The sequence below is a fragment of the Osmerus mordax genome, chromosome 24 (genome assembly GCF_038355195.1).
Source record: "Osmerus mordax isolate fOsmMor3 chromosome 24, fOsmMor3.pri, whole genome shotgun sequence".
In the NCBI taxonomy this organism is placed as follows: Eukaryota; Metazoa; Chordata; class Actinopteri; order Osmeriformes; family Osmeridae; genus Osmerus; species Osmerus mordax.
The window spans coordinates 10,269,779-10,341,867 of NC_090073.1; the positions used below are offsets into that span (position 1 = coordinate 10,269,779).

Below are 72,089 nucleotides of genomic sequence, written 5' to 3' on the forward strand. Positions count from 1 at the left end.
AGCACCATACTGCTAGCCTTGTGCAACCACCGGGATACTTAGCCTTGTGCGAAACCCTGGAAGGAGACCTGATTTATCCACCCTTGTGCCCAGGGCTAACTGTGGGCTCGTCCTATTCACCTTTCCAGAAGACAACGGGTCCATTACTGGTGAACAGGGGTCCAGACTAACCACACCAGGATTTATTGTTCAATTATCAGTAAAGTTTATCCAGTCACACAGACTTGCGCAGTTGGCCTTATTCTGTATTTCGTCTTCAGTGGGTTTGAATGGGCGCTGTGAGTGAGTCTCCCTAGGGGAAAGTTGACATGTCAATTAAGAATTATTTGTAAGCCCTCTGTGATGAGATGTTGTTATTTTTCCAGACAGTGTTGTTATTGAAGGGGCAAAACCTGAGAGCTGTGCGAGAGTACCTGCTCCAGTGCAAACAAAATGACTCATTCAAAGGCGCCGACCTCAAACACGCTCTTCTTCTTTCCGAAGATCGCTTCTTCTTACATTTTTAAGCAATATTTCTCTGTAGGCTCCACGAAAGTTCAACACAGAATGTGAAATCAGCGCACATTTCCATAAATTTGCCTAATGGAACAATCCTGCCTACAGACAAAAGACAAATTTGCCTCATATAGTATTTTTTCCGAGGTCCTGATTTTCATACTAAAGTATTTTTTAAGACACTACGCAGGGAATGTCAAGGGCTATGCTCATAGTGGATTTTCATTTATGGCTTGATTTTAGAGGGGAGCTTGGAAAACAATGAAATATTCATCATCGGGATACAAATGGCCGAGGCAGGAAAAAGCCGCGCTCAAATGATACAGCGAAGGTTAGGATGTAATTGAATTAGGATGTATGCGGAGTGCACTGCCTATAGGCTCTGCAGGGGACCCGTAGCGCAACGCCTCGCCTTCTCTCGCTCTCTCTCTCTCCCCCCCTCTCTCACTCTCTCTCATTCTGTCTTAGTCTCTCCTTGACTCCCTCTCTCTTTCATTCTATTGCAACCACACACACACACACAGACAGAGCGAGAGAGATAGAGAGCTATAGCAACTAAATCGCTCCCACCACCTCCCCCTGTTCCACTGCTCGTTGCTTTACAACCTTGGAATTTATGTACCGAGGTAAATCATCAAGGGGAAATATTCCCGACTTTTATCTGTTTGTTTATAGATCGAGAAAGGGGTTTGTTTCAATCTGGGATGAAAACATTTGCACAGGCCTGTATTCACATGTGTTTCTTGTTGCTGATAAATCCCTTATGAGTGGCTGAAGTAGAAAAGGTCATACACACGATCCTGCTGACAGTACTATGATCAACCACATCTATCACTGACGGGTTCGGCCAGCACTTACGCTAAATATGAATAAAAAGACGGAAAAAGTTTACTTGAATATCGCAAATCAAATATCTGTCTAATTCTAGATTGTGCGCCCAAGCATTCTGAATGATTATGATATAAGCATACATATAATTTAAAAAAAATATTTTCGGGTTATATGATCATGTCTATATAAATTCATAAAATTATGTCTCAATAGCAACATGTCTGAACGGATAAAAACTGAAGTGAAGGGAGGCAGTTACATGTGTTTTTCCGGATAGTTTTCCGACAGTATTTTCGACAATATTTTCGACAGTATTTTCCGACAGTAGCCTAATTGTTAAATGCTGTAATATGCCAATTTTCAGCACAGTGTGATAGCTTCAGCCAACCAGGCTGCAGTTGCCTGTCTGCTACATACATCAGACCACACTGGACACAAAAGAACATCACTATAAAAAGAGGACAGATCAGATTATGTTCTCTCTGGGGATAGCTGGATAAGCTGGTTAACTTGATTGGAGGGGTGTGTGTAGGGGGGGGGAGGGGGATTTGGGGCTCCACGGCAGAGGGCAAAAATAAGTGTGCCCCCCAACTAACAGGTGGCCCAGTCGCTCTCAGCTGGCTCCCCCTGAACTGTGAACTCCGACCCTGACCTTGTGAGGGAAGAGCCTACAGTATCTTTCTCTCTGTTCTCCTCCCCGTCATTCACCATCACCCTCCTCCCTCCCCCTCCCTTCCTCTAGAGCTCGCTCTCTCACACGCCTACTCACGCACATTCAGGATATGTCTCCCTGCAAAGAAATAAAAACCCCATCTTTTATAAAGCAACGAGAGAGAAGCTGTAGAACGTTCTAGGGGGTGGGTAAAAGTGTTACTGTACTTGCTCTGGCGGAAACAATTCCCCCATGAATAATGTCTTTTGAGTCCCTGGAGGCGCCCATGTCTATCTCACTTTCTCTTTCTTTTTTTTTTTTACCCCTTTTTCAGGGAAAATAGAGGAAGAGGGGGGGGGCGTAAATTAACATAAAGGAAACCGAGCGACAAGGAAGAGGTTTGAAAGCCCTAACTGGTGGAGGGATAAAGTGTATCATTGAAAGGAATTATGTTGTAAATGACGGGGAGGGGTCGGGCAGCGACGTGCCCCTGATTCCCATCTGGTCTTTTTAAAGAATACCTTGTGGTAATTACCCCCAGATGGCTTTGTGCGTGCGCCCGGGCCGTCCAGCCAGGTGCCTGCAAGGCCTGCTGTGCCCTGCCTTTCACCAGCGCCGCACGCGGTCACCACAAAGTGAACCCAAGGTCACCACCTGATTTCTTTCTCCCTTACAGGGTTTTAAACAAATACAAGCAGAGGGAAGCTCTTGGGTTGGACTGCCACAGTGAAATGCTGGTCTGAATATTCTCCCTTTTTCCCCCCTGGAGGGGTGGGCTGGGAGGGTGGGCTGGGAGGGAGGGAGATTCTCTCTGCCGTTCGCCTATTGGAGGTCTGCGTTGTTTTGGTGTCGCTGGTCATTACTGATGGAGCTGCTTCTGTTTGCTATGGTGTTTAGGTCCAGTGACTTCATAAGGGATGTGACGCATACAGGATCCATCCAAACAGCTATGCATACATAATTCCCCTGAGATTTCTCTACATTGCCGGAAACCGTGCAATGCTGAACCTTCAGGCAGCCGACACTGTCCTCCCCTCCCAGGAGTCACAGCCTCAAACTACGTTTCTGGTGACATCCAGTCATCCAGGCTCCGCTGCTGCCAGCATGTCTGTTAACCGCCACAATCTGTGTCCTAATACTGAGTTTGCTTTGGCCATTCTTATCCAGAATGTGAAGTGTCTGCCCTCCACTCCTGACCCTCTCAAGAGGAGAGAAGGAGGAGAGACCTGAGGAGGTGTCTCTATGTTTACCCCCCTGGCTACCGTCTCGACTCTTGATTGGGACAGGGAATTGATTTTATCTCACTGTCCCTTGACTTTGTTTTATCCCAAGACCCATTTAGTCATTCACTCGCCATTGAAAAGAGGGTCTGTTGGTGACGGCGATATTGACGTTTAAAGAGGAAGATCCAACACTGATGATCATCTTGGAATAGCTCCGTCCATGAGACCATCTGTAACCCTGAGTTTGTCAGGGGTGGTTCGCTTAGCATCAGAGGTCACATGTCGATCTCAAATGATTTTTTAATGTTTTATTTACATTGCATTTTACATTTAGTCATTTAGCAGACGCTCTTATCCAGAGCGACTTACAGTAAGTACAGGGACATTCCCCCGAGGCAAGTAGGGTGAAGTGCCTTACCCAAGGACACAACGTCATTTTTTGCACAGCCTGGAATCGAACTAGCAACCTTCTGCTTACTAGCCTGATTCCCTAACCGCTCAGCCACCTGACTCCCCTTTTATGCTTCTTGTGTTTACACACACCTGCTTGGCTGGTCATATGTGATTTGGTGTTATACTAACTTTCCACACCAACCGTTTGCCTTTCTCTGAGATGATACAGAATCTCAAATACATTTGAAAAACAAAACTACAGATCAAAGCTTTTTTTTTTTTTAAGTGTACACACACATAAAAAAATGGCATTTACCTATTTTTATATATAAAATCCACAACATGAAATCTTTTAGCGTTTTTATGAATCTAAAATTGGCTTCAAGTCATACACAAAGCTTGGAACCCCAGCCTACTCACAGTGTTCCCCATGCTAAGCATCCTCTCCCAACATAGAGTGGCATTCACTCAAGCAGAGTTTGTGAATACCAGCGTTTTTCTGTAAACAATAGGTGCTTGACCTTTGGCACAACCACACATAAAATACCCCCTGACTCTCATCAACCAGCCTGGGCTTTTCAGCGTTATTCATGGAAACATCCAGAACAAAAGGCACCTTGCCGGAGGCTCTTCTCTGCAGTTGCCGACGGCACAGCCAGGCACACAGGGGAATATCATTGTCAATGTCTGATGCTCTAAGTGACGTATACATCGAAATGGGGATGTATGTTTTTTTAGAATTTTCCGACACGAAAATGCATTAGTGGGATAAAAATGGTCGTGTCTGGGAGGAAAACTGACGATAACCATCCAAGGAGTGTCTTTTCTAAAAGGTCTTGTAGTATAGATGCTATATGGATTGTGTTTCTTCACTGTCATGAGTTCATAAACACATTAGCCGATAATTAAATACTTTTATTCAAGAGTAGGCTCCTCCTCAATGTCTTGTTTTTAATCAACACATTGCCACCTACAGTGCTATTCCCTTCCAACCTAACCCACGTTTCACTGTGTCAGAGCCCCAGCTCTCCACTTCCTGATTCCAGACATGTTTTCTTCCAGTCTTCTCTTGTCATTATCCAGTTTGCACCAGGGAAACTTGCACCATGTAACCACAAAGCCTGCAGGCCACCAACAAAGATCATAGCCTGACTGGAATGATTTCACCCTCCGGCGGCCCCTTGTGAAGGCTACGCGCTAGGCTAGGCTAACCTGACCGACGGGACCGTGACCCGATGACAGACTGCGACACTGTCCTCTCTCTTTGCTCTCCTTATGCTATTGATTCTTTATTAAGCCAGTGAAGAGTTCACCAGAGGTTCTGCTGGTCCCTCGTGGATTCAGTAAGCCCTGAGAGAAAGGTGCCATTTATCTGTTGTGACAAAGTGCAGCCCTGAACAAACAGTATCTACCCGATGACATTTACTTTAACCTCTCCACTGGGCTAAATGCTACCATGCTAAGGCTAAATGCTACCATGCTAACCCAGTGTGTTTCTCTTCTCCTCAATGAACTTTTGTCTCTCTTCCCGGAGTACTGCTCTGCTGGAGGCATGGGAGCTACCTCAAATGAAGATTCTTACAGTTTGCTGTCATCTGATCCAAACTGCCGGTTCATTTTGTCACTTGTTTTCAAATCTTATCTGGATATGGATGATGAGTGGTGAGAGGAAGATTTTGTAAAGTATTCTCAGTTTTACATTTACATTTAGTCATTTATCAGACGCTCTTATCCAGAGCGACTTACAGTACAGGGACATTCCCCCGAGGCAAGTAGAGTGAAGTGCCTTGCCCAAGGACACAACGTCATCTGGCACGGCCGGGAATCGAACTGGCAACCTTCTGATTACAAGCCCGCTTCCCTAACCGCTCAGCCACCTGACTCCCATGTCAGTTTTATTTGAGTATCACAAAAAGACCTGCTGTAGGCTGTTAGGGTGTTTTTTTGTCTCCTTCTGTGTCATCCTCTGTTTAGGCTGGTATTAAAATAACAACCAATCCATGTTCTGTTGAAACTATATGCTTGTCTCTTGTTTTGAAGAGGTATGTTTCAGTGGAAAACAAGGGATTTGCAACACAACAAGAGAAAGCTACAACTGTCTGGTCCGGATGATCCTAAATCTCTTTCGCTGCTGGTTGGAAAGCCGTTCAGAAGCTTTCGGCTTTATGTGATGATGTAGCGGCCACACAGGCTCTGCCCAACAGAAGCTTTCTCCATAGCAGCATCACTAATCACTAAGCTTCTCTGTTTGTGCATGTCTTCAGTTCTCCTGCACCTAAGACGCAATCTCACCGCGATGTGAGATTGACAAGTGATGTTTCAAAGTTTGGATTTTTTTTTTTTTTAAACCTTGCTCATCACTGTACCAGTTGGTGTTTGTAATGTCTTTTAACTGATGAACAATAAACTTTAAACTGATGATAAAATCCTTTGCATCCCATGAGCTACATAGCCAGAGAGGCTGCTACAGGGCTGAAAGGGAGATTAATGTCTGTCGAAGCTTGTTAGCTCAGACCTGACACCCTGGTGTCAGCTGGGGCAGTGATGTCACACAGTGATGTCACACAGTGGGCCCCCAAAACGCCCCGTGGAGCGGTGAAAGAAGGAACAGAGGCAACAGGAGCCTGCCTGCAGGGTCTCGACATGGGAGGCCCCTGTTGGAGCCATGACGATTATTGAATATCGGAGATTGGGAGATTTCCTTTTAGGGACAACAGGCATGGACAGAGGGAGGGGAGGAGTAGGGTGTCGTAAAAATGTCAGCGAGCTCAAAGTACGTGTAATTGGCCCCCTGAAACGATCGTCAATTTTCTGTGTCAGGGAGCGAGTTGCTCATTGGAAAGTCACCATTGCTACCTCAATGCCATCTTGATTTCTCCAATGAATGAAATTCTAGTTGTGTTAAAATGGATTTGTCAGTGACTGATCAATGACTGAGGTAATGTTGCCGTTTAGGTTTGGCTGTCGTTTGGCACGTGTCACTTCCTGTCTTTTCTGATCCATTTTTGTATGCAGTGACCCGTGATCACACATTTAAAGTTCCATCATGCAATGCTTCTGCATTCAACCCACATGCTGAAAACCAGACCAATTACCATTTTGATTTATTTATTTATTGCAAGAAAGAAATATTAATAAAAAAATATTTATCACCTATTTCTACTATACTGTATCATCAAATTTAATATGCATTTGTGCTTTTTGTCCCAACATAATCACTAATGCTTTTCGGCTGGCTAAAACAAACTTCCCTGTTGTCTTTGTGATGACAGTGTTTCCCTTTTTTCAAATGGGGGGTTAATTAACAGGGAAAACGTTCCTCTGCCGCAGCTGGGGCATAATTGATAGAGTGCTATCTGGCTCGCCTAGCTAACATTATGCATGCACTACACTTAAAAATATACAATTATAGCTTGGTTGTAATGCTGAAAAGGTTGTGTCGGTTACATATGCTTGATGTAATTAATGTTACTTAAACATGGTGGGGTATAACCTTGCCAAGAAAAATAGCACCAATAAGCAGAATTTTAGGAGGGAAAAAGGCAATTTATTTGGAACGGGTTACAGTACATAGATTATATTTGTCCATTAAAAAACTACAGAAAATGGACATTCCCACACAGAAGGGATTCTGGTTGAAAGATTAACAAGAATATGGCAGTACAGTGTTTTATTGGTTGGACATGTTGCCCTTCTGCCAATCAAATCCTTGACTTTAACAGAACATTATCCACAGCTACATTATGCTGTAGTTCTGCTTTTCTCAGGTTGTGAGATATTTATGTATCTGTACATTTGTGGGCTGTCACACTTATATTTACATTTAGTCATTTAGCAGACGCTCTTATCCAGAGCGACTTACAGTAAGTACAGAGACATTCCCCCGAGGCAAGTAGGGTGAAGTGCCTTGCCCAAGGACACAACGTTATTTTGCATGACCGGGAATCGAACAGGCAACCTTCGGATTACTAGCCCGATTCCCTCACCGCTCAGCCACCTGACTCCCACTTAAACACGGGTTGAAAAGGATCTGGCCATGTGATGGCTAAACTAATGGTTTGTCAGGGAGTCAGGTGGCTGAGCGGTGAGGGAAGCGGGCTAGTAATCTGAAGGTTGCCAGTTCGATTCCCGGACGTGCAAAATGACGTTGTGTCCTTAGGCAAGGCACTTCACCCTATTTGCCTCAGGGGGAATGTCCCTGTACTTACTGTAAGTCGCTCTGGATAAGAGCGTCTGCTAAATGACTAAATGTAAATGTTGTCACTAGCAAGCACTGTTTATCAGGACTGGAACAGTGTTCTCTATTTTGTTGAGGTGTTTTTTTTAGGGACACTGTACATATGAGGGCACTCTGAGAGGGGATGCTAAAAACCTCAAATTAACGACTCCCATTGATGATCAACTCCATAACATCTTACAATGTTCTTGCTACTACTAAAGAGCAGTACTTTAATGAGTATATTTCACCATCAACAGAGCCAGCATGTTCCCCCTAAACCAATCACTAATGCAAGCCTTTGTTTCTTTGATTCTCTAGTGCATACTAGCAGTGTTTTACTGATTATTTCAGCTCCTGTCCTGAGATGTAGCATGTTAGCATTAATGCATCTTTTGTTAACAAACAGACGACATCAAGATTAGTCGGTCCCTTTGGGCTCTGTGGCTCAGGCGGCCATCTTGACCTTTCATCTGAACTTTGGTGTGGCGGCGGTAAAGGATGCAGAAAAGAGGGTTGAGACACCAGGGTGGAAGTCATGCGATGTTCGCAGGGATGGAAAGAAAAAACATAACATTCATTGGTCGTTGTATTGATTTGGAGGAAGGTGTTGAAAAGGTCTTTGGTCATGCCCTTACCAAAGAATGCTAATTTGCTCGATCTAGTCTGTCAGGGGTATCGGCTGGGAGGAGGCAGAGCGTCCGCCATTGTGTTCCCTTCAGTGGGGATCTGGTCTGTGAAACGGGATTACTGGAGGTGACGCGGCCAGTGAAAGGACGTCCGTCACTTTCTGTCGGCTAACACGAAGGGGCGGCCCCAGCGACGTGATTGAGATGTAGAAGACGAGAAGGACTGGGGGAGGGAGAGAGGGAGGTCTGGGGGAGGGAGAGGGGGAGGTCTGGGGGAGGGAGAGGGGGAGGTCTAGGGGAGGGAGAGGGGGAGATCTGGGGGAGGGAGGGAGAGGGTGAGGTCTAGGGGAGGGAGAGGGGGAGGGGGAGGGAGAGGGTGAGTTCTGGGGGAGGGAGAGGGGGAGGTCTGGGGGAGGGAGGGAGAGGGTGAGGTCTAGGGGAGGGAGAGGGGGAGGGAGAGGGGGAGGGAGAGGGTGAGTTCTGGGGGAGGGAGAGGGGGAGGTCTGGGTGAGGGAGAGGGGGAGGTCTGGGTGAGGGAGAGGGGGAGGTCTGGGGGAGGGAGAGGGGGAGGGGGAGGGGGAGGGAGAGGGAGAGGGAGAGGGAGAGGGAGAGGGAGAGGGAGAGGGAGAGGGAGAGGGAGAGGGAGAGGGAGAGGGAGAGGGGGAGGGGGAGGGGGAGGGGGAGGGGGAGGGTGACAGCACACCCTCTTCTCATGCAGATTTCTCAGCCATGCTCATGTGTTTGTTTTAGTTTGTCTGCTGGTTGGTTTTCGATGGCCACACTGTTATGAGCTTGTGTCTGTCGCTACAACACAGCCTGTGGTTTGGTTGTTGTCAAAGTGCAGTTTAAAGTGGCACTCCAAGATACGGGAAAGGGAGAGGACCTGTAGCTCATGTAGACTATTTGTGATCATTAGCATCGGGCCTTGTGTGACGTGAAAAATGGACTTCTGTCACAAATGCCCGTATGATGTTAAGTTTTTATTTTTGGTTGAACTAATTATTTAATATTTACAATTATTACACTAAAAACTATTAGAAATATTACCAAAATAAAACACTAACATTTGTACAAAATTCCCAAAAAGTGTCGTATGAACATGTAAGAACACACAGGCTAAGAGGATGTCAGAAGTTGTTGTCATCCATCAGTGCACCTAGCTTGTGCTTGTCATAACACCCAACACACACCCCCCCTCCACATTGTGTCTAAGCTTTGGGGTTTGATGTCTCCAAAGCCACATGAAACCCTAAACTATCACACCACCGGCTGCAGACAAACATGGACACCGGTCTTTGTTAAACACTCCTTTTTGCCTCGCATCGAACAAATACCCAATTATCTATTATGGCGTGCTGCCGATTGTGTAGCGTATACTTTTTTTTGCTGCCAATTTCTAAAGCTCTCACCTCAGTAGGTAGGACATCTGCTGGGGTTTCCTGCCTGCTTGTGAGCGCTGTCTGAGGAGAGGCTCTTTAACCTGATCACATAGGTATTTAGCTCTTAGTCCCCTTCCATGCTTTGTTTGTTTTATTTGCAGAGCAGGTGTTTTATAATCATTAGCGACTCTATGACGACCCCTTCCCTAAGTAGTGGGCAAATAGAGCCAGCAGACAGTCAGAGTTGGACAAGTGATTCTTCCCTCAATGGAACCATCTGGTGATGGGGCTGGGCCATGAAGCCAGTTTGGTTGGTGCTGTTTGCCAATGGTCCAATAATTGTGTTTTAAGGGACGTTGGTGAGTAAAGGACATATTCCGAGGAAGAGGGGTGGTTTTATAGAATGTTTCTAATGTCTTTGTCCACGGTCCCTAAATGACTGAGCCAACATGGGCTGTTTGTGTTGCTGTCCTTTACAGCATGTGTTCCTTTCAGTAAATGTTTGTACTGCAAAGCCAGTAAGCGTTTCTCTGATTATATCTACGCTAATTGTTTGTTCTTGATACCAATCTCTCCTAGTCTTACAAGGTTATTTAACAATTACCTGTGTGAATGAATGCTGGAATCTATTATTTAAAATTAAAAATGTTTTTTTGGGGGGGTTGTATTTCAGTATTATTTTAACTTACTGTTAATATTAATAGTGAGACAACAGCACCTATCTACTGTATGATTTCTTCGCAATATTTGACAATCCTCTATTTCCCTCTTTGAGCAAGTCTGTAATTTCAGTTGCTATCTTAATTTCATGCATATCCTCCCCTGGCCACTTAGTGTTGTAGTGTTTGTGAGAAAAAGGCCAGCTATGGCGATAATTATTCAAAACAAAATGCTACACCACTACACATAATTATGCCACTGATGCTAATTATTGTGTGAGTCATTAACGACTCATTAAACAATTACGGTCCCAGTCAATGATATGCTAATGAATTTCACATGGAACATACGTGGATGTAACTCTCAGCCCAAGGTGAAGGATGGAGGAGGAACACGGCATGAATACAGTGACAGTGAGAGACTGTCTGACTAGTTTTGACGTTAATGTCATCATCCTCAAAAGACTCTGTGCAATCATCCTTATTACGGAGTTTAATGAGCATATTGATCATAAGACTTGTCACATGATTATCATTGATATCATTAAGCGTACATTATTCATGTGTCTTTAGCCAGTCTCTGGTACCCGGAACACTTTTTTTGCTCATTGTTTAGACGATTGAAATACCGGTTATCAATAGATGAGGATAGCAGAATCCAGAATCTCGATGGAAAAAAACATATGCAGATTAATTTGATTGCAGCGGTTCGTTCTTGGTGAGTTTTTTCATGTTGATTGATCACTGCCACAAGCAGCAGATTCAACACCACAGAAGAAGATCCCAGTGCTAATAACTACCAACACCACAGAAGAAGATCCCAGTGCTCATAACTACTAACACCACAGAAGAAGATCCCAGTGCTAATAACTACCAACACCACAGAAGAAGATCCCAGTGCTCATAACTACCAACACCACAGAAGAAGATCCCAGTGCTAATAACTACCAACACCACAGAAGAAGATCCCAGTGCTAATAACTACCAACACCACAGCAGAAGATCCCAGTGCTCATAACTACCAACACCACAGAAGAAGATCCCAGTGCTAATAACTACCAACACCACAGAAGAAGATCCCAGTGCTCATAACCACCAACACCACAGAAGAAGATCCCAGTGCTAATAACTACCAACACCACAGCAGAAGATCCCAGTGCTCATAACTACCAACACCACAGAAGAAGATCCCAGTGCTAATAACTACCAACACCACAGAAGAAGATCCCAGTGCTCATAACCACCAACACCACAGAAGAAGATCCCAGTGCTCATAACTACCAACACCACAGCAGAAGATCCCAGTGCTCATAACTACCAACACCACAGAAGAAAATCCCAGTGCTCATAACTACTGGGACGGCTTCTGGACAATGTTTACCATTCACTTGAAAGTGTGGCTTTGCACAGATCTGTGTGTGTGTGTGTGTGGGGGGGGGTAGTAGAGAGACATAGTTTTTGCGCTTCAAAGAAGCAACAGTATGCTGGCATTAGCAACTATTTCTTCTAGCGGCAAATTATGCCCCCCCCCCCCCTCCCCCAACACACACCCACTCAGCCCCCCCCGCATCTCTTTTCCCAGAAGCCAAGAACCTTGCAAATTGATGTATCTCTCGTCTGACAATTTTTTTCTTCCCTACTTTTTTTTCTGAGAGGCATTATGGGCGTTTTAAAATATTAATATGAGAGTGCATTTAGCAGAGAGAGAGTAGCTCGCCCGGTATTCTCCTGTGGCCTCCATTTAGGTCACCAAGGAACCACTGCCTGGTCTCAGACTGATGATTTACTCTACATGTAACATTAAGAGATATTCTTGTTTTTTTTTAATGTAACATTAACAGATACTCTTGCTTTTCTAAATGTAACATTAACAGATACGCTTGCTTTTTTAAATGTAACATTGAGAAACCTTCTCATAATTTTCCTTGATTTTTTGTTTATTTGTTATTTTTTATGAAATGCTTGTGGCCTTTGCATGATGGTCCACTGCTGTGGTAAAGCAGACAGATATATGTGTCTGCCTGCTCACATACACGCAGGTCCATCCTCACAGTTATCATATTTTAATACTATTATCTATAGAGAAACGTTGAGAATAGAACAATAGCCACACACACATTGTACACACATACACACACACAACAACACAACAACACACCCACTCAGAGAGCAGCAGCTATGGGGCTTGGCCCTGGACTCTGTAGCCTGACTAACCCAAACACTGATTAGAACAGACTGGATGTCATATCCAGTTATAGAGAGAGACACACAGTGCTTTCCTGGGAGACCAAACAACAAAAAAAAGAATCCACAAGTATACACTAACAAACATGACATGCACACTCTCTCTCTCTCTCTCTCTCTCTCTCTCTCTCTCTCACACACTCACACACACACACACACACACACACACAGTAAACAGAGACAGGAGGATGAAAGACCCATCCTTTCTGAGGTGAGGGATGTGCTTTGTGAACTAGGGCACGGCAGGCTTGTGAATTGTTTTGGCACAAAGACAGATGGACTGATATAGAGTCCCTACACTCACTCAGCCAATCAGAGACCTCACAAGCTATCCCTACACTCACTCAGCCAATCAGAGACCTCACAAGCTACTGCCCTCCGCCCTCCACAATGCTATCCTTCTGTACTCACATACATTATTAAATATACATTTAATTTTTTTAGGAATATATCAATGTGTATCTTTTTGATTTTCGGTAGACAAGGGGAACAACTGTTAGAATTGGAATGCTTGCATTCATTACAGACATCAGTATGTTGTATCCTAACTTGCTGTCAGCTGAAGTAGTGAATGTTATTGGCAGGACGTCTTGCTATGTTTCAACTTTCCACGTTGATATTTCACACAGTGCCGTACTGTTTCCATATAGTGTGGACGATAACGTTTTATTCAACCCTTTAGTTTTTTTTCTGGAACATACCACAATATGAAGCAGGGGTAACAGTTGCTAAAAGGGTGACCTACTCCTTTATGTTAATGTCACATTTAAAAGCATCCGGCTGACACGTCTCATATGGACTTGTTTACATCCACTAGTTCATGGTCCGTTTCGGCTTTGTAGGTCAAAGAAATATAGAGGTCAGAACTGACTCAAGTCAGTGTGACACTTGTTATGGTTCCCTACATAACATATGAGTGCTATAGTTGTAAGTATGGCCGGGGTAAAATGTTAAATATTGATTAGGGAGCCTGACCCCTCTCAGCCTTTTAGGGAGACAGGCATAAATATCTTGCCTTCAGTCTCCTTTGGAGGATACATAATTCACCATGAAAGTAAGCTAATTATAATATTTTATGAGCTTGTGGAGTTTGTGTTTTGACATGTGTTTTTGCAGTGCAGGTCAGTCCCACTTGGGATTTAGGCTTGAAAATATGAGCTAAAGCGAACAATGAATAAAAAAATCCATCTCACTAATTCAACTAACTATTCCAACTGCAAATTATTGATGTTACGAAATGTAATCGTTCCCCTTTGCAGTTTTTAAAAGGAAAAAAATTCCCAATTCATGTACATAAAATGTTAAGAACAATTCCTAATTAAAGAGCCACGATTCATTTTTGTTTACCAGCATTAGCATATGACTTGGTGCAACAGGTAATGCCCTAAGTTTGTTCAAAACCATAAATAAAAAGATTCTATATACATAAAGATGAAAACAAAAAAAAGAAAGAAACATCAAGCTAATAATAATTTTTGCTTCAGAATTACACATGAATTAATATTGGAGACTAGGGACCTTTGAGAAAAAGTTACTTTTGTAAAACATAATAAATGGTTTCACAGTTATACATACGAATATAAAATTTCAAATTTCTAGAAAGAAAAGTAAAACATTTTGACTGACCAGCTGTGTCCACAGTTCAACATGTTAAGGAAAAACGCACCTCACACATGATTAAACCCAGCAAAGCTTCAGTCACAATAGACACAATTCCCCTCCTCATTCACATTCAGCTACTAACCTTTTAGAAACTATATTTACATGTAAACAGAAAGATAATCATGCCAATTTACAACATAGTAAACAAAAGAACATCCACTTGCCTGCAAGGTAGCTCCTCTCATTGCAAGCAGCCATTGTTATTATATTGTCTCCGACAAATATCGCTCTGGAACACAAAGCCTTGGCCACCCAACAGTGTCTTCTACTGCCAAATCCTTTATTACATTGGCCCTTTCTATCATAAATTGTAATGGAACATCAGGGCAGTAAAATGCTGGGCTACCTTTGATGTGTCTAATTTGATTAATATCTGGTCCCATCTTGCCACAATGCACTTTGCCTTATGCATTTTAAATGGTGGAGGCAAAGTAGTGTTGCATTGAGGAAAACAAACACTGCGTTTTAAACAAACAGGCTTGAGAGTGCATTATGAAATATAAACCAGAGTGTGGAAACACATTAAAATAAGAACCATTATATTTTGGGTTTCTAAAATGTCCACTTTTTTGGTCATCAAATCAGTGTGTGGTCATTGGCCAGACCTTCAGTTCTGACATACCATGCCTCTTGAAGAACAAAACTAAAAATAATCATCACTGTAAATTTGTATTCCTTAATATATGTCTATCTCTTCTCTTCTGAGGCATTCATTTAGAGTTATTTTATATTAGTACTGTTTGAGTATTAGAAATAAATAAACTTCACTTTCAAATAAATGTGTGTGCTACGAGAGAGTTGATCATAGTGAGATTAAGATATAGGAAGGTTTTGTAGTACAGTTGGTGGAAAAAAGTTAAGTAGTCTCCTTATTCTGACGGCAACTTCAAATTTAAACTGTCACTCAAAAATCGAATAGTGAGTGTGATAATTACTGTTATTAAGATGCTCTAGCTGCATGGAGATTATTTTAGAGATCCAGCACAGTTTTTCAGGGTAGTATTACACTGAGTTATTTTCACCTCTCCAAGACTAATGCATGTACTCGATGATAGTCTCGCCTTGGGAAAAAAAAGATTGTAAACAAGGAATAGCGTATGGTAAAAAAAACAAAAAAACCTGTGTGTGCCTGGTCTGGTGCGGCCCAGGGAGCTATTTTAAACATGTCTCCCAGACACCAGCAGCTTGAGCGCTGACACAGGTCTTGTGATGTTAAATAATTGAGTGCACACAGAGTAGAGAGCAGGAGTGGGGAGAGGAAGGAGACGGGAAATATATGTACAGAAGGAATATAGGAGGGGGGGGGGGGGGGGGGGGACATATACAATCCTGACATATGGTGCACTGGTAGCAACTTCAGAAATGAGTCTTTGCCCCCCATCACGCCCCCATCACCCCCCCACCCACCCCACAACCCCCTACCCTGATTATAACAAACTCATGGGTTGGGATTACTGTTGCTCCTCTAAAAGTGCACATCTGGAGGGCTTTGAGTCTGTGTTTGTGTGGGGGGTGGGGGGGGGTGGGGTTAGCTACTCCTTTGTGTGTGTGTCAGCATTAAAGTTTCAGTGAGCCCCTGGCGCTGATGCCGCTCCTGTTTGACACGTCTGTTTCCCTCCTCGCGCCGAAGCACATGCAGCTGGAAGGCAGCCATGGGCAACAGCATGTCACAGACACAGACCCCTGTCTCCAGGTGCCCCTGTAGCAGATCCCCCTGTCTCTAGGTGCCCCTGCACATACCTCCCTCTCCAGGTGCCCCTGTAGCAGATCCCCCTGTCTGTAGGTGCCCCTGCACAGACCTCCCTCTCTAGGTGCCCCTGTAGCAGATACAGACCTCCCTGTCGCCAGGTGCCACTGTGGCAGGTAAAAGTGTTCAGTTAGAGCCACAGGGGCCTGCGTGTATCCGTACCAGCGGAAACATTCCCTACCAGTGTCAGACCGGATGCGTGGCGGGTCTCCCGGGGTATGTAGAACACCTCGAAGCAGTCCTTCTAAATTAGCACTGGTGACACAGAGTTAACCCTAGCCTAGTCCTGTTGTATCACACACACAGGGACCCGTACTGTACAGAGGCTAGTGGAACTGTAGCCACTCATTGCACATCAAGAATGAACATTTATTAGTATTAAAATAACAAATCTGATCTGGGGAAAACTGACATTGCATTTAATAGCCTGCATGTCTGTTGACTGAGATCAGTCCGGATCAGATAACTAGGTGAATATCACTCTGCATGGTCAGCTGCCTCCCAATTAAAGTCAAGGAAATTGACCCATTTGTAAAAATACATCAATGCACTGACATAAACATGCATGGATTTCATGCGTTACGTTGAATGAACCCCAACAAAAAGGATCCGATGTGCTTTAAAATAATCCTATGTCACTGAATATATCTGGGGTAGTTTGAGTGTACCAGTGATTTCGGAAAGAGTGTACCTTTAAGAGGATTTTTATTATTTTCTTCTTTCCTCCATTGAGGCAGCTAATGGCACAGGCCATGCTGAGTGACTGAGGCAGGCTAGAGTGTAGCCCAGGCAAGCTCTACATTAGTGTCCTAGCTGTACACACACTAAGACCATGCCTCCTCAAACACTGTGGTCAGTAATGAGTATGACCCTCCCCTCTCTCTCGCTCTCTCTCTCTCTCTACACACACACACACGCACTCGTGCATACATCTCACACACGCCACAGGAGAAAATATGAAATATATCGCTTCATTAAATAATTTTCTTTCTAAATGTACAATACCAGCCTCTATGAATAGGCCTCGTCATAACCTCACCGTTGCTGTATAATGACAAGGAAGAGAGGAGAAACTGTAAAACTCCTAAAATTGCTACTTCAGTCACCAAGAGCTCTGAAGTGGTGTTTTCATCCAATTCTGGCCAAAATAAACGTGTATTTTCATTACGCTTCGTGTCGGGAGGTTGCTAATGGATTCGGAATAAAAGAAAACATTTCAACGAGCCAAGGCGCTAGTGGCACATATACCTTTTTACTTCAGCGCATTTAAAAGCTCGACCGCGCGCTTGTGCTTGCCTTGGGGCTCTGCCATCGCTCCCCTATCATTGGTTGAATGAGTCAAAGATGACGACCCCGGTCTGTGTCGGCGCTTTGTCTGCAGTTACAAGTGATTCCCCAAGCTGAACAAAAAGCCTCGCTCACTGATATTCCCTCTATTCAGGACTTGGTGAATGGAAGAGTGTCTTCTCTGTGTGTTTTTGGATCATATGCCAACACGTCCAGTTAATGGTGGAGCGAGGGACAGCCAAGGCTGGCTTCTTCCTCCCAGGAAGAGGTGCCGTGTTTGTGATGCGTCCCTTTGTGAGAACACAAAAAATTCCCCCATTTACCATTGGTGACAAATCAAGATTATACAGTGAAACAGAATCAAGGTGACAGAAAAGGGTTTTATTAAATCAAGAAAAGCCTAGAATTAAGTCGTAGCTTACACTGAAAATTGTTACACTGGATCTCCTAACATTTCTCTCAGTCGCTTGTTTTACTACATGAAACAGACCTACATTCAAGAATCATATTTACAGTCTCTGCATTAAGGATTTGTACTTAACTAATTAGAACAGATTCTCTCAATTATAAGTAGTTTTTTAGAATATATCAGTATATCATGGATGGATAGAGATATTCCTTCCTGCCCTGTGACACCCAGGGCCCAACAGGCAGGACCACCCAGCAAGCAGCTGACTAGGAGCAGCTTTCACTCTGCACTCTGTTGCGTTACGTTTAAATCACTTTTTCAGGATAACACAGTCAACATCAACTGTGTACGTACATTTCGAAATTAATTTATTTCAAGGCTTAACTTTACAACAATATTTAAAAACACATTGAACTTTTTTCCTATTTGGCTACCCTCAAAATGCACATTAATCAGGGCTGGTTCTGTGTCCTGCTAAATCTATCATTTGTATGTTGTCACGCCTCAACCCAGCTTTCAGCTAGAAGACTTCCAGACTGCCCTGCAGCTTCAGTGGGGTGTGCTCCAACTAACCCTGCTCCTGTCACAGGATGACATCCGGCTTGGCTTCATGTCCAAGCAGAGATACACACAACATCTTAACACCTCATTAATAAAAAAATAAAGTTCCTGCTGGGGAAACAGCAGAGCAGCTATCGTGAGACAGAATCCACATCACATAAAAATATATTTCCCATATAGAATGAACCCGTCTAAATCGCGAAAAAAGACGGAGATAGCTAGCTAGCTGTTCCTTCTACGCAGGACTCAGTACTTGAAATATGATTTCCTCTTTTTATTTGTTTTCAAATTGAACTAGAGGTTGAGTAATGCAATCATTCTAGTCTCTTGATAAACATTTATAAAGTTCCAGCAGTCATACGCACAAGTATACGCACACGTATACGCATATACGCACACGTATACGCACACGTACACAGCCGAGCAGTGAAGTGTTGGAGATGTTGTCTCCTTTTTGGGGGGGATGTGAACATATTGATGGATGAGTGCTAAATGCCATTCGCTGAAAGTTGTAAATGTGAAAATGACATGAAGGCAAATGTGTACTTTTAAGACGAACACGGTTCCCTGAGTAATCTGAGTATAGACGGAAATGATTAATGATTAGGAGCGGACGCAGCTAATGTAAACAACTTAGACGTTTTCTCTCATGGAAAACAATATTTGCCCTTTAGCTAGCTAGCCCGTGGTCCGTCAGGGAATAGTATTTACACAGTTCTCAAAACTTCCCATTTCATCTGTCTGAGTTTGAAGAGCTCTTGAACGCACACTGTGTCCGTCCTGATGAAAGATAATAGAGAGTCGAGGCCTTCCTCAAGGCCTCTGAAAATCTGTTGTCTTCATTTGTCACTCTTGGCATCTTTATACACTGTCGAAGGTTGACATGTAAAAAGTAACCCGAAAAAAAGGGACTTCCTGTGCTCGACCGCCATTAATATCATACCTTTTAGAGAGGAAACAGGTGGCGTTTAAAGGGCCGCCCCCTCCTCCCTGCTCATTTGAGGGATTTAATTTATGATGGTTACCATAGCAACTATCTCCTTCACCGGGCTTATTCCTACCCTGAAGCAACCAGCAGACAGAAGTCCATTAATAACTCCATCCTGCTTGTTGAGGAAGCGTGGATCTTCCTATCCAGGGCGCGGTCCTAACTAGCAGTCTAAACATAGCATTTGTCAGCCATGTCATTTCACCACCTTTAAGTGATGGCTTCAAGTTTCCTTTTACATAAATGTATCACAGGAGAGTGAAAAATGACTTCACTTTAGCTTGTGGGAAATGGTGTAACGAGTAAAGCAGGATCTGGTTTGCATCAAAACCGGAGTTAGCTTGATAGCTAGCAATAGGGAATAGTGCATCCAGACATTAGTAGGCCGCAGTCACTGCTCAGTGAAGGAATTAGTCGGAATGACATTGAAGATTGATAGTGATGTCCTGATACAAAACCTGCAGCAGGGAAGAATTAATCACTTTGCCACACTGCAGCTGTCATCAAAAAGCTGGAGTCAGACTAGTAACCGTCACTTTTGCAGAGAAGTAGTATTTCAGAGAAATGCAAAAATATAGAAACCAAAAATAAATGAATATATATGTTCTGTTGATTGTTGGCTCTTGAAGATACACCACCCGGCCATTTGCTTTAGGCAGCGTTTGTGGTGGAGGCTATTGTAGAGGTCTTCAAAACCTTTTAAAATGCCTCTACATGTAAGAAAGGTTCAGCTTGTGAGTATCCCAGCTAAAAGCCTTGTACTCCTCCCCCAACACACACTCAGAAACCAACTTTGGAGATGACTGTTGTTCTCCTTTGAGTTTGTCACAGTGACAATATAGTCAAAATGTCAATCCATTTACGATCCCTCAGGCACACGTAAATTGATTTGAGGTGCACCCCTTTCTCTGGAAGTTTAAGGACTTCGCCCATACTTTCAAATGGCCCATTCCAGCCCTCAGAGGTGACTGTTGAGGAAAAAGTCAAAAGAAACAGTGTTGCGATTGCGAAGCCACCTTTAGTATGGAGCGTAAACTGAGGGCTGGCAGTGCTTGAAATCCCCATTAGAGTACTCTTTGTCCTCAGATTGCTAAAAGAGGGTGGAGTTGGTCTTCTCAAATACTATCAATCAAATCTGGTTCAAATCCCATGAACATATAGGTGACTGTCTTAATCTGAGCTGAACACTGCAGTTCTCAGCAGAGGACTTAAATCATTTGAGTGGGTGATAAGGAAGGATGCTGTTGGGGTCTGTGGGACCTATTTCAATGTTTATCAAAACAAATCTGTCTGTCTGTCTCTGTCTGTCTGCCTGTCTCTGTCTGTCTGCCTGTCTCTATCTGTCTGCCTGTCTCTGTCTGTCTGCCTGTCTCTGTCTGTCTGCCTGTCTCTGTCTGTCTGCCTGTCTCTGTCTGTCTGCCTGTCTCTATCTGTCTGCCTGTCTCTGTCTGTCTGCCTGTCTCTGTCTGTCTGCCTGTCTCTGTCTGTCTGCCTGTCTCTGTCTGTCTGCCTGTCTCTGTCTGTCTGCCTGTCTCTGTCTGTCTGCCTGTCTCTGTCTGTCTGCCTGTCTCTGTCTGTCTGCCTGTCTCTATCTGTCTGCCTGTCTCTGTCTGCCTGTCTCTGTCTGTCTGCCTGTCTCTGTCTGTCTGTGACTGTCTGTCTGCCTGTCTCTGTCTGTCTGCCTGTCTCTGTCTGTCTGTGACTGTCTGTCTGCCTGTCTCTGTCTGTCTGCCTGTCTCTGTCTGTCTGCCTGTCTCTGTCTGTCTGCCTGTCTCTGTCTGCCTGTGACTGTCTGTCTGCCTGCCTGTCTCTATCTGTCTGCCTGTCTCTGTCTGTCTGCCTGTCTCTGTCTGTCTGCCTGTCTCTGTCTGTCTGTGACTGTCTGTCTGCCTGTCTCTGTCTGTCTGCCTGTCTCTGTCTGTCTGTGACTGTCTGTCTGCCTGTCTCTGTCTGTCTGCCTGTCTCTGTCTGTCTGCCTGTCTCTGTCTGTCTGCCTGTCTCTGTCTGCCTGTGACTGTCTGTCTGCCTGCCTGTCTCTATCTGTCTGCCTGTCTCTGTCTGTCTGCCTGTCTCTGTCTGTCTGCCTGTCTCTGTCTGTCTGCCTGTCTCTGTCTGTCTGCCTGTCTCTGTCTGTCTGCCTGTCTCTGTCTGTCTGTGACTGTCTGTCTGCCTGTCTCTGTCTGTCTGCCTGTCTCTGTCTGTCTGTCTCTGTCTGTCTGCCTGTCTCTGTCTGTCTGTCTGTCTCTGTCTGTCTGCCTGTCTCTGTCTGTCTGCCTGTCTCTGTCTGTCTGCCTGTCTCTGTCTGTCTGCCTGTCTCTGTCTGTCTGCCTGTCTCTGTCTGTCTGTGACTGTCTGTCTGCCTGAATCTCTTCTGCTTTAGTTGAAAGCTGTACCCTTTGTAGTGTATGAAACTAGCTTGTGGGAACCTGCATGCTCAACACATAAAGCATCTCTCCATCTACAGCCCTTTTCTACCAAAAGGTCATGCAAGAGAATCGTCCATTTTAGATTTTTGTGGCTGCGTTCATTGACTTTTAATGAGGAGTCACGTCAGCTATCGACTGCTGACGGCAACGGCTGTGCTGAGGAGGGGGCGGAGCATTTGGCATAAAAAAAAGATTTTGTACAGTATGATGCAAGATTGAATATCTGAAAATGTAACGTTGTATTTTTCATCTTGAGAACTTTGTATTTGTTTTACTGAGAATGAGGTGGATGTTGGTTTCCTGATCATGTCAATATGAGTGTAAAAGGGGTGTGTTTTGTTTTGTGTAAGTTAAAGACCTTTTGTAAAGATGCATAATGACAACTGCTAAAGCCTGAATTAGTTTGTCTGTGCGTTCCTGTCTGGAGTTTGTCCCAGAGGTGATGAATGAACGCTTTCCTATAATGCAGTCCAAATGTTACACGGATGCTTAAATCATGCATGTGATTTGTTTGTGTCGATGAAATAATGAAGGATCATTATCCAATTAAATTCCAGATAAGAGTTGAGGAATGATAAACTACCCCGGGAAGTCAAGTAAGCATTTGCATGATGAAGACAGGACCTGTTCATTCATGCCATGCCACTACTGGGGCATTTAACTAGCATTAATTATGCTAATGTTTACTCATTAACTGGCCTGCATCTCCTTGTCTTTCCTACCTCCACGCTTCTACAATAAGTTTCAGCAGCAACCCTAATCAATAACATTGCTTAGCCCCCTCTAGATTTGACCTCTTTCATCCCTTAATTCCCTCCTTGATGCCTTTACGATTATTAAAAGTCGGAAGTCAGGGTAAAAAAAAGAATAAAAATAAGTAATAAGTGTTTTTTGTCAATCACATTTCAAACAGTTAAGTTATTGTGGTTTTTGATTGGGATTGTCTCTGTTTCCTTCTGACCATAGTCAGGATGTCTTGGTTTGCTTGATATGAATTAATCTTAGTTGATTATGTCAAAGTAGCATAAAATATATTAAAATAAGTCTCCTTATTTGAGTAGCTGGAGGAAAACTAAATGCATGATAAGTTATAATCTCTCAGGTTTGACAAGATGTATGTTTGTGTTTCATGGCTTAGGTTTATCTTGACCTAAACACATCCGTATTATTCATGTTTCACACATGATTTGGTGTATTAAACAGCTAATAACACAATATAGTTGTTTGTTATTGTGTTGCTAAAGAGAGGGGGTTGGGGGGTCATGAAGGTGTTATCGATGCAGATTAAATAGTCTGGGAGCCATTTTGTTCATCTAATTGTTATGAACACAACAGAATCCACTGATCGTTTTGTTTACAGTGTGGCTTCAGAATAATGGATAACCCAGAACCAACACCTTGAACACAATAAGTAGGACATTCCTTATACCAGGAGCAGTCAATAAAGTCTAACACAGCTAGCCAACAGATGCCTCATTTGCAAAGAGCACATAGGCACTTTTAGGTGAAGGATGGATGTTGAACATATTGAAACATTTTAAAAGCCAAAAGCTTCACAGGGCCGCATTTAAGCTTGTAATTCTACCGTTCAAATATGGGTCAATAAAAAAAAGCGATATTCAGACAAACACCAACAATGTCTGCATTGTAAATAAACAAAGCAGTACCAATAAATGCATTGAGAATACTTGTTAATTAGCTGCGGTAATTGAAAGAGCAAAGTCACACTTGAGCTTAATGGGTATGTTGTAGTTTATAAGCTTTTATATTCACATTGGTCAATTTTGAACATTGTAGCATGTTTTTATTAGCATAAATAATTGGAACTCTGCTTTTCATATGGTCTAACTAAAACCAATAAAAAACGAACTCATACTGAAATAATGCATTCAGGATGTTTTGAAGTAATGGAAAATATAAATGTTGTGAGAACTGAGTAAATTCTTAAAACATTAATGATTGCATTCTAACCGTAGTTACTTTTCCTGAATGCATTTAATATGCAGAATTGTTTTTTATTATTGTGTAGTTTTGTATAGTCATCAATACAGGCTGTACAAACCGAAATAACTAAGACAGACAAACAACAACATAATTAGTACATCCGCCATGTCGACATGAGATTATAGCGTCGGTTTATTTGAGTCTGTTGTCTATTCTACTCATAAACCCTATTGTTTGACACCAATAGCCTACTTTCCTTGAAATGCGCTCTGTTTCTGCTCGACATGGTGACCTGTGAAACGGCAGGATAAGGAGCCATACTATCACAAGCACATGCACATCACCTGCGAGAAATCCACCCATAACTCATATTCTGACACAGCAGGAGACTCTTTAAAAAGGCATTTCACATATATATTTTGAAAGTATAGCCTATATACACTGTCGCTGTGACGTGGAGAGCAGACTGTATGAGGAAGATAACTAATTGCTTTAAATTCACACAATTTAAAATAAATTGTGAATTTGCTAATGCAATACAGTTTATCGGATTTACAGCGTCTACAAAGCAAGGAAGATCAACTTTCCAAATTCGTGTTTGAACTGCATGTGACGCTGATCTAGTGTCTGTGTCGTGTCGCGTGGATGCTTTCAACCTGCGATGTTCTGCTCGAGCTTTTTGTGATCAGATTATAAATTGTACTTAATCCTTATTCGGTCTGCCCGCCGTTTCTTTGGTTCAATATAACTAATGTGCATTCTATTGGCTGCATTTGACAGATGTCTAAATCTCCCTCTATCCAAATCCACATAATACTTTCACTGCTATTAAATCCACACTTGAGGAGTATAAGCTCTGCAGGCTGCAAAATGTGCACACATTCTCAATTGGATATTTTGTGAACTGACAGTAAAATCCTACAACCAAGATGCCGTGATATCCATTAAGATTTTCAAGTCAATACAGACAATATTTCTAAATCTGCCGGAATAAAATCATGTTTGTCCTTTTTCCAAAAAAAATGTTTAACTGCATAATCAGTTGAGTAATACAGTAGCCTACAGTCCACAAAGTACGATCGCAATAGCGTTGCACAGTACAGACACAAAGGTCTACCACATCAGAAAAACAATATAACTTTGACATAATAATAATGTAAAATAATAAAAGCCTATTATCAATATCTTTTTAATGGGTTACCCTTATTACACAAATATTAATAATACAATATTGTAATTACTATTACAAATATTAGGCTATGATAATCTGTTACATAATTTTGTTTATATACATATTTATTTTTAATAATTGCTCGTTATTGTTATTATTAATTCAGATTCATTAGAACCTGTAAACAACTTTAAGTGCACTGCAAGGTAAACATCTTATCCATATTAATAAATTATATTCTAGATTAGAGATGAAAAACGCACAAAATAGGCTATGAATCCAATGCACATACATTTACAAATAAAATAAAATAAATCTGATTTATTGAACGGTTCCTATCTGGCAAGTCGCAGGCTATTAATTATATCTTAAAAGAAGAAGCCTTTTCAAGTGCTTCTGTAAGACGAAACTAAAGAAGACTACAGCCTAAATCTGATATCAGTTACAGACATGGAACATAGCTGTCACAGTTTCTTCTCCGTCTGTCATTTAAAATTGTAGTAGCTCCATTAGCAAATGACGACCAACAAAAAGGCTATAAAAATATAAAAACTGGACAGATGTACTATATTGCTGGATTTCCATTTTCAGAAATGTTATCGAGATGTCAACGCTAACCCTCCAAACGGCTTGTGGCATACATACTGCAATCCCTGCTCTGGTCCGGCCAGTCGACTACTTTAGAAATTGTTCGAAAAATCGCTGTATCGTCGTCCTCTTATAGTGGGACTTAATTTGTGAATCCTCATGCAGGTGGCTAGTTCTGAGAATGGTCTACCGTTTCAATGGCCCAAGACTCTCTCTTGGTCCAAGGCTACCGTATAATTAATTTTAAATTACTTCGAGCACCATATCATTAGGGCCAGAATGGAAGACTGTCACGATTTCCACAGGCCTGGTCATTTCTGTCTGTCGGTGGTAATATTGACGCGAACAGCATTAATCCATATAAGTGGAGCCTACAGTACCAACGCAACATTTAGATAATTTAAAAAGTCTTTATTGTGTTTATTTTTTATTGTCAAGCAGCAGCATGTATTTTATTGAAAAACCTAAACTATTGTAGGAATTATAAGTAAAAAAAAAAAGGCATTTCAGTATTCCCATACAACGTTTTGTTCAGTTACGATTGGCTCATTATTAAAACATTTATTAAAGCCGTTTGTAATGAAGAGAGAAGGAAAGCCAGTGCCTGGGTGTAGTGTCATGTTTGGAATAGAGCGCCATCACGCGGACAGATCGACAATGGCGCTCGAGCGCAACCCTCCTCCTGAACCCCTCCACAGTCTCCTACTGACCTCAAGTGGCCAAACACCAGCAGCGCACATCAACATTTATGTACGAAAACACCTCCCACACTGACGCAAATCGAAACTAAAAGTTTATCCTACCACTTTGAATTCAAACAATGCAATCTGCCCAACGTCTAGCTAAACGAGGTCCTGGATAATGGTCTTCTTTCAGCCTGGCCCACTTCTGTTTGTTAGCAGGATTAGCGACCTTGAAACACAAATATGTTGTTATTGTATCTATCTAGGTAGCAACTGCGTTGCGTAGCAATATTAAACGCACAGGAAGTTCCAGCACCATGGCTAGCTCGTCTATGAAAGAGGTGTGTATAATACAATCAAAGTGTTGTGTGTAGCTAGTTGATGTTGGCATGCTCTCGTTTTAATATTTGCTTGATGGATCTGTCATTCGCAGATTCCTCTCGTTACAGTTCTGTATAATCTTACTTGGCCTCGGATCTTCCGTAGCAGTCGACACCCATTTTTTTGTCTTATAGTGTTTTTAATAAAACATATATCAGCTGGCAGTCTTTTAGCTATGCTGCTAAACTGAAATAGTTTTATTATGACAGGTGTTTGACATATGTTCGTTTTTGCATATTTCAGTGTCTTCCTTGTGTCGTTGTTTTCAGATATTTTCAGATGTCACGCTCACCGTTGATTTAACCACTTTCAAAGATCCAGACATGGTTAAGGAAATTTTTAAAGAATCTAAACACAAAATAAAACAAATAACAAAAACGTCACAATATCAAGCTGAGGGATCCTTTGAGGACATTGAAGATGTGTTTGTGAAGTTGTCAAGCTTGGAAAGACACACCACTTCTGGGAGCAAACACCAACAACAAGCTCAGATGTCCCCAGATCAGGTGAAACCAGTTGACATACAGGGAACTGTCATGGAGTACATGCAACACAAATGTTCAAAGGAATTACGCAGAATCGAGGCTAATGATGTAACAATATCAACATCCTTAGGAAAAACAGACAAAACGGTTTTGGTGTCATTCAAACCTCTCGGTCGAAGCAGTAGCAGCCAGGCCTGTGCTCACTTTGCCCGAGAGAGATTCATCACACTCTATCAGCGCACAGCAACAGACCTGAGAGTCGTGTCTCACAGCGTGGCAGACCAAAACCTGAGCTACTTGCAAAATAACTTTCCTGAGCTGTGGATTGTAAGCAGCTCTGGGAACATGACTGTGACGGGGCCGTACGCACACATCAGGAGATTGGAAGATTTCTTAAGCAACAGAAAGTCTTCCACTCTGGGGAGAAACACTACGACACAGAGACAAAGCGCAGGAGCCTCAGGTGCCTCACCTGTCAGCCACGCCCAGCAGCAGGACGACTCGGAGGACACCTGCGCCATCTGCATGGACAGTATCCACGAGAGACACAGGAAGACACTCAAGTGCAAGCATTCATTTTGCACAAGCTGTCTGAAGAGGGCATTTGAGTTCAAGCCTGTTTGCCCAACTTGCGGGGCGCTGTACGGGGAACTGAAGGGGACCCAGCCTGAGGGGGGTTCGATGTCCACCAGCATAAGGTCTTCCTCTTTGCCGGGATATGAGAAGTGTGGGACTATCGTTATTTGTTACAAAATCCCAAGTGGCACTCAAAAGGTATGCAAACTTCAAACACGTGTGAATTACTTTTACAAGATGGCTTTGTTGGGTTGTTTGGTTGTATTCTGTATTAACCATCATTTATAGTATAATTTGATGTTGAAACAGGATTAATTGGGGCAAAGGTCTTCGATGAAGAAGCGTTTTGGGTTTGTGTCAGAGGCACCCAGACTGATAGAACAGCTCTGTGATACCGTCTCGCTGGCAGCTTATGGATGTTGACGTTGTGGACTGTTGTCCTTCAGGAGGAGCACCCGAGCCCAGGAGAGCGGTACGAGGGAGCCGCCCGTACGGCCTTCCTCCCCGACAGCCCAGAGGGACGGAAGGTTCTGCACCTCCTGAAGAGAGCCTTCGACCAGCGGCTCGTCTTCACCGTGGGCCGCTCCTCCACCAGTGGAAGGAACAACGTGGTTACGTGGAACGACATCCACCACAAAACTGCTACACATGGAGGGCCAACATGGTACGGGGCTTTAGACGTGGGGTCATGTGATCAGTAGTCACACCTATCCTCTATATAAGCCACAGGCGTGAGCTGGCTCTGGGCATATTGATTGGAGGGAACAGACGGTAGGTGCTTGAAGATTTAGTGGGGGAGATGAACAAGGAATGAGATCAACCAAAAGGTCACTGTTTGCCAACAATACCTTAACTTTAAATTAGACTAGAAACTGTAGAACTCTAAAACTCATCAAATCTCAGTCTAAAAACTTCCAAGTGGTTCTACCCCAAACCACAATCTCTCATATCTGTTTCAATGGTTTCAGCTGTTTGTATATTGCATTTTCTGGTGGCGGGGTGGAAATTGCAAGGAGAGGAACTGCACGCTATTTGTTACTTTGGTGTAGTCTCAAGTTGGGTTTCTTGAGTATACAGCCGTTGTGCAGAACCACACCGCCACAGATGAAGCGTCTGTAGACTACTACATCTTCCTGTCAGAACACTGGCATCAAAGTGCATGTCATCAATTGGTCTGTATTAACCTCTCTTGTTTTCATTTCTGTCGCTTGCAGCTACGGTTACCCTGATTCTGATTACCTGAAACGTGTTCAAGACGAGTTGAAAGTGAAGGGAATTCAGTGACCATCTCTGAGAGTACACACACTGGACATAAGTATGGAGTATAAGTTGTGATTTTGTAAACTCTCAAAACTAATTGATTTACATGGCAAACCAAGTATAATATGTTAACTGTCGTTGATTGATTGTTTGGAATTCACAAACAGTATGTCTCTGAAGATGTAGATTTAATGATTTACCCTAAAGCTGGCTGGCATGGGTAACACAATATGTTGGGTGTCGAGAGGTAATACATTGTCGTATTCATAGAGATAAGCTGATTTATGAGCAAATTTTTTGTTTAATGAACATAAACAAGTACATAAGCTACTATGTTTGTAACTTATAAAAAGCCAAAAAAGCCATAATAATATGCAAAAAAATGAAAACGCAGTAAAAACTGAATACAGAAAATATTTGGCCTCCTTATTGTTGTGGCAATATTTACAATATATACAATTTGTATTGTCATATTTGCCATTACTCCATTTCTATAAGGCACCAAATGCTAAATAGCATAATAATACATTTTCACTAAAATTGTGCAGGAAATGACAAAGTCATTTAGATCAAAGAAACATTTAGATTAAATAACTCACAAAGTGGACCAAATCAAATACACTGTTGATCATATTGTGTTGATTACTGTGGTCTTCATTCAACTGCTAGGGTCATGATATATTTAACATAGTTCAACTGTTGACTGCAAGTGTGCACTTACTGTCAGTCAGATGATGTCATGTCTTTCTATCCGTGCGTTACTGTATCTTGAAATAGAAGTACATTCTAAACCAATGTACTCCATCAACATTGTTATAAAGTACTTATTAAAATTTCTTTCTCCAAACGAATGCTCTACTGTGCAGAACTTTAATCACTGAACCATCATAAACCTTTCGCAAGACCCGACCCAATGTTGCTTTCCAGCAGTCGTCCATTTAAGTTCCTCATAAATTTGTGATTGTTTTCCACGGTGCTTTCATTCATGAATCATTAGCAAATGAACCAGTCCTGTACTGACAGTATATTTGGCATGACTTCAGCTTGTGAATGATTTAAGTGTAGACCTCATGAACAGTTGATGAAGGCACTGTTGTGTCTTCAAACTGCTGTTTGGTTCAAGTCTTCACAACTCATCATTAGTACACTAGTGCACTTATCCTACCCATGTACTTTTCCCAGATGCGAAATCATGTTTGTTTTAACTGTGACTTGGATCAAATCAAATTCTTATTTTCACTCATTTGCACACCCTTCCTCTTATGTTTACCGATTTGCGAAAGAATATTATTCTAGTTGAGTGTTTGACCCTTTTTCAAAACAACCTTTGAGATGATCTGTTGTTTGACGACATACTGTAACCCCTCCCCTCGTATCACAGGATGTGTTAAGGGTCGGGCGGGACCGTGTTCAAGACGGTGGAACATCAGCTCGCATCATCTCTTACCAAAAATATATTCACATCGAACACAAGTTGTGTACAACACTCAGAGCTCTGATTGGTCAATAACAGCTGCAATATATAGACAACAAGCAGAAAACACCAATGCTTAATTTATATAGAAATCCCATATCCCTAACAAAATGAAACATTTCAAAAGCTCATCATAGGGTGCCACCCACATATTCAAACCAAAGTACAAAGATACATCTTGAAATATAGGTGTTTGGTAACACTTCTTTTTGTTTTTCAAATTCAAGATAGTTGTTTATGGATAGGTGTTCAAAACTGTTTATTAGGAGGCTTGTAAATGAATCAACTGTTTTGACTTGTATCTGAAATATTTACCATTGTAAACCAGTTGATACACTTCAATGTGAAACAACCAATATTGTTTTTCTCAAAGTGGTGTTGTGTTCTGGCCTATCTGCCTACCTATTCTGAATGAGCACAGAACTCCTTCCTGCCCTCTCTGGTTCTCAAATGATCTGTGAGTAGATGATCACTCATCCATCATCCTCCCTCTACACCCGTTCATCTCGGTTGAAAATCCTCAAAACCCTTCTTTTTTTTTTTTTTCTATGGTCATATTCGAAAATGACCAGTGGAAAAGGTATTTTCTAGATTATGACCCAATCGGAAGAAATATATTACATTAGGAAAAATAAAGTGCATATCAACACCTTCGGTATAGAGAAAGTACATTGTACTTTAAAAAGGTACAACTCTTAGTAAACAAGGTAAGATGGTACCTTTTCTAGACATGAATGTCTCTCGTAGTTTCCTGAAAAGGCCCTTATAACTATCAGCAGAAGTTGCCTTTTTTTTTTTCTCGGAAAAACGGTTTTACCGTTTATAATTTTCTTTACAAAATTGATGTCATCCATCAGTCAAACGGAAGTGTAACATTGTCCTCAAAAAAAGGGTTCTCCATTTCACCTATAAACGTAGCCTACATTTATAGTTCCTCGATAGCTGGACATATTTTGTTGTAAATGTGTGTCGTTTCAACCATGTTTATAAACACCGCAGCTATTCTGTCAACATGTCAAACCTTTCCTAAATTAGGTGTTTTAGATTTGTATCATTTCATAGTTCTTCTTCTTTTGTTTTTCTTTTTCTTGCGTTTGTGAGAACGCAATCCATACAACCCTGTCCTCAGCTCAAAATCCGGCTTTGAGATGGAGGATGGTGGAGAAGCCACAGGGGGCAGCAGCACTGTGCCAGGCTTTATCCCGTGGCTGTCTGGTTACCGATGACTTTCAGAATCTCCCGATGGATGCAGGGGTCTTGTGTGTTGATACTCGTGTCGCCCACCTGCCCATCTTCGTAGCTGAAAAATAGAAAATAGCATCGTTTTTGGGGTGATCCTGGTGTGTGACAGACTTCAGGAAGTTAGTGCGTGCAAGAGATGTTAAGTACCGGTAAAGTAACATCAGAATATATAGGGTGTACCAAGTATTGACTGTGTCACAGTAACTCCACTGTGATTAGTACTCACACAGTAGATGGATAACTGCTTCGAAAAATTGAAGGGGGAAATGGATGCCATACTTACACAAAGAAAAACCTTGTACAGACATGATCTGTGTTGGGTACAACCCAGATATCTCCATGCTTGTGCAGATCAGGAGATGTGATGACTGGAGAGAGATTTTTAAAGCACAGATTAAGATCAGCAATAGTTACTGTTTCCAACATACAGTGTATTAACAATCTATGCAAGTCTATAATATCAACATAAATATGTCATACCTTCACATAAGGCTATACACTTAAGAATCCGGCTTTGCAAAAACTGCGGCTGTTGTCCTTTCTTCTGTGACTGCAAACATACAACAGTATGGAAAATAAACTTCACGTAAACTTTCGAGAAGAATATACCAAGAGTATGAATAAGTCTGGTGGTGTCCTGACCTGCAGGTGTAAGTTGGTCTTGCTGTTTGTCACAGTCTCGTCTTTAGATGTCACTTTCTGTTGCTTTTTGTTCATCCCTATTTGTAAAGAAATGTTATGCTGGTGACCAAGAACACCTATATTTTTTATGTGTAAATATTCCTATTGAATGCAATTATGTCCTTGTATTCTACTTTCATTACTATTCTTCACTCCTCACATTCTTACTTTATTTGTTTCGTACCTGAGTAGCCCCTGGATATGCTAGTTACCGTATCTGAGTAGCCGAGGATATGCTAGTTACCATACCTGAGTAGCCGAAGGATATGCTTGACATTGGGCTGAGATAGATCCCACTCCCATAGATGGCGCCATGGAGCTGTTCGGCACAAGCAACGCATGACAGGACCTCATTAATACACTGCAGTCTGCATTCACATGTCATTAATGTGTAGGGTAACATCACAGTAAGTACTACAGCACAGTGCCAGGGGTGGTCTTGATTTGTTTTTACTGTAGACTTGAAATTACCTGAAGTCTTGTGTTAGATGCCACAACCAAGCCATTCCGCAAAATGGAGTGCCAATTCTCGATGTGAGAACCGCTAAAAAGAAAAAAACAAAGCGTTACTCAGCAGCGAAAAACAAATGAACAAATCAGTACACCCATGTACAGTACAGGAGGTAGCATTTACGCTTCAGTGGAAACACACAAAAACATGATGGATTAGGAAGACACGTACTGGAAAGCGAACGTGCTCCCAAACAGGTTTTTGGCAGCTCTGAAGTTGGATTCTTTGGCAGGGGGGCTGCTGAGCAGGAGGAACTGGTGCTGCGTGTGCATGAACTTCAGTTGCTGAGTACAGCACAGAAAAAGAGAAAAGATGCGACTTTCATCATAGTGATATCCAAAATACCATCTGTGATATCATATGTAAGAGATTACGGTGATACTAAATATGCTAAGTCTAAATATAACAGATGTTGGGTTGGGTTTATCTATTGGATACATTATACTAGGAGTTTGAATGTGATTCGTTTTTGTCATCTTTGTAGAACAACTTAACAGGCATCATAAATATGCTCAAATAGAAAACCTTAACTTCCTAAAACAGAAGCATAATGCTACTGAATTTGTGACAGTAGAATGACATGCCTGTCGTTGTAGTTTGTCAATGTGAACAATCTGTATCTTATTTACATTTATACCATGGTCTGGGTGAATACTCGATTCTGATTGGCTGCCGGGGTGTCCATTATCGGGTGATAACGGACACCTACTGCGTCATTGCAGCAAAACTGTATTTTCACCGTTCTAAATTATCATATCGAATCAAAGTGTCTGAAATAAGTAACCATAACAACGGGGACGGAGTCAAAGCCTCCATTTACAATTTTGAAAGACTTTAACAAGCTAACTTGTATAAATCTATTGTCCATTTTAATAAGCCTCACTTACCCGAGTTACTGGGAGCTTGACGATGTGTGACCGATTACTGGAAATCACCCTGGATGAAGAGAGAAAAGATTCTGAGGTGAAGGATGAAATATAATTTGCCAGGCAGCTGGATTTAACTTTTACAGCACATTCCTGAAGCTGTCATTCATGTGTTGTTTTGTGGCTCTGTATACGTCTTGTGTACATGTCAAGGTTTGTCTGTAAATTGTACATGACAGGCAGCAAGTTTTTTTGACTTACGAACAAAAGGTTTGGACCAAATACTAGTTGTGTACGGTCTAAAGTAGTTAGACTTGCGTGTAAAAACATACAGTAGTTAATGTGACCTTAATGCAAAGTGTTGCCAAGCGGATGTAGTATTATTTTCTAAATAACTCCACTTTCTTATCAAATCAAAGCTGTGAATTAGTAGTGTTTTGCTCGATCCTTATTTATCACTTGCGTTGTGCTATCGAGATCAGAACTGCTCTGAAAGCTGCATTAGCTTGAAGAGATACGTGTTGAGAGAGATAATAGGCTTTCTGAGAGACAAGGACTTCTCTCCCAGTCTAGGCAGAGGTCTTCCTCCCCGACAGAGTTGAGCATTGGGCTTATTAAGAAAATCATATTTAACGGACGACTCAGTTATTAAATAACTCTGTCCCACCCACAGTTGAACCCCCTATGCTCCTGCACTCAGCTAAATGTTTTGGTTTTCTGTCGTGAACAGAACTGGTCCAGGTTTGTGGGCCGGGCCGGAGTTCTCACCACTGCAGCAGCGGGTGAGCTAGAGGATCATGCTTGTCCATCTGCTTCTTGATCTCCAAGTAAGGCGCCTGTTAAAGAGAGAAAGAGCTTTTTCATTAAAATGATCCTGGCTTAATTTGAACAAAAAGCATGGGGGAGGCTTGAAGCAGGAGATGAAAGCAGTGATGAATTGGGTCATAAACTCGGTGAAATCAAACATCTCCTTATGTAAATCCGCAGTGTGTCTGCGCTGCAGACAAGGAGCATTTGAAACAATGCTGGAAAGGTGGTGTTGCAGACGCTCTTTACATTCTGACAACAGCGCTGTTTTGTCTGAAGCACAAACGTTTAGACAACCGCTATTTATATAAATATATATCTGTATTATATATAAATATATATCTGTAGCAGAGCTATGAGGTGCTGCTGCTTATACAACATCTTCTAACACACACACACACACACCCAAGTCTAGACATCTCGTTGTACGCTCACAATCTGCATAATAAGCTGCATTGTTTTTCATATCCTCGCGCTGTAAAGCTGCAAAGATATGCTTGTCTGTCGAGAGGCCTTTGTCAGTGTGTGACGTGACTGTCTGTCGTGCAACGAGCGATAACATTAACTGTCTCAGAGTCTGAGTCTAATGAGGTGACATTTCAGAGGGACACCAGCGTGGCGGAGAGAGTGCTGTAGGTGAGTGTGGCTGTGAGGCCTCGCTACCTGGGTCATCTCTCTGATAGATGTAAGGCTGTCCAGCGCTCTCATCACCCGATCGTAATCCTTTTTCTGAAACGAGACAGAGAGATGAGTCCCGGCAAGGCAATCCTAGAAAGCCAGGTGGTTTGTCTATTTTAGGGGACCGGGCGGGCAACACAGCACTGTGTGTGCCAGTGAAACAGGACAAGGTGGAACACAACGATTATCTACAAAGGACAGGATAAACAAGATATAAATAGTGGAGATTTGAAAGTGAGATGTTGTTGAAATTCAATGCATTGACAGTTCCATGATTCAGTTTCATTATTAAGAGTTCTTTGGACCCACAAGTATCACTTCATGCGTAATGGAAAATGTTATTCAACCATTAAAGTCAATGTTTTCTTTTATAGTGTAGATCTCTCATAGTAATTACATTTTGATAAAAGAACACAACCAAGGTTGTTAAACAATAGAATATCAGAAAAATAAAATGGCAAGGATTCAACTAAAAAATCTTTATATTCATAACCTTATTCATATTAATTATGTGTTTAGAGACATTGCCCAAGGTAGAGTGAGTGTTATGAAACCTACCCTTGGGTTGAAGGCCAGGGCCTGGGAATCGTCTGGGTCCACCACAGAAGGATATGGCTCAAAAATGACAACTTTCCTGGGAGACTCTAGAGCTGAGCGACACATGGACACCAGCAAATCCACCACCTAGACACGACGAGACGGATTTCAGACGGAAGTTAGGAGGTTGTGAGATCGTTTCAAGTCTCCTGTATGCCTGTCTGACCTTGCTCCTGGGGAGAAACCTTCATGACGGTGTTTTTACACCAAGCCCAGATGAGAATAACCCATTCCACCTCCTCAACCAGCTTAAGAACTAGCTTTGTACACTGCCTGATGGAGGCTGGAGTGTAATCAGGGTGGTAGGTCCCTGTTAGACTTTCTGGTCTACAGGAGAGAGTTTCTCCAAGTACGTTTGGTTGCTAGGCATTGCATGGGAATTCACTTAATACAATGTTGTTATTCTATAATGAAAACTATGGCTTACAGTATGTTGGCCGTCATACATGACATGGTAATGGCGGTGTGTGCTAGTGTTTGATATAGGCTCTTTGTGTGTGTGTTTCACCTGAGCTCCTGTGGCGATCTCATCAGCAGCTTCATTCATCACGCCCAACGTTTGAAAGGCAAACACACACAGCTCCCTCTCACACACTGTGGGCTGTGGATGGAGGACACACACGCACACGCTTTAGAAAAGATCATTAACAAAGTATTTATTAGTTGCCTAACAGGCATATTTTCCACAGCTAATTCAGTTAGATAGATTGTAATTAATGGGTCTGGAGCTCCTTAACAACAAGGTCATTTTAGGTTAAATGAGCCCAGAACAGCCAACTCTGGCTGTTGTTCTCACTGCTGACTGTGAAATACCGTCAGAGATACATTCATGAAACGGCTGAGCGATCTGACAAACTGAATGAACACAAAGATATTTGTTATTGAGATCAGACAGCATGAAGTTATAAACAGGTTCTGGTTTATCTCAAGCCTTAAATAGCTTAATAATGGACTTTGTGGAGGTTAATACATTCTTTACGAACTTGTAAATCACTTAACAGTGGTTTCTCCAAAGCACTCTGGGTGCACAATCATGTAGTAGTGTTCACATCAGCTGTTCCACACCAACAAACTCAATTCCCTTAATCAACAAACCAGGTGTTGGCACTGATGTTGATGTATGGATCTCTACAATCAGGATTGGAACACTAATTCATGCAGACCAACCCCAGCTGCACTGATACCCAGTGTAGTATCACAACCGTCCTGCAAAGCAGTTATCCAATGCCTGAAAGGGTTTCATAGGGTGTTATGCAAATGTGCATCATCTCAAATTAAATCCTTTACTACTTCCTACACTGTCTATTCATCTCATTAGGGTGAATTATGACCCGTTAAATGTTGTTTTAGTTAAGTATGAAATTGGTCTTGTGTAACAGCACTGTGTACTTTAGACATTTATCTCTTAAGTGTAGTTCGCCTCTAGCTATAGAAAACAGTATAATGATGACATCAGTAGATGCTGAAGATGCTTCTCCTTATAAGATCCAACTCACCCTCTCAAACTGAAGCCACAGCACTGTTACATCTGGAGCTAAAAACACACTGATAATGCTGCTATAGATAACCCAAAATTGATGATTTATAGTTGTGGGAGAAGCTTTTAAGGTTCAACTATTCGTCACGTTGCAACAGAGACCACGTGTGTTTTTATAGGTGACTTCAGTTACAGTTGTATTAACCTTTGATAATAAATTCAACAAAATGTCACTTTGAAACCAGAACTACTTACCTCACACATTTACCAAGCTTTGCCCCAAATCAAATTTTGAAGTTTAGAAAGAATATTTTATTCACTGGCATTAAATCCAGTGTGTGCAGGAGCAAATACTCTACCTAGAGGTGCGAGTATGGTTAGAGTTACAGTACAGTCTATGTTGATGCCTGCTGCCTCCTGTTCTACCTGGGTACTCCAGGGTTCTACCTGGGTACTGCAGGGTTCTACCTGGGTACTGCAGGGTTCCACCTGGGTACTGCAGGGTTCTATCTGGGTACTGCAGGGTTCTACTCACTCGAAGCATGGGTCCGTTCTGGAACACGTGGGGCTCGTCACACACCACACAGAACTCGTTCAGGACTGGAATCCTCTGCTCTGCATACTCCATGGTCTGGGATCAGCAGGACAGCAGCAGCATCAGGATGGATCCATATGGTAGATAAGATAGATAAGTAGATACATAGACGTAGATAGGTAGGTAGATACATGGTTAGGTAGATAGGTATGATAGATGAGTATATCTATCTGCGCTATTAGTTGACAAATGGGAATATGAGCTCATGGTCTGTGGAAGGTGAAGCCAGAGAGATGATTTACCTGGACAAGGAAGCCCCTGTCTCGGACTGGGATGGACTTGGCTCCGTGGTTTGGCTGCAGAGAGAGGAACACATGAATCCACATGATTACAGTCTACGATCCTTCCCTGGAGCTCAAGGACGATACATCAGGTGACTGGTTAATGTAGCTGAGACAAGCAGGCCCCGGGGACCCACCTGTGGCGGCGAGGCGAGCGAGGGGGCCAGGATGCCGATGAGCCCTGAGGTAAGAGACAGACGGCGGCTCTCTGGGGCCGGTTCCTTCAGGCCGTCCTGCCGGCCCATCTTGGTGCTGCTGGAGTAGGACCGGCTGAGCAGGCGGTGGTGGTGCCTCAGCCCGTCCATCTCCTCCGTCCTGATGGCCCCGGAGCATGACCTGGTGAGCAGGCGCTGAGGCCTCAGCCCTCTCCCTCCTCCCCCGCCCCCACCCAGACCGCTCACCCCCCCGCTGAGCCCGCCCACCCCATGGTCGCAGTGGGCGTCCCCGGGGCAGGGGCGGGGCAGCAGCTTGTGGGGGGGCCGCAGGGCGGAGGGGCAGTCCTCAGGCTTGGCCGGCGTGGAGGAGCAGGGCCGGCCCAGGAGGCGGTGGGGCTTGGCCGGGCCGGAGGGCTCCGTGCGGGGGTCAGCCGACAGGGAGGGACCCAGGAACTTGTGCGCGGGCTTGGGGCAGCCGTCCGCCTCCGCCTGCCGCACGGTGCTGGAGCAGGTTCTTCGGAGCAGCCGGTGGGACTTGGAGTCCTGCTCCGGCTTCAACTTCTTCTTGCTCTTGACGCAGCCTGGGGGGGGGTAGCTGGGGGATCTGTAGGGGTAGGGGGGTGGGAGAGAGGGGGTGGGGGTAAAGGCTAGGGTGGCGGAGGGATTGGATGTTATGTTGTTACGTTACCAGTCACCTGATGTTAGGGACTAGAAACTAAATAAATAACATCTCTATGAGGAATGGACAGCTCAGTTAACAACCTTTTGATGACTAAACAGAAGACAAGAACACCAATGCAGATCTGGGCTCTCCTGACTTTTCGTTCATGGGAAGAACTTCCTGTGTTGGTGAGCAGCCAGGGCAGGAGACCCTCCTCACCTGCGGAGCGTTGAGAAGATGTGGAGGGGAGATTTGACCTTCTTGTCATTCTGCTTTTTACTGTGGGGGCAGTTGAGCTTCTCCTTGCCCTGATGCTTCCACTGCTGGGTGACAAACGTCTGCATGATCCTGCCCAAGATATAAACACAGATCTGATTGCTGCTTTTCCACTTCTGCATTTCAAATGCTGTCAACAGAAGCTCAGACATCAGAAGAGTATGCAAAACACTAGACAGGCAAAGACAACGCAGTGAGTTGCACAACAAGCAGTTGAATCATCCGCAGGGATGACATGGGGTGTGAGAACAGAAAACAAACTGTAACTCACTTTTTCAGCTGGTGTCCAAGACCGAAGCGATCTTTAGTGGACACTTGGAAAACATCCACTGTGGGCACTGAGAGAGAAAAACAACATCAAGATGTTGTCTTGTTGCAGGATAAACATGATTCATAACAAACCTTGAATGCTGGGGAATAACAGGCCAGGACTAACAGACGGCTAGCTGGGACTAACGTATGGCACCCTTGCAGTCCTATAGAAAGCATTTAATTTCGATTTTGTGTCTAAATAGCTAGTAGCAAAAAGCTAAGAAACATTCACGGCTGTGGAAGCTTCCCAGGCTGTGTGTGTGTACAGTGTAGTGTGTGTGTGTCTGTGTGTGTGTTTACAGTGTTGTGTGTGTGTGTGTCTGTGTTTACATTTAGTCATTTAGCAGATGCTCTTATTACAGTGTAGTGTGTGTGTGTGTGTGTGTCTCTCTGGGTGTGGGTGTGTCCCACCTGGTCCATTCAGGTACTGTGTTAGTGAGCAGTGGAGCCGTACAATGACCGGCTCTCTCCGGATCACATCCCACGCCAGAGCGATCTCCTCCTGCACACCAGAGAAGACAAACAGTCTCATGTCTCCTCCTGCACACCAGAGAAGACAAACAGTCTCATGTCTCCTCCTGCACACCAGAGGAGACAAACAGTCTCATGTCTCCTCCTGCACACCAGAGGAGACAAACAGTCTCATGTCTCCTCCTGCACACCAGAGGAGACAAACACACTCTCATATCCGACACACGGTCTGGTCCCGGGGTCGGAACCCAGATCACCTGCTGCTACATGGGGAACTGGGTCTACATTTATGTTTCTGTAGTTAAAAAAAAAGAATTTGTGTTAACAATTGAGCGAATATCTTGACATTGATGCTGTGTGGTGGACATGGAGATATGATATACTTACATCAAGGAAACTGACATCGATGTGCAGATCAATATCCACATCATCAATTGCACCGTATTCCCTAGAACAGCACAAGAAAAGTAGAGAAATGTAATAAAAATCTCTAATTCACATCTCATGATATTTCAAGCTGCAGCATTACAGGATAATAACAAAGTAAATGACAGTCATTAGCTCTGAAAAGTCTGTTCCCTTCAACATGCAGGCGGTGACAATTGAACACTAGAACACAAACACAATCTATGTCAGAATTATCCTGTAAGCGTTATAAACAGTCACGTACACGTGATCCACGATACAGAGGGTTTAATATCTCAGAAGCATCTCCAGCAGGGAGCCGTGGCTTGACCCTGAAGGCGCTTGGTGTGGTGAGTCACACAGCATGAACCATCCATCATCATACTCACTGCACTCTTACACCTCGGCAATCTGTTCTCCCTGATCGAGGACATGATATGGTTGCACAGCATGACTCAACGCCAGTGTTGGTCTAGTATGACTGTGTGCGCATGAGTATCCCTACTTATTAATTGTAAACGATATATGCTAATGCTGTCTGTGGATGCGTGTGTGTGAACTTGTGTTTACTGTGATGATCAGATATGATCAGTTTTTGACCCTCGCCAGCTCTCCACTGGTGTCCCACAGGGCTCTGTCCTCAGACCCCTCCTCTTCTCCCTGTACACCACCTCACTTGGACCAATCATCACCTCCCATGGCTTCTCCTACCACTGCTATGCTGACGACACGCAGCTGTACCTGTCGTTCCCCCCGACTGATCCGGAGATCTCAGCTAGGATTGAGGCCTGCCTCACAGACATCTCCGCCTGGATGACCGAGCACCACCTCCAGCTGAACCTCGCCAAAACAGAACTTCTCATAATCCCAGCCAAACCCTCCATCTCCCACGATCTCTCAATCACCCTGGGATCTGCGACGGTGACCCCTTCATCCTCTGCCAGGAACCTCGGGGTTACCATGGATGACAAGCTCTCCCTCACTGCCCACATTGCTGCGGTCTCCTGGTCGTGTAGATTCACCCTCTACAACATCCGGAAGATCAGGAGATACCTGTCTGAGCATTCCACCCAGCTGCTAGTCCAAGCACTTGTCCTCTCCAAGTTGGACTATTGCAACTCGCTGCTCGCTGGTCTCCCAGCATGTGCAACCCGCCCTCTCCAGAGGATTCAGAACGCAGCGGCCCGCCTGGTCTTCAATCTACCCAGACGCTCCCAAGTTACCCCGCTCCTCATCTCCCTCCACTGGCTTCCCATCATGGCCCGTATCAGATTCAAGATCCTGGTACTGACCTTCCGAGCAGTGAACGGGACTGCACCCGTCTACATCCAGTCTCTCCTCCAGCCTTACACCCCACCCGCCACCTACGGTCTTCTTCTGATAACCGTCTGGTGGTCCCACCTCTCAAAAGCGCCCACTCCCAACCCAAGCTCTTCTCTTGTCTCGCCCCACAATGGTGGAATCAACTCCCCACCTCCATCAGAGACACTGACTGTCTCCCCACCTTCAAGAAAAGGCTTAAGATGCACTTGTTCCGGGAGTACAACGGTACTTAGGAATGATTTGCTGGACCTGATGTTAGCTTCCTCCAGGAACACAATGACTCTTACTGAAGGACTTGTTGCTCTTGTTGGTTAGTTGTAACTGATTTAACTAATATTATTGTTGCTTGCTTTTTTTTTCTACTGGTACACTCTTGCACTTTTGAGGTTCATGTTGTTTAATTTGTAACTTGTTTAACTACATGCTCTTATGGTTCTTCCCATTGGCACTTATTTGCTTTTCACAATGTATGCTTCATGTTTGGCCACTCGCAATGTTTTGGTGCTATCTCGTTGTTATGATCAGTGACCTATGCTCTTTTGTAAAGTTCTCTCTTGGAAGTCGCTTTGGATAAAAGCGTCTGTTAAATGAATAAATGTAAATGTAATGTAAATGATCCTCAGGAGGAAATTCCCTTGTCACGACGGCAAACACGCAACACCCTGTATCACTCAAGCCTGAGCAACACAGGATGATAAACTATTATATTAGTATGCTTAGGCAGTACTATGCCATGTACTGTATTTGGTGACAAATATCTGCAGACTATGTTGAATACAAATGGTGCAAATGACCCTTAACGAAAGGGGGGGAGGGGAGAGAGGGAGAAAAAGAGAGAGTGGAGGGAGGAGAGAGGGGAGAAGGGGAGAGAGATGAGGGGGAGAGAGGGGGGAAGAGAGACATTGCTGACACAGCAGGTTGGGTGTTGGCAGACTTGATACAGCAGATGACACCAAGCAGAGCGGAGATGAAAGTCCCGAGATGATCATCCCAGCGGTTACAGACCGCTCTCTCGCTCAGCCTCAAACTTTCAAACATGTCTTCAATCTCATCTTTTAAGGTATCAAAGTCCGATCCTTTAGTGATTCAGGGAACAGTGCACATTAAGATGCCAGGGTATCGTGGGGATAGATGAGAGAGGGGATCTTCAGAGACGGGCTCTGTAAGAGTAGAAGTGAAACCCTGTTGTTTCACAGAAATGCTGAACGTGTCGAACCACCACACCCTCTCTCCCTCTGTCTCTCTCTCACACACACAACCTTCTTAGGACAATTCACTCAACATGATGGACACATTTTCATTTGAATGTAAAAGAGTGAGTGCGTTACTGTGGCCATAAAGGGAACCCGTGACCTTGATTCTGCCCCGTGGGACTGTTTGTGGGATATATACTCCAAACATGTCACTTTTCTCCCAGGTCAGCATTCTCCCAATACACACACACATTCAAAATACTTTCCTTAAAGAGTAAATAATCTGAAACCAGTAACTGCGTGTGTGAGAGTGTGTTTCAACATGCAGAGTTCCATTTCATCATCAGCGCTGTGCGCCAAAGGTTCCCTCCATACCGTCATGTTTCATAAGATCACAAAGACCACTTTGTTGCCATGCCTGAGGGCAACTGTCACCATGGTTACACATCACAGTGCCACGTTGACGACGGCAGAGGCTGGGATGTGCAGCACGCCCTGGTAAGGGGATGAATCCCTCCTAGGAGACACGTTTCACAGGTTTCCGACCCCGAGACACCCCTCTGAGGAACACTGGTTCACCTTCAGAGTCACCTCAGCGTTCTTGACTTGATTTTAGAGTCTGTGTCGAGTCTGAGTTTTATTCTCCTAAAGGAGCTGAAGGAGACTCCTCTCCTGTAGTCGCTCACAGACTGGAGATGCCACCGACCAGTTGAACCTGCTGTAAACACGGGGTCACTTTTCTTATTCTCACCTCTTCACTTACATTTACATTTAGTCATTTAGCAGTCGCTCAGAGCGACTTACAGTAAGTACAGGGACATTCCCCCCGAGGCAAGTAGGGTGAAGTGGCTTGCCCAAGGACACAACGTCATTTGACACTGACTTGACAATGGCAAAGTGTGGACAAGCTCCCATCTCAGAACCCCTGGTTGAAAACCTTCAGACTCAGCTTACACCTCGCCCTTCCCTTCAGGGAACGCTATTGAGAACGCTCGGGGAGCACTAGACTTTGTTCTACCCACACTTTAGCTTTAACAACTCTGCACACGTTGCAGTAAAAGTTATTTCCAACTCGTAAAAATGTAGAGGTTCACAGTACTGCTCTTCGAACCCAGGAAGTTGTTTTGTCCTCGGATCTGGGAGGGAGGAGGGGGGGGCTCCCTTCAGTCTACGCAAGGTCTTACAGAGGACAAGTGATGGGGGGGGGGTGTTCCTTCCCAAAGAGCTGTCTTTATACTCAACCCTGTGTTCTGAGCACTTAATAGAATTTGTTTTGCCGCTGTGGGAAATGTGCAGGCTCTGCATCTTCCTCAGTCTGGTCGTCAGGCACAGCCGTCTGGTCGTCAGGCACAGCCGTCAGGTCGTCAGGCACAGCAGTATGCTCTGACAAGTCAAGCCGGATGAGAAATTGTTGGCCAAGATGCCAACTGACGTTTAAAACTTTCACAATTTACATTTCCAAGAATGACCGAATGGCATTGAAACTTCAACGTTTCGCCATATCTCTGGGTGCACAAGAGTTCAAAATTCAAGGGTTGATTGGAGCCAACATTATATCACGAATTTCCTCAATATTTATCGTCTCATTAATCTAGTGCCAACCAAGTTGCATTAGTTAAACGTGCTACTCAGAATACAAAATAAAGACTAGGTCATTCCCTCCCGCCTACAAATACTCCCTAAGGACACTTAGGCCACAAACACACACCACAAACAAACACCACAAACACACACCACAAACACACACCACAAACACACACCACACACACACACCACACACTCACACCACACACACACACCACACACACTGTGTCCCACCACCGTTGTCCTTCACTCCCACCTCTCTCTTTTGGTCCTCATGTTCTCCCTTTCCCCCCCTCCCCCAGGGGCCGGGGGCAGCTGATTGGAGGGTTCGCACCGCCGGGGGCAGGTGATTGGAGGGTTCGCACAGCCGGGGGCAGCTGATTGGAGGGTTTGCAGAGCCTCTGCTGGCTGATGACAGATTAGGAGGCCAGGAGGCGACCAGGTAACCTGGGGGTGACTGTGGTAACCCGAGGGCTTAACCTGTCATCGCTCTGACAGGCCCTGCTGACTGACACCGTGACGACAACACCACCCTGACCTTGGAGGACTCGTCCACAGCAGGCTGAGTGAGGTTGTGTATGTCTGTCCGACAACACACGATTGTGAGCAAGAAACAGCAGACTTGTGCTTGTTTAAACAGAGTCTGGCAAGCTAGTGAGAATTGTACAATGTCCATTGTTTACAACAGACAAACAGGCATGTTCAGGCCTGTGCAAGTGCTGTGTTTGTGTTTGTAGTGGGAGGGGCTCCATGTCCCCAACCCCGTAAATCAACCCCGTCAGAGGAGCTGAGAGCAGGCAGAGAGGGAGAGGGTGTGGGGCCCTGGAACAACCTACTCATCAATCTCCAGTAACAGATATCCAGCTGGTGGCAGAGTTAGCTAGCGGCTAGCTGCCACGCTGAAGGGCTGGAGAGCAGGTTAGCGTGTTGGGTCACAGGCCTCAGGGAGCTGTCCCAAACACACAAGGCCTGAGGCCAGGGCCTTCAGTCAGCACGGGGCTGTCAGAGTCACCTGGGGAAGGTGGTGCTGTTGGGACTGGAGATCTGCACAGGCTGAGTACAGTACAAAAGAACCAGAAGGGGGAGGGTGGAGGAGGGTTGTCAGGTGAGAGGGAGGAGACAGCAGGTTGTTTGTGGGTCCTACTTGAGAGACACTCCGCAGGGGGTGGAGAGGGGTCAGGTGAGAGGCCTACCTGAGAGACACTCAGCAGGGGGTGGAGGACAGGGGTCAGGTGAGAGGCCTACCTGAGAGACACTCCGCAGGGGGTGGAGAGGGGTCAGGTGAGAGGCCTACCTGAGAGACACTCCGCAGGGGGTGGAGAGGGGTCAGGTGAGAGGCCTACCTGAGAGACACTCCGCAGGGGGTTGGAGAGGGGTCAGGTGAGAGGCCTACCTGAGAGACACCGCGTGGTGCCCGTACATCTCGCGCACCGCTGCCAGGTCCGCCTCCAGCTGGGGGTGTTTGTGGAGCTCGCCATCGTAGTTCACCTATCAGGAGCAGAATTCAGAGTCAGCTGACTGACGGACACAGCGGCTCATCACAACAGCCCGGGCCTCTTGTGGGGGTGGGGTAAAGCAGACATCCCGACACGTGTTTCTCTCTCGCTTTGATCAGAGTCTAACAGACGGCTTCAGAAAGAGAGCTAAAGGCCTGGAGCAGGGGCGTGGCCAGGGGCGTGGCCAGGGCCTGGAAATAACTAAACCCTCGTCCAAAAACAAGCAGATTTGGTTTCAGTGGCCGGTCCAATTTCAGAGAAGTGATAAAATGGAATTTAACATTGTTATTTTGTGAATATAATGGCAGCTATTCACTCTGCAGCTGTCTGGACAAATAGGACAATAGCAGGTTTCTCTACAGTAGATGAAAAACATTCTCTTAAAAGACAAAAGAAAGCATTGTTTCTGTAAAGAAAACAGATCTCACATAGTGTAGGCCCACCTGGACTACAAGTAAACATCAAAAACTGTTTCAATACTGTAAACATAGGGAATCCAAGTGGGAAAACAGACGTGTATTAATATCAATATTGCATTTTATTAATAGTGCGCTTCATGGTTGGGGCAATCTCTGGCCGCCACAGGTATAGAAAATAAACAAATCTTTGGTGTATGAAGTCATGAAAGTTAAGTATTAATCATTTATTTTACTATGACTCAGCTGTTAATAGATGATGTTATACTGTCCTGTTACACGATGCACATTAAGCCATAAGTAGTTATGAGAGCACAGTTTATCGCTTCTCCTGTAAACTCCATATCCAGTTCTTTAAGACTGTTCAAGGTTGGTGTGCAGAAAGGATTTATCATATTAGAGCATAATAAATGGGCCCAACGGAGGCATTCTGCATCGACACGCCAGCTCAACAGGGTACAATACGTGTCACCAGTAAATGAGAACATTACTGTGACTAACTGTGCAACAGGGGCCCGTTCACCACCAGGCTCGTAGCCAGACTACGCATCCTAATCCACGCTGCGAGGCACCGATCACTCACACTGACTCTCAACTCCATCTCCGTCAAAGAGTGCGAACCAAGTTCACCCTCTGGACTGGCGCTAATGGCTTTAGCTAAACAGCCAGTGTGGTTCACTGAGAGAACAGTCTCTCGTGGGTCCGTTCGTTTCGGTGATGGAAAAGTCCCAGAGGAAGGCAGGAGGGGGTACTTTGAGCTGAAATATAGGTGCTTCACACATGATGAGCTTTGTGACGACTTCTGGGAAATCTGCCGTGAAATCAAAAGTTGGTACGCTTAGGTAAGACTGCTCTGTGGAAGCCATTTTGTTTTTTGGGGGCGTAACTGCCACCTCTTTCAAAAAAGCAAAAACAGAGGTAGGCATTTGTCCGTGCGTGACATTGAAAGGTGCCGATTAATACAGATCACTCGTTTCTGAAAAACGGTGTCACAAAAGTTTCAGGACACAGGAACTATGTCAACTACTTTTCTAGATCACAAGAACTACGCAACATAAAGCTTTGACGAAGTTATAAAAGTTCTTGAGGATTAATTTTGGCTCTTACCTGACCCCCATAGTAGAACTCCTCCGAATCGTTGTCCCCCTCAGAATCCTCCTCTACGGCATATTGGCACTAAATAATTAAAGATATTACATTATACTGCAGTACTCGGTCGATAACCACACAACGACACTCAAAATAGCTAATCTGTGCCAGTGCAGTCAAACTACAACACACTGTAAAGCAAAGCATTTGGCATCTAGTTAGTTGGACCCTCCGACCTTGTGTTGTGAGCGTGCTGGTTATTGCTGCTCTGCCTGCATCGTAAACAGGCCGCAGTGCCTTCAGTCTTACCTGGTTTTTGTCGATCTGAAGTTTAGGTTTGATTGATAGGCAGCTGCTGGCATCATTATTGATCCTAATCTCTGGTCACAGAAGATGGGGAAGCAACACATTCAAATGGGTTAGTCAGTAGGTATTGGAATATGTGCCTTATTCATTTAGGCCTAAGATATTTTAGGCAGGGAAAGTAGAAAAGCAATTTTTCAATTGAGTCGAAGCGTTGACATTAATCTGCTCTGCTCTGAAGCAGTGGCGTATTAATAATATTGTTTACAGACTAGTCAGTGCTTAGACTCTCTCCACAAAACTGTCATAGTGGAAGTTTGTGCACAAAAATGTCTCATTAGCAAGAATACCTCCAGGCAAATTATGTCAGCTTCTTCAAACACGCACTATGACTATGCAGGTAAAAGCCAGGATGATGAATATGCGGATTTTGTTTACAGTTTTGTCAGTTGTAGTTTGTTGTATATAGGGTTGTTTAGTAAGAGTAAGAACACTTACATTGTTAGTTCCCAACGGTTCACATTCACACAGAATACATTCTGACTTTGGAATGCTTCAGTAGAATCTTACCTGTTGCAATTCTATGAAAAATGACAGGGATTGGATCTCTGGTGACCAAGACTTCATCATCATTCTCAGAGTTTGACACATATGTGTTGTCTAAATGTGGATAAAAAAGAATGAATAGGTATCAAAACGGTATAAAAACAGGAATCATTTCCAGTTATCTGCAAACAAACTCAGTTTTATTGCAGTTAAGCATACAGTACTGTCTAAACACAGCCAGAAAACAATAATGCTTTCAGCAATTTCCATCTGCTTGCATGAGAGAAATACATTATTCAGATTGGCAGCAATTTTGCGGTAATAATAGGGTGTCATTGTCGATCTGCCAGCTGCTTATCCTCCTATGAATGATATAGTCAACCTCCACAAAGGACATCCCTCTGTGTCTATGTTCCTGGTGTCTCCCTCACTACAGGCTGGCCAGGATCAGGCCTTGTTTAGGCTGTGTGATCCTGATTGGTTGATGTAGTTAATTGGTTATTTGATCAACCTGTGTTGAGGTGTGTTCCTGTCTGGCTGACATTAGTAAAGTGTTGAGGTTTAACTGTCTTTTGGTGTTGTTTGTTTTTTGGTAAAGATAAATTTTCCTGGTTACTTTTGATTGCTGCCCTGTTACATGACTTTGGATCTCTCCCCCTCACTAGGCTGGTTAGACATCACATCTGTGAAGACGTCTGACTCATCCTTGATATGCTATGCAAACATGATATGCAAACATGCTAACTGCCCTCCACCAAGTTCATTCAGTAAGTATTGATATTTCTTTTAAAAATCTTCAAAAACTCAGTGAACAAAGTGAATGTCAGTTGATCTCCTGAAATTGACTGATGATTCTAAGATAATATCCTCATTTATAGTTTCTTCTGCTTAACTTTTTTGTTGTTGTTGAGTGACGCAGTTTGTAATCCATAAAGCAACAGTTGCGCATGATGAGATTAAATTGAGATGAACATACTTCTAACTACTGTAAACTACTATAAACTACTGTTTATTGGGTGTCCTTGTCTTTGGCAAGGCTGTTTTGTCTATTAAACATGCTAATATGGGACGTCAGTGCATAACAATTGGAAAATATTCCAATTGAAAAGTTGATTATATTTTATAAACGTATAGACCAGTAGCAGGCTACATTGCAACGCCACTAAACGTTCTTTTAAAACGGAAAACCGTTCGTACTGAGTATCTTTGAGTATATTTGCCTTTCCCAAAATCCAGGAGCCGTGAGTAATCTTCCACGGTTATTAAATTCCGCTGCGTAACAGCCTAACTTTTAAGCGTTTTTCTTGTCGCTGTAGTTATAGCTCATTGAGTGAATTAAGTTCTAATGAATGACTTGTGCTGGGCTGTCATGCTGAAACTATACTGTGATTTTGTCGAGACGACAGCATAATGCGACCAGTGCACTGGCTAGTCGCTGCCACACTTAAATGTGAATGTCGCTGGCCTCCAGTAGTGTCAGTCCACTCATTTAATGTTCTGTGGCACAGGTGAAACTTTACTATCTAAGAGGAGGACCGTGTCATGAAGTTAGACCACTCTTTCTGTTGATATATTGCGAATACCGGAAATGGACTAAACAAAACAGAAACAGTTTTGCTTTTCTTAATTAAGATTATGCGGCATATGTCTGGTGGTTATTGGCTCTTTTTATGATGCTATTATCGGAACATGTGCTCCCTCATAAAAATGATCTGTTCAGGCCCATCAGTTTGTCCTCGTTACCATTTTCTCGCATGTGAAAGTCTAATGTGTCTCTCTACCAAGTGGTGGTATTCCTGTAGCCTACACTATGTACCTGATCACAAACACTATATAGTCATAAATGGTCATTTAAAATAATATTATAGTCATTAGTTTATTGTCACGTTTACAGTTTTGACATTATTAGAAAGCCCAAGATGTCTTCTCAAATGAACTAAATAAATAAATACTGATGCAAAGGGGTAGTATGGTTATAAGGTTACACTACCAGCCAAAAAACCTACTTCTACTATAGTAGATTCAAATGAGTTTGGGTTCTTAATGGGGGCTTATCACAACACCATAGATCATGCACAGCTATACAGTGGGCTATGCACAGTAAGTCATTAGAAACTCCATGCAGTGATTGGTCCCCATACATCCAAAGACTGAGAGCATCCTTACCTGGGTAATCATCAGACACGTGAACCGAGTACGAGCCTCTGGGAAGAGAGAGGAGCAGAGAGAGGAGCACAGCGTCAGTCTGAGGGAACACTTTGAATTAATCAGCCTCGATCAGCTTGAGTTGAGGCGAAACTGAATAATGTGTCGACCTGGCCTCCGCATTAGAAACTAGTTCCAGTCTTCCCAGTGAGATCCCAACAGCAGTACTGGGAGGTACTTCTGTTGGGACAGCAGTCCACAGTATGAGCAGTGTTTCTCCTTGACAATTCTTTTAGGAAGCTATGACTTTTATGTGTATAAATGTAAATCTTTCGATGTCATATATGGGCTGTATAACAGCAGGTCAGGGAGGGCTGGGGAAAGACCACTTTACGCCAGCTTGTGAACCGGTAAATATCAAGTTATGGTGTGTGAATAATCTTGAGAGCAGGTGTTTATCTTGAACATGCCATTTCAAAGCCAATCAAGCATATTGTTGGCTCAAGCTAACTTCCAGTAAATGAGGCCCTGGAGAAGCAGAGAGGATTGGAGGAAGGGAGAGAGAGAGGGTCGGAGGAACGGATACACTCCACAAAAGAGAGAGGGAGAGCAACATGCAGGTTGTTTAGGCCGTGGAACGTTTTAACGGCGATGGGCTTGTTGTGTACTATAGGGAGACTTGGGATGAACTGCAACAGATGTTAAATTGGTGTGGTGTGTTCAAACAAAGCCCTATAGGAGTATTAAAACCCTTGGTATAATTTCCAAGCTCAGTGAATTATTTAATCAATACATTTAAATAATTTACATTTAAATTGTTTAGGGATCTCTGCCAATGAACGGTTTTCAGACACAAACTTGTATATTTTGGTTTTTGGACTTCCTCTTATCATATAAGCCTAACATTCCTATTGATATTTATATTAGATAAAATCTTAAATTCATTTTTGCTTCTTAAAAAAAGCTTAAGACTCACCTTTCACATAAATTGTGTTATAAGTGCTATGGTGAGTGTGCTTTTGCCACCTGCGGTAAAATGTTAATGGAGCCACTGATGTGATTCAGTGTAAATATGATATTAAGCGATCATCACAAACGAAGTGGAAATAGTTTGATGTAAGCAGAACTTGGGTCAAAGATTGCTGACTAACAGGTGTAGAGCCCCCTTTGACTGCAGCTGTGCTGAGACAGCTTCAAACCTGAACACTAAAAGCTGCTTTTGTTTTTTTTACCATCAGCACTTTGAGGTGTCAGTCCCCCTCGGTAAAAGCAGAGCAGTATAAACTGTACAGGTGCTTTTTGTCTGGCTCACGTTCACACTCTTGGCACTTGGTTATTAAATATGTGTTGAGTGGTCATTAAAATATAACATGTAAGGAAAATCGAATCCTTTTCTCACAATTTAAAGGCATTTGCAGTTCTGGAGCTCTCGTGTGGGATAACTGCTTGTGGTCTTTATCACAGATCTCCATTCATAAGACGAGGTATAATTATACCCATTTCACACCCAGAACCAGTGTTTCAGCCTGCCAGTTTTAAGTGGGTTTAAGCCAGACCTGTTTAAACAAACCTATGTAATTACCATGTTGTCGTCATTCATACAAAGGCTCATTTGTCACCCAAGCAGGACTGTTGCACTTTAGAAGTGTCTAAACCAAGAACTGAGAGCTCTTTAACCTGGCCAAACCTTCTTATTCTTTTGATACTTGTTTGTGTTGTGACATTGCAGTTATACTGCTTTAAGATGAGGCAAGCCTTGTCCACGCAGTCACAAAAAGGAAGTTTCAAGTGTCTTAAACAAGACCTGTATAGTGTTGCATTTCCTGTTTATACCCACTGCAGGGCATGATGGGTTTAATCCACCTAACTAGAAAGTCTGTGAACAGAGGCTGACCCATTTAGACCCCGTGCACGCCCGCAGTTTAGCAGCAATATTCGGTCGATGTGAAAAAGTGACTAATGTTCTTGTAAGAGCCAGTTCTAGAAATCAACTCGGCTCCAAATGAGTTGCCCAGCAGAGGTACGATAGTGAGGACGCAGAAGACGTCATATTAAGCTGCAGCATGGTGCTCTTATGTGCCTCAGACCATAGCGTAGCGAGATACTCTGTTGCATGCATAAAGTAAACAAATACTTCCGACTCCACACCTCTGTACAAAGTGACAAGTAATTCATTCTCAGGCAGACTGGCCTCTTCCTGTTCCAGATATCTGGTGGACGTGCTAGGTCTTTACAGCATACCTAGCAGGCCTGGGTGATGAGCTGTTTGTGAAAAGAGGGGAACACCTGCTTGGTTACGGGTTCCCCTTTCCGTTCCGCCTCTCAACAACAGTGAGGCCTGATGAGGCTCTTTCATGTTTCAGACTCATGCTGCTTTTAGATGGCAGAGATTTACTGTCAGAATCCCATTGTGACCTAATCATTTAAAAGGATTTCAAGGCAACAACTTCCATATCGAATGTGAGATAAAACAACTGTCACTGAAGAAAGCCTGGGTCTGGTTACGTCCACATTGATTCACGACAGTCGATCTTGAAAAAGACAACCAGGGAATGGAGCTATGGAGGTTGTTCACTCGTATAGAATAAGACTAAAGTTATCATTCCCAAAGATGTATGCCTTACACATTTGTTAAGCAACACAATCTTGATTTGAAATAGACCGCCTTAACATTTATCTCAGATTCCTCCGAACTGAATGTCAGCACTTGAATTCACACAGATAATGCTGCCACGGTTTCATCATTAAGCATTCCTGTCAGTCACTGTGTGTTTTGGGTTATTATTTGGATGTAGTTGAGACAGCTGCCATTTTAGTCCTTACAAAACTAGCTGCACACGCAGTCAAAACACCCAGGTGAGGTCTGTCAATACCACCTGAAGTCAAACCTGGACACCACCGTGTTTATGTCTGTGCTCAGTGTGCTGAAGCACAATCTGTCACAAATTGGATTACGTTTTTCCACCACCTGCACATCCGACTGTCTGCTGACAAGTTTCCTGCTACGGCTGGTCATTAAGGCAGGTGTTCCCAAGGCCTCGACCTAATCACGGCTGTCTGACCTACTCTCGCACTCTTCTCCACACGCAGCAAAACAGTGTGTACGGACCTCTCTGCCTCCCCGAAGACGCTCAAAACAGGAAGTGATCTTTATGAGACAGCAAGGAAAAAAACCCTCTAGAACAGAAAATAGAAACCTCAAACATCTTACACACAGCTGTGGCCTGGGAACTAGTCTCTCCCCCACACACACACTCACTCCCCCTGCACACCCAAACAAGACATTCCTCGTCTTAGGTACAGAGCAGCCCAGCGTTGTGGGAGTTTGTTAGGAGTCAGAAAGACACCAGAGTCCATTTGAGCATGAAGTGCCTGCCCTTGTTGATTGCTGGTAATCACAAACTCGACCTGAAGTGCTGAAATTAGATTAGAAGAAATGACTTTGCAGTGAAGTCGCCTTAATCCACTGATGAAATATGCTCCACAAGCGCAGAGGTCCGGGCTGCACAGGGGTGGAGCTGAGGACACACAGGCCTGCTGGAAGAGAACTGGCTGTGTGAAGCCTTTAGAAATGTACTTCTGCGTGGCCATAAAACAATATGAAGGTTTCCTCTCCCATAACTTTGACATGCTAAGTTGAATAATTTCATGCAAACGTATTTAGAACAAAGGCAAAGTCACCTTGTCAGGGTGCCAAAGTATGAACTTATGCGGAGTATTTCCGATAAACGAAAACTCGACTTCACTGTACAGCTTTTGAATAACTCTCCCAATGTTTACCATCTGAAACCTACAGTAATTCATGAGAGGCATGTCAAGTAGTGGTTTTAAACTTTTCTAAAAAAGCAGTGAGTTTAAAGATTACTTTATTTAGACACAGTGTACTGCAGTTTCCTTTTCCTTGAACTCCCCGAGTCCAACAAGATACACAGACAAGCCCTCGACGCCTCTGAAGAGTAATGGCTCGGCTAAACCTAAGATATTTACTGGATCTTGTCAAGTGGTGAGTTGGAAGCCAAAACATATTATGTTTGTATATTACATAACAAAAACAGAGTATTTGTTTTTCGTTTTTTTTTGCTTTGATTCATGTCTATTAATATTGATATTCTTATTGATGTAATACATTATGATAATAACATTAGCATTCTACAGACACTGAGTGTCTGGCTATTTTGTTCTGACAACAAGACTTAGTGATTTACTGACTTCTAATTTAATTTCTTATTTTCCAACTGCAAGACATTTTGCCAACAAAAATATAAGTGACGTTATCCACAATGACAAATATAGCACAATAAAAGGTATAATTTTTAACTGCACCGTTATGATGACGCCTATGCTCAAAAAGCAGGAAGTAGGTCTGTCTCAAAGGAGGATGGGTGAGGATCAGGTACAATCAATCGGGCACAGAGGAGGTATCTCTGTGTGTGTGTGTGTGTCCTGCAATCCAACCTCGAGAGCGTGTTTCATCTCCTCAGATCCCAGCTACGCCTCTTAGAGAGACAACAAATCAATTCAGGATCAGCTTGGAGAGAAATCACCTGGTGGGAGGCGAGCCCAGCAACTTCCCTTGACCTTCCCGTCAAACTCCACAACCACCTGAGTTCACCAAACATACACGGATACAGGGAAATACCCACATTCAATTAAATGGAGTTTTACAATTAAACTTAATATCAATTCCTTATTATTGAAATATCGTTTTTTAAAGAATTATAGTACAATCTTTTGGCGTAAGACTGCTTGAATACAAAGTGGAAATGTGAAGATGCCATAAGAAGGACATACTGTGTTACACTAACACAGAAGGACGTACTGGGGTACACTAACACAGAAGGACGTACTGGGGTACACTAACACAGAAGGACGTACTGGGGTACACTACCACAGAAGGACATACTGGGGTACACTAACACAGAAGGACGTACTGGGGTACACTAACACAGAAGGACGTACTGGGGTACACTAACACAGAAGGACGTACTGGGGTACACTAACACAGAAGGACGTACTGGGGTACACTAACACAGAAGGACGTACTGGGGTACACTAACACAGAAGGACGTACTGGGGTACACTAACACAGAAGGACGTACTGGGGTACACTACCACAGAAGCTGCCATCCATTGAGTGTCACACATCTGTTGTCTAAATGTCACCACAAAATGGGTCAACGCATTGGAATGTCCCCAACTTTACATTTATCCATAAAAAGTATCTTGGGATTTTCATTTCTTTCAAAGAATAAAATGAAAGAATGCTTTTTCATCAGCAACAGTGTTTTTGTGTGTGTTTGTGTGTGTGTGTGTGTGTATGTGTGTGTGAACAGGAAATTACCAGCTTCCTTTTTCCAACACCCTAGAACTCTCTTAGCAGCACCTGGGCTCTTTCTCTACTAGTGACACTTGTCACTCTGTGCTCATTCCAGTTATCGATTTAAGAACTCAGGAACAATTTGCTTGTAATGTTTCAACACAGACTGTTGTGATCTGCTCAGTGTGACTTTTTATTGACTTTAGTACCTTTCTGTCAGTTCCTTGTGTACTGTGTCTTCTGATTCTCTGCACATCTGACAATTCAAACTTCTCGAATGAAATACTTTATTTATTAAAAGTATATATTAGTGTTTCGGCATTCAGCTAGGATAAAATTCTAAAATCTTTATTTAAAAACATTTGAATTAATGGAGGCATTTAAATGAATGGGGTAATTGTCTTCTATTGTCTTGACTCAAGTCAAAAGCCTTGGAATGTTTTTTTGCTTCGGAAAGGCCTTAACAAAAAATATATTTTATAAATCGGATATGTGAGATGAAAAGAGAGCATATTTCATTGGCAATGGGTGTGTTCAGCTGGGGGAAGAGCTAGGCTCTTTAAACTAAGCTGAGGAAATCCAACTCTCTTTTCCTCCAGGGCATTGCTAGGTACAGCTTCTACCTTCTCCTGAATCTAGACTCACATGAAACAAAATGACTCAACAAGATTGAACTCAGCCCCTCCTTTCATGTGCGCCTGGCGTCAAGTTGGCAGTTGGCGTTCTGAACAATATGAGCGTGCAATACCTTGTTGGCCAAATATGATCATGTGGCACTTGGGACATTCTGTGTCTCTTGGATGCAATGGCACATTAATGATGCTGAAAATAATCAAGTCTAACGGCTGGCCGGTGTCTCCGACATGGGAAGCAAAAATTATGTCAGGCTGAGAAGTCACATCACGTTCCTGTAAGACACGGCTGATGTTAGATTTCAGACTTGACTGACCTCACTCAAAAATAAAGAGCTACCAAAGCTGGCTCTAAGCAGAGACTGGGGCTAATGATAACGTGGGTTTGGTTTTGTGAGAGCTTCATGACATTACCTGAGAAGAGGCATATTCACGCCCGATCAGACAATGTTTACATAACGCTAAATTCAGGGGAGCACCGTCAAACAAAATGTAGATCCTTGCATACATACAATTATAATTAAGTCTCTATTCCATGAAAAGTCAACATGTTTGTGGTGTATGAAGCTGATAGTGACTCGTAAATCCCGTTTCCAAATTAATTGTATGTTTATTCAAGACTGAACAGGGGGGAGCATTCTAGAAGGTAATTTGATCATTTAGTCAGGATCATTTTTCAGGTGTTATATTGCAGGCTGGTGGAAAGATAAGTGAACAACCACAGTCAGACTTCCTGTTGGCTCACGCCTGACTGTGTGCATGGCTACACATGTAATGGTAATGGTCAGAGCCAACCATCGACACGGCAGCCATTTATGCCCAACTTCTGGGTATGGAAATGACTTGGCAGACTACTTGTAGTCTAGACTTCCAGTCTCTTAAAAATACAGTGTCATCCATTATTCTGCACTGGATTATGTCTAGTAAATCTTGTTCAGTGGAATTACTTATCTGGGACCGGCACAGAGTCTAGTGAGCAATGGGTGCACTTGCTTAACACCTCATTTAGAATTAACATATTTATCATGATGATGGCCTGCCTGATGCAGAGGAGACCAGGGCACTACTTTGTGCCATGTGGTGATGGGGCTTCCACTGAATACACAAGCATTCTACTGTATTACGGCTCTTTGATCACCAGCAACTAGGCCTGGTTATCATGCAGCCCATATGAATCATACCGTGGTATTAACCTTGATGAACAACGTGAGCCTTTTTTCTCTCCAGGTCAAAGTACATTATTCAGCCTGAGGCTTAGTATTACTTTAGTCTGGAGGTAGAGACCATCACACCTGCCAGTGTGGTTCGGCCCTGGATGTTGAAGAACCTCAAAATGACATAATTGTAACAAATCATTGAGAGGATTTACCTTTTGGATCCTTTGGAATAAGTGAATGTGAACGTGGCGTCTGTGTATCTAAAATCTGAAATGAAAGGAAAATGTGGATTAGTTAGTAACTAGAATCAATCGGGCGGTTTTAGTAAAGGGGCACGGCAATAAGGACCACAAGATAAGTCCCTTTCAACAAGTGCAGTTTCCATGGCAACATCATATAGGCTAGGGGTTTCCACTGACAAAAGATGTAAATTGGAAAATGTGTTTATATATTTACAGAAGCATGTCAGTCTGAACTATGTTTGGTGATTTCGAATTGGAATTTGTTGGTTGGCGTAGACTACCCGTTACAGACTAGATGAGCTAAACCGCGAATGTGGACGAATGAAAGCCTACTGTCAGCATGACAAGCATATTAATGTTATATTTTCTGCTCTATTCCACCAAGGTCCGAGTACCTGAAAGCATAGAGTATAGGAATATTTAGGGTTAGCCAATTTCCAAATACAAAAGCCCACCTTCTGGGATTACAGAAGGATGTTCTTTGGGATATCATATTGCAGGTTCACACTTCTGCAGTTTTTATTTAATTTATAAACAATGTTTTATAATGTGTTCCATTGGATAGGCTACACATACGTTTACCCCACCGGTAAGGAAAACATCACTAAAGATAAACTCACCAAAGAAAAGGCAGTCTTTCTCTGCCTTGCACCTTTGAATTACGAGGTCGACGTCTTTTTGTATTCTCTCTTGCCTTGAACACATCCCCATGAAATAAAACCCACTGGAATGGCTTTTTCTTATAATAACAGCAAAATAATATCCCTCAAAAGGAATAATGTACTCCAGAGACTGTTGTCTTAATCGAGCGTGTTGAGACTGCTTTGGTAAAATTCCAGGTGTGTCCGACGCACCGTGTCGTTTCAGTTTTTACAGGCAATCATTTCGGAAAACAATGGATTGTGGTAACGTGCTCCGGTAGTTGGCAGTTCCACACCTCGATCATGTATTTCATAAAGAGAGCCTGCTTTACACCGGAAGACCCTGTCTCCGCTACTCATCACTCGGTTGAAACCAACAATGGCGATTTCGAGCAAGGGTTAGAGCTATTACCAGTCTTAAAGTGAAACCACCACCGCTATAAGAGGATAGGAAAGAGGAAGAGGCGCGTCACGAGGACACGATTCATAGACAGTTTGGAATCAACAAACGGTCCTTTAATTATATTATTATTTATGTCAGACCATGATGGGTTCCATCTGCCTCTCCCATCATGTACACATTCATGAATGACAGGTTGTAGGACCCATATTCAGTTTCATAAGTGCAGAGTAGGCTACATGAAAACAAATATCCGACATTCTTTTAGATCCACATACATCCGGATAGAAAACCAGATTTATTTTTACAGTCGACCAAAATCGAGATTGTGCCACCTCAAAATTTGTCTCTGGGAATTCTTGAACTAAAGTCTATTTATGATCCACTGCTCAACCATTCCAACTTGTCATCAAGTCACAAAGAATACATGACACCAGCAACATGGACATGGTTATAACCAGAGGAAAATCACCTTTTCACCTTTAATGGAAAGTGAACAACAGTTCTCACATACTGGGATATTGGAAGGTTCCCGTGAGTCAGTGTTGGAAGCTGAGTTGCAAATCCACTAACAGATGGGTGAGCTAGTTACAGCATTATGAATCCATACATTTGTCATTGCACCCACACAACAGGAGGGAAGTAAATGGAGACTCCAGCTCCTGTGTACACACAATTCAAATATTTTCAACTGAACATTACCTGACATAATTACAGTAAATATTTGTGAAACTTCATAATAATCTTGATATAAGAAGTGAATATGGATATGCTTTTGACGAAACAAATCAATCACCCCATATTGCACAAGTGTTTTTGTGTTCCAGAAATGTCTCCTTAGGTTGTAAACAACATGTATTAATAACCCCTCAAAAAGCCTAAATCTTCTAAACATTATAAATAAAGGAGTATATTCTACAGGTGTGGAAACGGGTAAATAAATTGTACACTGTTGTTCTGTTGTCACAGTGGTCAACACTGTCACTACACAACCATACAATGCAAGCCCAAGTAACTGCAAGTTGACAAGTCCACGTTTGCTGTGACGCAAACACACTGTGCCGTGCCTGTGTGTCTGGGAGCTGAACTTGAAGAGGAGCGCCTCGTGTTTGTCATGCAGGAGAATCCTGGGACAGATAGCAGGAAGCCTTTGAACTTCACATGAAACACACGAAGAAGAAGCGAAAGGTACGAGGAGCTGGGCTCTTCTCCCCTGCTGCAAGGGGGAAGTTGTCCTCCGCTGTGTGGACAGGGTGCTGCTCCCTGCTGTTGTCTGTGCTGTTCGGAGGAGCTGTGTGGACAGGGTGCTGCTCCCTGCTGTTGTCTGTGCTGTTCGGAGGAGCTGTGTGGACAGGGTGCTGCTCCCTGCTGTTGTCTGTGCTGTTCGGAGGAGCTGTGTGCTTCAGAGATGTCTGGAGAGGGCCTACCACTAGGGTGAGTCATCGGTGTGTGAGGAAATAGTGGAGGTGGATATTTACACCCACCTGTTTTAGTTTGTGAATAATCTAGTCATCCACTGTTGTTAATCATCCGATTTGTACTTTTTTTATCAGTGTTTTTGTTATTAGTTCTGGTCACAATGCAAACTATTGTTCTGGATGAAAGCCTATAACATTGCACCGTCTTGTTGCTATGATGAGGTCATTTCATCTTCGGGCACAGAGAGGACAAACTTTATACCTTGTTTGTCCGTGTTTAGACAAGCACTCAAAAGACCTTGGCTCCAGGGAGTGGAAGATTATTTTGGAACTGATCTACTGTTAACTTCTACAGCACAGGAATATAAAAATAGAGAGGGGGCGAGATGGAAAGACACAGAATGAGAGAGATAGAAAGAGAGGGAGAGAGAGCTGGGGTGACAGAGAGCTGGGGTTTGGGCAAGTACCAGTAGCGGATCTCCAACTGGAGCCAGTCCAAGTTGCCCCTCTGTCCTGTTTGGCTGTTTCAGACGGCGGCTAAATGATGAGTGAATTAGATGCATTATTCATTGGCCCGGATTCTGGCAATTCCCCACGAGGAAGAGTGCTAGCCCCCGGGAGGAACAGTGCTAGCCCCCAGCAGGAACCGTGCTAGCCCCCGGGAGGAACCGTGCTAGCCCCCGGGAGGAACAGTGCTAGCCCCCACGAGGATCAGTGCTAGCCCCCAGGAGGAACCGTGCTAGCCCCCAGCAGGAACCGTGCTAGCCCCCGGGAGGAACCGTGCTAGCCCCCAGCAGGAACCGTGCTAGCCCCCAGGAGGAACCGTGCTAGCCCCCGGGAGGAACCGTGCTAGCCCCCGGGAGGAACCGTGCTAGCCCCCGGGAGGAACCGTGCTAGCCCCCAGGAGGAACCGTGCTAGCCCCCGGGAGGAACCGTGCTAGCCCCCACGAGGAACCGTGCTAGCCCCCGGGAGGAACCGTGCTAGCCCCCAGGAGGAACAGTGCTAGCCCCCAGGAGGAACAGTGCTAGCCCCCAGGAGGAACCGTGCTAGCCCCCACGAGGAACCGTGCTAGCCCCCACGAGGAACCGTGCTAGCTCCCCTCTAGCTCAACGGCCAGAACCCAGGTTCAAATCTCCCTTCTGTACGTCACTTTAGCAACTGCTAAATGAATACATTATTCTCATTATTATACTGTGAATACTTGATGTGTCCACAATGTCAGAGACATTTGTCAGGTTAGTCAAATCTGTTTCAACAAACCAGAACAACACCAAGTTCTTCCATGAAGCGTCCAATAGCTGTGACACACCGAATCTCCTTTTTCCTCCAATAATGCCAGTTAATCCATAGAATAATGGTAAATCATTAATTATGTACTGGATTATTTCTGAACTAAAGAAATATGAGTGGTGCCAACCTAATGACTGTCGACTGTGATGTCAGGCCATCACTGCAAATAAGAATTTGTTCTTAATGATCTTGCCTGGGTAAATAAAGGTTAAATAAAATTAAAAGAATATGAATACAGGAAAAGTCCTGGTCGCCTCATTGTGATTCCACTGCTTTAATCTGTTCATAATGAAATAATTTTAAAGCAAAGCATTTGTTTCATTAGCGTTCTTGAGAGCCTAATTAACATTTTTATAGATAACCCCTTTTGACAATGTCCCTCAAAACTGCATAATGGGTAGCATAGATTTGCATGGAACTAACTAACTTTTAGTGATTCAATCTCCATCCAATTTAAGAAACCCCAGCTTTATATGGGTCAGGAATTATTGTGTGGAATATAAAGCATACTGACCCGTAATTGGATGAAGGATGTTTTATTATGCTGGAGAAAATGGTCTGCAGGAAACTTGATCACAAACTGGATAACTGGGGGATCAGAAGGTTGCCGGTTTGACTCCCGGCCATGCCAAATGACGTTGTGTCCTTGGGCAAGGCACTTCACCCTACTTGCCTCGGGGAGAATGTCCCTGTACTTACTGTAAGTCACTCTGGATAAGAGCGTCTGCTAAATGACTAAATGTAAATAGCATCCACCTGATAATTTGGAATCCTTTAGAAATAAGATCAAGTTGTGGAAATATCACAGGACAGTGAAATGGAAACATAAGACCTATTTTGCTTAACTGCATAAACCATGTTAAAGGACTGACTTGACATCCTGCCAGCCCACACCAAACAGTTAACTACATTTGTGATGCTGGAGACCTAATAGGCTTTCTGAAATAAATTCACATGCTGCACAATGAATGATATTTCCACCAAAAGTTACAATGAAAGCATAAATATCAATCCTAATTTTCAGATCCCAAGTTACACCCTGTTCAATGAAGTTTAGCAAGAAAAAAAATACATCAGAGAGGACGGAATTAATTATTAAGGGGAAACATATTCGAACCTGTTTGAGGACATGAAGGAAACAGCAACTGGCAGAATTACCAAAAGTTTAAAGTGGGTGCTGTTTCAAAGTTGGGCTCTGAGTAATGTTTCACCCAGAAGGAACGAATGTACACTTGTCCACCCCAAGTAATCCTTTCTTCTTTGTCGTAACGAGGCACACTTCCCTTCTCTTTTCCTACCTCTCGTGTTCCTCCAATCCAACTGTTTACCTCAGCTTATATTAGGGTGATGTATGGCTGCTGTCAGTTTGAGACCCCAAAACAAGGTCTCCCTTAAATGTCTCCAATGGAGATGGATTCTTAATGGGGTTTTTCGGTTTGTGGGGAAAAAAAGAAAGTAAATTGATATGTTTTCCTTGCATTTCCAACGCGTGGCGTTTCCTGTACAGTACAGGAAAATATCAACACGTACCTCAATGTATAAAACGAATCCCCCGACAGTAAAGTAGTAGTACTTGTATTACTGTAATAAATCTTAACTTTACAAACAAACAGCTTTTTCTGTGCTTCAGCTCATAAGCTTGAACTATACACAGGCTCCAGACAACCATGTCATGTTAATCCATGTAAGAACCAAATATAACACAGACGTGTTGAAACACATACAGCAGCATACTAGCTGTACCGGTGACTGCAAATGTTAGACGTTATTCTACTGTTGAACACAAAATATGATGCGAACAAATCTTATTTACTGCACAGGATTACAAACACACAAACAGACTAACACAAACATCCACAAACTGTACAGAAGTTAACACCCTCTCATGGCTGAGTAAACCAGTATAGGAATGACCATCCTCTTCCCCCATCCAGATAGCCCATCTCCCTAGAACCTTCTTATTCTAAACAGTTCCACTCCAGATCCAGAATAATCATTCCTAAGGTGAGGCTGAGTCATTCAGATGGAGGGCAGCGGTACCGCTAATGAAATAAGTGGTCTTGGGGGGCTCCAGTGAAACGACCCAGAGATACCTGTGTGACTCTTTCAGTTTCAATTTGAGAGAGCAAGAACTAAGCTTGGAGGGCTCTTTGACTTTCTGTTTTCCCTACCTTAAAATGCCTGCCTAAAATACACCACGAAACACCAAGAGAAAGATGGAGAGGTGAGGAAATTTAAACAGTTGAAAGAGCTCCGCTCTTTTGGAGGGATTGGAACAAAGCCGACTGAAGGAGAGTCGGAGGCGTTGGCAATCGTACAAGAGTGGCGAAGTGGCCCTGACGTTATGAAGTTCTGCTGCACGGGGGCCGTGACAGGGGGGGACATTAGGACGAGGCTAAGGGCCCTGGTCAGACAGGGGCCCAGCAGAACCCCAGACTTTCCTGTGTAATTTTCATGTTGGGGCCCCGAGTACAAATTAGCAGATGGCCCAGAAATCCTATTGGCACCCCTGGTAGTATGTGTAAAATTAAACTTGTTTGGGACGTGTATCTTTTTCTGGCAGAATAGTAGTAGTGTGGCTATTGTAATGAGCAACACACTTTGTTGTTTAAACAGACGGACAGGCCTACGTTGTGCAGCCCAACAGATACGCCGCACCGCCGTAGGAGATACACTCGGCCGACGAACCCGCCACCTACGACATCCCAAGCGCGACCCTTACGAGCTACGCCAACGAAATGCTAGCGCCGATGGTCTGTAGACATACCTAAGAAGTGAGTTTACCCGATCTACACCAGCTACACTTACACATTAGTAGTTTTCAACTTGATACAACCTTCTAGATTCACTTGAAATACAGGTTCATGACACAATTCATGCGGTTGACTTCCTCATGCGATCGTACAACATGGAAAAATACAGCGATATATTAAGACTCGTTATTTACATGAGTACACTGTGGGTGGACAAACACCTGTCTGGCTGTTTCCTGTGGTCATGTGACCAAAACCCACAGACAGAATAACAGACTGTTTTACTGTGCCCGTAAAGAGGGAGGTGTTTCCTAACAGTCATGGCTGCTCTGCAGGATGAAAGAAGTTGAGGGATCTGGATGTCAGCTCATTTGTTTTTATGTTCACTCTCATGAATTATTGATTTGTACAAGACTGCCAATCATGAAAATGGTTTCTATTCATTTGATGATTTATGATCCCCACAGTGTTGTGTGGCTATAAATTATATCTCTGGGAAATATTGGAAAGGCTGTATTGCTTATTGTTTGAAACTAAGACACACACTCTTATTTTATAGGATTTGACACAACTCTTCAACAATGGTGTTCCCATGAGATATTCTCTCTGATGAAGCCTTCGAATCCCTCCCTCTTTGGATAAAAATGTCAGCTAAATGGACACATTAGTAGTAGTAGTAGTAGTAGTAGTAGTAGTAGTAGGCCTATTGGTACTACAAAAAAAAAGTAAATACCGGTAGTATTATTAGTATTAGTAGTTGTATACCAATGTTCCACCAGGAGGCGCTAGACTACCATCTGTGACCAACCCCTGGTCACCTTCCCACCTTTTTACACTCTTGTTAAAATCTATTCGCTGTATTTCTTACTGCGAATATACATTTGCTACATTCTTATCAGTCTGAGAGAAATAGCCTACTGTCCGCTGACTATGGTGACAACACCCCGCTCGTCAACTCACGAGTTAGTCGCACGCTTCTAGAGTTCAGTCCGACTTAACACGTGTCCTGAGACAACAACGAGGAAGCGGCCTCTCGAGGAGCGACGTGACTGCTGACGGTCTTATGATGAAAACCTCGCACACAAGTCTAGAGGTACACGTGTTACACTGTGGCTTAATTGCCCCTTTCCTGTCGCTGCCCTGGCCTCAACGAAGGGTTGTGTCATTATTTGAGAATGTCAAGGCATGTGAAGGCTATGACATGCAGCTGTCTTACTGAAGTTGACGTGCTGAGATAATGTCTGGATCAGACAGTTAAAGGAAATATAACCTCACCATAGAGAGCGCCTGCAACAATCCAGTGCTTCTTTTCACTGCCCGGTTTTGCTTGTTTACGTTCAACTGTTCCCTAATTTGCTTAACCCTTGTGTTATCTTCGGGTCATTCTGACCCATCAGTCATTGTGACCCACCGTCGTATTGCGGCAACTTTAACGCATACAAAAACAAAGTGAAGCATTTTCTTTTAACCGTTGGGCTGTCTCAGACCCCACACATTGCGAAGGTTAAAAGAAAAATATTTTTATTTGTTTTTGTATTGGGTAAAATTGGGTAAACACAACGATGGTTCGTTATGAACCTTTGGGTCATGTGACCCGAAGGCAGCACCGTCACCTGCGGTTGCGTGTCTGTAGGCAGGTCTTATATTCACCAGAGAGGACCATTGTGCTCTTAAACAGCAGGTTTGGATTATTTGAATGGGAAAAGACACTTTCACATTGTGAAAAGTGTATTGTAAATATAAAAGGAATTCACATATAGATTTTTTTGTGTGCATCCTAATGATCCATAAATATCAATTGATCATACCATAAAAAATAAATGACACTTAGTGAAAACCCGGAGTTAACGGGCATTTAGTCATTTAGCAGACGCTCTTCTCCAGAGCGGGCAGTGATTTCCAAGCACTGTTGAGGGAAAACAAGATCAGACATGAAACGTCAGCTCAGTATTCCTCACACCAGAACGGAACTGCAGAGGGGTTGGCGTAGTGTTTTTTAGATGGGTAGGTGCATGATAGTTGAAAGTTGTCTACAAAAGCAGCTATGGCACTACGCAGTACAAACAGCAGCAATGGTACGCAACAGGTGCTTTAACAGGCGTACAGGGCAGACGCTTTATGAGCTGCTGCTCCTTATGAACCGACAAGAAGCCTAATGTATCTAAAATGCAAAAGTTTGGGTCTGTATGCTACATGTACAAACAGGACAAGGGAAAACTTGATTCCAGATGTGACCAGGGGCGTTTTGTAGGTTATGACAAGAACAGCCCAGCGTATTTGGTGTATCATCCAGATACGAACAAACACAGGCTAGTGAAGTTTGTGAGCAAGGCAGCTCTGGAAAAACAGAGACAGGTGAGCCAGATCCAAGCGATGGCTATGACAGTGTGAGACCCAGGACTAGTGAGAACACACAGGGGGTCAGTAGGAGTACAGAAAGTGCTTCAGAGCCGAGTGTAGAAGTAGAAGCGCACATAGTGATAGTCCAGGTGCAGTAACGAGGTCTAGTGACCATAATCAAACACAACAGAGTGTGACAAGTGGTGAACCCGAGAGGAGGAGGTATCCAACTACAGAAAGAAAGAAGTCTTACATACCTGACTACTTGTACCAGACCAGACTTAAGTTTTGTAGTGAGCAGGTTATCACAGTACTTTGTTGAGCCTACAGAGGAGCAGTGGGTCACTGTGAAACACGTACTAAGGTATCTCAAAGGCACCGCAGAAAAAGGGTTAAGTTTTAGGAGAAACGACAGTGAGAAGCTAGGTATACAGACCTATGGTGATGCCGCCTGGGCTGATACGGTATACAGACCTACAGTGATGCCGACTGGGCGGCTGATACCAGTGACAGACGCAGTACCACGGGATACGGTGTGAGCCCGAGTCAGAACAGCTCCCTGGTCTCGTGGAAGACTAGAAAGCAACCTACCGTTGCGTTATCCACATATATACCTAGAGCAGTTACTGGGAGGTATAGATAACTACACACAAACTATAGTACATGAGGACAATCAGGGAACAATCACTCTCGCCAAAAACCCTGTAAATAGACGGAGGTGTGAACATATCGACATAAAATACCACTTTATCAGGTCTACTGTGAATGAGGGAAGAGTTACTTTGACGTATTGTGAGACAACATTCATAATAAGGGTTTGGTCAAAGTACTGTTGCAGTGGGCTTTTTAGTTCTTGTAATAACCCATTTGTTAAGTCCCATATCTGTGGTGGCCTTTCTAATAACTTATACAGAAGTGCTCGACTATCGTCAGTGTCAAAACATGACTGGTTCTTCACTTGTCTAACCTGCAAAACCTGTCTGCACGTCATTTCTGGTCAGACCTATTTTGGAGCAGAGCTCATAGTTATGTGGGGAAGTTCAAACCGTAGGGCTTGGAAAACAGTCACCTGACTTACCGTATTTAATCGTCACTCTGTCAGGTTGAATAGGAGGGCTACTCCCTTCAATATTAATCACAGTAATTCACTATCAGAATGGGAATAGCAATATGAGGATTCTCATATTGCACTTGTGTTTTGAATCAGAATGGGATTTATTCGCCATGAAAGTTTGCAGTTACATTCATTAAAAATGTAATTGATGTGCCATAAACACAGGTAGGAATTATAGTTACATGTAAATTAATGGGTACTTTGAAGTTTTGACTGCTTATAAACTCCCTTCCAATAGCAAATAAAACCAGCAAGGTGCAATCTAACAGTTTCTTCTTATTAAGACCTTTAGCGTGGTTGGCAGTGGTGTGGAAAATGAAAATGAAAGTTGTTTGCATTGCAAATGTGACGTGTCAAAAGTGATGCAAACATGTGTGTCACTTGGTCATTCAGCTGTATTGTAAAAAGTTAAGCAATCATGTGGAGAACTTGGATGGAGACACATCTTGTCCCACTGACTCTCACGTCTCACTTAACCACAGAATCCTGTGAAACAACAAACAGCAAAAACATGACCGAAACACAGAACCTTCGATACAAATACCTAGATTGCAAAATAAAACGAACGTCAACCAAGTAGCCCTGCTAATGTTGTAAACAGAAATGGACGAGGCGCAGCAAAATTTTGGTTGGCCCCACCAAATCTCACTCCAGGGTTTTTAGAAGTTGGCAGCCCTGTGACATACTATCAGACCAGGAGCCATGGGGTTTTGAGACTGCCACAAGCAGACAAGTCAGAACATGTTACCAGTCCACGTAAGGAAGTCCCTGGAACAGCTGCACATAGCTACAGAGAGACGGATGGTTTGAACAGAGGAGAAAACAAATGTCTGAACATTAGCTGATAAAATGCGAATCAGAAACCACATTAACAAGCAGTAAAATAACCGTGAATTATACATTATGAGAAAACGTTTGAAAATGTAAATTATTAAATTACTTATCGACAATGTCAGTCTATTATGTGTATGTAGATATGTATCTTGACATCTAGTTCAAGGGATTTTTCTTGGTGATCCTCCTTGTTCACCAGACGGCCGTCAGAGGGTTTGTGTATAGGGTTAGGGTTTGTGTATAGGTCAAAGGATATGCTCATGTTTTTCATTCTCAGTTTTGTTACTTGTCTCTGACCTCATTGAGACAATGACCAAAAGTCATCTTCAGTAGCAAAGTATATACACAGTGTCCTATAAAATAACTAACTTTATGTTCTAAATTGGGTCCTGTATATCACTGTGAGTTATTTCAGGAGACCGATGTTATAATCGATGTTATATAGTAAAAATTCTATGGGTTTTTTCTGACGTTTGATACTTTAACCTACTTCCTGGTTGAAAGTGCCCTTACATAATCCAGTGTTGACGTACAGTACTGCAGTGAAACAAAAGACACGGAAATAAGAGAACCTGTCAGTGACATTGCTCTAAATTACTGGTATTAAGATACTGCTCCCATATTTCATAATGTTTATTATGCACACACTTGGAACAGTCCTGAGATGGATAGAAACTGAGAACTATCATATTCCTCCATCATGTCATTTTATGGAACTTTGATGTCTCTAATTTCTCCATTGCTCCTCTGGAATAAGTAAATGTTTGTGATAGAATTGCTGGACACTTTCAGTACTGATTTGGGAGAATAAATAAACTGTTTAAACATTAAACATTTAACAGTTTAAGTGCAGAAATAAGAATGTGTATCATTACTGTCTTAATCATCATTGTAACCAAAGTCAGTATGAATGAATATGTCCCTTATCCATCTTAACTACCCCTTAACCCATTTATAATACATTTTGTTTCAGTTTACAACAAACCTGAAACTAATTGATCCTTTCAAGTTAGATTAGTATATAATATCCATACCCCGGTAGAGAAGTTGGTTTACATGTGTTTGTGTAGAAGATGCTTAATGAACAGAGGGTGTGGGATTTGAACCCAGGACCCTGACAGAGCTCAGCAGAGCAGGAGGGATGTGGGCTTCCTAGACTGAGGGATTCAAACCCACTAATCACAACCAGAGTCACATGGACACGCGTGACTAGCAGGTGCTGCTACTGATCTTCAAAACAGGAAAACATGTAAATAACCATCAACTAAACCTTATATATATGTATATGTGTGTGTGTGTATAAGCAACTCCAATATACAAAAGATATAAAAAGGCAAGCCTTCATCTGGAGCAGATGGAACAAAACCAGGTATAAGCAAGAGGAATGACAACTTAGTGAACTAAAACCTTAAGAGTGATTCTAACAAGGGACTAGTGGTCTCATTTTCTTTAATAATGATCATACTTTTTTTGTTTAGTTTGTCAGTGCAAAATTATAGCCTACATAGGATAAGTTATTTGCTTTCTGTCTGTTGCATTTCAGGAAACAGTAATACAGATAAATAAAAGTAGACATTGTTATTAATAAACCCACAAACGTCTTAAGATATTTCCCAAAAAGGCATGACACACTCGCGAGGAGAGAAAACAACACTAGTAGTGGGAATCCCCCAGTGTGACGTAAACGGACCGCCCCTTGACTACTTAAACGCGCGTAGGCCTATAAGTAAAATGAGTTGGTTGTTGTCAGAAAGCGGGACAGTTACTACAAACTTCAAATCTCTACTGTCAGACCTAATCCCTGCGGCAACAATGAAACTGGAGCCGAGAACATCCTCTTTTAAGAGGTCGGAAAGCCAGAAAGCAATGAGCAAAGGTGAGTTAAAAATAGTTCGTTTAAAGGAATCGTAATTGAAGTCAAGTTTAACGGCTTAGGATATCTTCTGTAGTGTTGAATGAATCTAAACAAATCTTTCTATTTCTCCAGACCAGAAAGCCACCCAGGAGTGCGCGCAACAGCTGCGTAAAATCGGCGACCTCCTCAACCTCAAATGCCTTCTTGCGGATATGCTGGCGAAAAGAATCACCACGAAAGAGCCGAAAGTCAAGTGAAAACTGCTTCTCTAACTACGAATAACTAAAACTGAACACCTGTTGCCTGCTGTTATAGTGAAGAGAATTCGGATTCCAATCCAATGGGGAACGGCGCCTTATCCCGAAATGGAGATGGACTTTGCCGAAGAAAATACTGGACGATATTGCTCTTTGGCTGTCATGTGGATACACACACATTCTTACCTCGGTTAAACCAAAACACAGAGAATTTCTACTCTAAATGGAGTCTGCAGCCTAAAACAACGTCCCGTGGTTTGTAATTGTAGGGGCCATATCAAACTGCCTAAGCACCAGAGGTGCCACGAAATGCGGTGATGGAGTCAGAAATCTCCCTCCTCCTTGCCAATCCAACCCTTTAAGCTGTTTATCTGAATGTTCGTGATTGCAAGCTTTCTGCTACTTATTTCTTATTTATTCTAAGTTTTTGTAAACAACTTTGTTTCATAAAAACGTATTTATATAATTGTTCATGACGACTCATTCTTTCTTTTACATTTACACAAATGTGTCATGAAGTTACCAAAAGGTGTAAAGGGTAATGGGGTTTTAATATAAAGGCACTTTTAAGTATTTAATGATGCCATCCTAAAATTGCTTTTGATTCTCAACGGCAGTTATCAGTAGGGCGACTAACTCATGAATGGCACAATGGTTTTTTCGGATGATGGCCTTCATAAGAATCCCGAAGACAATTTCTTTATTAAGTCATTAGCCTCTTTCCAAACCCTCCCCAAAATCATCTTTCAATTTCCCACTTTTAATGCTGTTCCAACCATAAATGTATTGCGGGGCACATACAGAATGTATTTTCTATACCTTACATTTTTTACACAAATATCTGTACTTAACCAGGCTCCTTACTTTAACACACATACTAACACCTTTGGTCATTTAATCCAAAACACACATGCTAACCCCTTTGGTCATTTACCCCAAAACACATGCTAACCCCTTTGGACATTTCATCCTAAACACACATATTAACCTTTTTGGTCATTTTATCCAAAACACACACAACTAACCCCTTTGGTAATGTCATCCAAAACACACATGCTAACCCTTTTGTTATTTCATCCAAAACACACATGCTAACCCCTTTGGTCATTTACCCCAAAACACACATGCTAACCCCTTTGGTCATTTCATCCAAAACACACATACTAACCCTTTTGGTCATTTAGCCCAAAACACACATGCTAACCCCTTTGGTCATTTACCCCAAAACACATGCTAACCCCTTTGGACATTTCATCCTAAACACACATATTAACCTTTTTGGTCATTTTATCCAAAACACACACAACTAACCCCTTTGGTAATTTCATCCAAAACACACATGCTAACCCTTTTGTTATTTCATCC

At 43.2% G+C, this 72,089-nt stretch overlaps 2 protein-coding genes and 1 long non-coding RNA gene across 3 annotated transcripts; 2 read left to right on the plus strand and 1 right to left on the minus strand.

Annotated features, from left to right (window-relative positions):
* The first annotated feature begins 26,345 nt into the window (after nucleotides 1-26,345).
* Nucleotides 26,346-30,008, plus strand: si:dkey-3h3.3 (uncharacterized protein LOC100144568 homolog). Its single transcript, XM_067227820.1, has 4 exons — nucleotides 26,346-26,528; nucleotides 26,838-27,827; nucleotides 28,076-28,293; nucleotides 28,844-30,008. The coding sequence occupies exons 1-4, from the start codon at nucleotides 26,505-26,507 to the stop codon at nucleotides 28,911-28,913; spliced, it is 1,302 nt and encodes a 433-aa protein (XP_067083921.1). The 5' UTR covers nucleotides 26,346-26,504; the 3' UTR covers nucleotides 28,914-30,008.
* Nucleotides 30,009-30,426: 418 nt separating this feature from the next.
* parp8 (poly (ADP-ribose) polymerase family, member 8) lies at nucleotides 30,427-58,847 on the minus strand. The gene is made up of 26 exons (XM_067227819.1): nucleotides 58,442-58,847; nucleotides 57,792-57,846; nucleotides 50,495-50,532; nucleotides 48,353-48,442; nucleotides 47,789-47,859; nucleotides 47,498-47,566; nucleotides 45,872-45,966; nucleotides 40,361-40,421; nucleotides 39,914-40,004; nucleotides 39,462-39,528; nucleotides 39,134-39,262; nucleotides 38,236-38,857; nucleotides 38,060-38,113; nucleotides 37,758-37,853; nucleotides 36,254-36,346; nucleotides 35,707-35,832; nucleotides 35,134-35,199; nucleotides 34,432-34,499; nucleotides 33,685-33,733; nucleotides 32,969-33,081; nucleotides 32,758-32,830; nucleotides 32,536-32,605; nucleotides 32,248-32,324; nucleotides 32,086-32,155; nucleotides 31,889-31,973; nucleotides 30,427-31,663 (listed from the first exon to the last, which is right to left on the minus strand). The coding sequence occupies exons 1-26, from the start codon at nucleotides 58,530-58,532 to the stop codon at nucleotides 31,561-31,563; spliced, it is 2,622 nt and encodes an 873-aa protein (XP_067083920.1). The 5' UTR covers nucleotides 58,533-58,847; the 3' UTR covers nucleotides 30,427-31,560.
* An 11,284-nt stretch (nucleotides 58,848-70,131) lies between these two features.
* On the plus strand, nucleotides 70,132-71,195 carry LOC136932942 (uncharacterized). The gene is made up of 2 exons (XR_010874786.1): nucleotides 70,132-70,488; nucleotides 70,600-71,195. It is a non-coding gene; the product is annotated as an uncharacterized lncRNA (long non-coding RNA).
* Nucleotides 71,196-72,089: the final 894 nt, after the last annotated feature.

What these genes read in the sequence shown, in the direction of transcription:
- si:dkey-3h3.3 (XM_067227820.1), top strand. Translation starts at nt 26,505, where the DNA reads ATGGCTAGCTCGTCTATGAAAGAG. An exon ending in TCCCAAGTGGCACTCAAAAG is followed by an intron (nt 27,828 to 28,075) that starts GTATGCAAACTT and finishes GTTGTCCTTCAG; the next exon opens with GAGGAGCACCCGAGCCCAGG. An exon ending in ACACATGGAGGGCCAACATG is followed by an intron (nt 28,294 to 28,843) that starts GTACGGGGCTTT and finishes TGTCGCTTGCAG; the next exon opens with CTACGGTTACCCTGATTCTG.
- parp8 (XM_067227819.1), bottom strand. Translation starts at nt 58,532, where the DNA reads ATGGGGATGTGTTCAAGGCAAGAGAGAATACAAAAAGACGTCGACCTC. An exon ending in AGTTCTACTATGGGGGTCAG is followed by an intron (nt 45,967 to 47,497) that starts GTAAGAGCCAAA and finishes TGCTCCTGATAG; the next exon opens with GTGAACTACGATGGCGAGCT. An exon ending in CCCTGGCCTTCAACCCAAGG is followed by an intron (nt 35,200 to 35,706) that starts GTAGGTTTCATA and finishes GTCTCGTTTCAG; the next exon opens with AAAAAGGATTACGATCGGGT.